Here is a 60,868-nt window from a genome sequence, read left to right as displayed (position 1 = left end):
ACTGCTTCCTCAACCTCCTCCTCATATGTTTACAAGCATGATACAATCGACAAACTAAGGTCTTGAAGGCTTGCGCTTGAGGCTCACTTTAACCCGAACTGCCGTCAGTGCAACTTTTCTGTACGTTCTGTTGAGGGGCGTCCTGCATCTAGACGGACTGAAATGAGATCAGCTATGACTAGTGCAGCCAGGGCAGACATGAAAGGAATAAGCGTCAAGAGCAGAAGATACAGAATCCCTCACAGCCATTTCACTTTAGCACGCGAGAACGTCTATATAAGACCTACCACCCTTCGTTTTAACTATAGTCATCAGAACAACGCAAAACATCATAACTACTAAGTACCGTTCTTGTAATCACCCTATCATCCTTTACAACCTCCAGCCTCCTCTTCATACTAACTCTAAGATGAAGCCGTCTACTATCCTTTCCGTCTTCTCTGTAGTTCTCACGGTTTTGGCAGTGCCTACTACAGGTGGACTTGAACCAAGACTAGCTGCACAATGCCCTGCTGGAAGCTTCAAACAGGTGTGCTTGCCCCCCGGGTTATTCAACATCCTCAACCCTCTTCTCGGCAATATCCTTGGCACGGTTCAAATCCTGGGTACCCCTTGTGGTGGCACAATGAAATGCTGCTCTACTACCTCTGCAATCGTAAGTTAACCACCTTCCACGCTTAGCTCCTCTACACGATTAGTCTATGTCAAGTTCCAATCACAGTCTTGTTTGCACGACTTCTTAGTGTGCGCTTTTACGAGATGATGCTAATCTGCAGTTGGTGAAGGGTTCCAAGATCAAAGTTAGTGGACTCCGCTGCGTCGCTCCAACTTTTCCAACTACTCCGACCGTTCCATCCGTGGTTTCTGCCCTCCCGCCGGTGGTTTCCGCCCTCCCACCAGTGGTTTCTGTCCTTCCACCGATCGTTTCCGCTCTTCCAGTAGTTTCCATCCTTCCTATCGGACTTTAATATTCGTTCCGGCTTTATACATAGCCTGAACAACCTAGAGAAGAGATGGAAGTTTACAAAGGCAGACAATAAACTGCAAGATACGATGTTTGTACTACTTTGGAATTATACGACACTCATTTCAGGTTTATTATATATTGAGTTCAGGAGTTTGCATTATATAAGAATATCTACGCTCCTTTATATTTACTATCTTATACAATCTAATAGCGTTTGTGTAGCTAATTCTAGTAGTTTGTAACGCTGTTTCTAGAGGTCGGTTTAGTATAAAACCTCTCTAGTTCTACTAATAGGGGCTAGAGCCTACTTGCTCTTTAGACAACCCTCTTCACCTAGTTTCTACCTTAGAAACCCTAGTTCTATTAATATCTAGAATGTAGCTGTAAGCGTGCAAGTATTAGCTAGAACTGTTATTGCAGGAGGAATCAGTAGCCTGGACAATTATGCTTAAAGCGCCACTCCAAGTAAGCTCCATGTCTTCTAGACAGTGATTGATGGGAGCCACAAAGTTGATCGGTCCGTCCATAAGCTATATCAAGGCGTTGGAAATTAGGGCTCTGTCCCCTATGCCCTCATAGCTCGAGAAACCAATAATTGCTGCCCTACTCTAGACGATTTGTTCTTGGCCGTCGACAAACAGACCAGTCTCTCTCTATATGTAGAAATCTTTGGCATCCATGCGCGTCTTTGTCTTATCGATGGCTAGCACTCAAGCGTTAGGGACAGTTACGATCATGGGAAGACGTTATCTACACGCAGCAAGCATGTGTTATCGGACGATGTTCCAGAACGTGGCTCTTCGAGCATGTGATGCAAGGTTCAACCTCGCCGAAGACATCCAGGGAACCGAACTATGAATCTGAGGGAACTTCATGCGTTCACGCAATAGATTAAGGAGGAACTTTGCTCCGTTCAGAAGCTTCATACACTTTAAGACCGGAGTGTCTAGGAACTCGTACATGCAAAGGACTACAGAAGCTGCCAATACATTCTTGTTTTGCAGTCAGCGTCACAGTTGCTTGGGGTGCTGAGTGGCTTGAAAGCCTGATTGTCAGATACACGATCCACATCGTGGCTGTGTGTTTCGAGAATGCTGACAAAGTCCTGTAATGATTTTACAGCATTGTCATTCAGCGTCTGCAGAAGGATGGATACAGTGGCGCCGTAATATTCTGCAGCTTTACTTTGCTAGTTGACTAGTTGCGTAGTATAGTGTACTTTGCTCTGGATATGACGCATCGCGATACATCTCGTACCTAGCTTGCAGTCTTGAACATGTGCAATAATTTAGCAGCACAAGTGTCAACGGAATGCTTGAGCAATTTACTGAAGTGTGCCTTTACAAGCACGTACGCACTAAAATTTGCGCCTGTGTCGGAGATGTCCATCCAGGATCCAGAGCCCTCGGAGAAAAGCCGCAATAAAAGTGGGGTAGCTTGAGCATCTAACGGCGCTCAAATTTGATTCAGGCGAGCTGGCTGTTTTGGTGAGAATGGTGTTGAGCTTTTGCTGAGTAAGTTAGTTTTCGAGTAAGCATCTAACAAGATGAAGCTTGCATCGATGGGCGGGATTGGAACGAACGTAGAATGATTTGTGTTGTAGCAGGTGAAATAACTGCAAAGCGACGCGTGTGCCGAGTATAGTGTTTCTGCTGCAAAGGTAGAAGAAGGCTGCATGAAAGGTGGCAGAGTTCCAGTTTTGTGGACTACCAACATCAATGGGCTGGTAGAAGTTGTGTCTGGACTCATGCTTGATGGCGAATTGTTGGTGAAATGGATGCTGGCAGAGATCAGCTACGGAGTACCTGAACGAGGCTCACCAGTTGACAACAGATCTGCAGAATTGGCTGGTACAGTATTGAGATCTAGCGAGGGGACTTTGATGTACGAATCCGGAGTGTTGAAAAAGGCCACCACAATTATCGTAAGCAAAAAAAGGAACAAGAGATATACGGCTCTTGGATCTGTCCTAGCTCACTTACGAACGTCTAACCAGACTGTGTCATGTCCATATGGGTCCTTTTAAGGACAAAATCGATTGACCGTAGCATCCTCAGACGATTTTCAGCCAGTCATAGAAGCAATCTGCCGATGGCGAAAGACCAACCCTGAGCTTCTGATGCACTCTCTGCATATGGGCTTCTCCTCATCGCACTTCAGTCTCTGCTGACGACATGTATAGCTGTAAGCGTAGTCAAAAGCTACTGATACGGAGAAGTGAGCAATGCTCGTCATGCTCGTCATGCTCGTGATGGAATCTAAGGGCGAGCTCAATAAGGGCTCTCTCAGTCCATTTGTCCACACAATTCGTACTGTTCACAGTGTGAACGTTTTCAGAAGCAGACAATCAGTTGATTACAGACAAACCTAATAGCACGTGTCGCAACGTTCTTGAATGAACAATATTGTGGGGTTCCTGGCTTAATTTCCCTTGACCGTGGGACGCGTCTGCACAGCCTAGACGGTCCATACACATGTGGCGGACGAAGTTTCCCCGCTAAACCAAGGCCTGAATGGTACGCGAGCGTGTTTCTTGGGTCGAGCAGAAAGTACAGGTAGCGATTGTATTGTCTTGTAGACCAGATTTATCACAATGGTGTGCCACAAATCGACTCGAAGCTGAGCTGCAGGATTACCACCACCAACACTATAACAAACCCACCACTACTGCCTCGCGATTAACTTTTGATATTAACTATCCCCATTCATAATGATGTTTCCAGATAGTCACATTGACGTACATACTAACTCTTTCCCTAAGCAAGCATTCCCATGCGTTAAACTATAAGAACTCAACTCAAAGTTCCTGCTCAGTATGGCTTAGTTTGCCCCCTTCTACAAACGGTGGGACATACCACTGGAGATAACTTCGCGCTTTGCGTGGCTCCGATTTCTACTGTTTACTTCCGTTTTGCTGCTTTCCATCCGTAGGATCGTTGGCTGCGCAATTTGCTCCACTCCCAACAGCAGCATTATCATGCGAAGTGTCTCCTCTCACCCTTCCGATTGGGTCGGTGTGGGTGTCAAGCCGAGTAATCTACACGTAGACCAGGTCAATACAATTTCGTAATCAGCGTGAGAATCCGGGAATGAGAGCCTGAAAGGTTTGGAAGGCGGCACGTACCTGATGGCCATCACTATCTTGTCCTGGGTTGATAATTTCGTACTCCACCAGTTTGACGATCTTGTACATACCCACAGCTAATAATGTACCCATGAATGGACCAACCCAATATACGTAATGATATCCCGGAAAACTCTTCGTTGCCACACACGGTCCAAAGCTCCTAGCAGGATTAAGGCCTGCACCTGTATAACATATGCCTACCAGATGCGCAACAAATAGAGCGAGACCAATACCGATAGGGGCTAGATACGTGGCTTTGTGCTTCTCGGCAGCGAGCATGATGATAGTGAGAACGAGAAGCGATGTACAGAACATCTCAATGAAGATACCTCGCGCAATGGATACGCTGAGATTGGTGGAAACCATTAGGGGGCCGGGAAGTATGGCTTCGATGACAGCGGCAGCGCTCATACCAGCGAGCATCTGTGCAATACAGTACAAGAGCGCGCGAACTGGTTTTATCGCACCGATCAAGGACAAGCCTAGTGTCGCCTAGTTGACAATATCCTTAGCTGTCTTGTTCGATCTCATGACGAAGAACTCAACTAGATCTCGCACTGTTGCATAAACAGAGTGAGATAAACTTACTGCAGGGTTGAACAAGCCACCACTGACCCTAAAAAAAATCCATACATTGACCATCAAGCTAAACCCGAAACTCAAGGCAATGTAGAGAAGGACGTTAGTGTCTGGTGGCTGACCTGCTGCAGGCGCGTCAGTGGTCGCGGTATGGGAGATCTGGGTGCCACCGAAGGCAAAGAAAAGAAACATGAAGGTCCCAACGAATTCGGCAGCTGCAGCAATGGCTTCGTTGAGCCAAATGACGGTGTGGATAGAGCTAGGAGGTGGAGAGCTGTTGGATTGACTACTGGTACGTAGTTTCTGACTAGATTCTGAAGTCTGACATGTATCCCTTCGGTGCAGGGGCAGAAGATTGTTAAAAGACATTGTGTAGTATTGATAGAAAGATTGCTTAGGAGTCCACATTGGAACCTAGGCACTGTGCCACCTCTTATACAAGCGGAGGACACACGTAGTCTACAGGGAATGGTCTATGAATAAGACCAGGCCACCTTTCTTCAAAACATAATGCCCTTGATAGGCAGAGTTGCTTCTTCGGCACACAGAGCGGGGTAGATTCGCGCAGTTCGGTCTTGACCAAGCAATACAGGGCATACATAGCGTGAAACCACTCCACTCTTGTCAATGGTTATGAGGGCGCAGCACTACATCTAATAGGCGAACACGGCGACACTAATACATGTGCTTTCGTTGCAAGAAGCAAATAAAGGTTTATTCTTACTAGAAGCACATGTAAACGTGAGCACACGACTGACTCCCCTCTCTCGAAATCGTCGGATCCTCTGTATTGAGACGGGAGAAAGACCCGATCAACGAGAGCGATGGAAGGGTCTATGTACTCACTCGTGGATCAAACAAACATATGAAAGGTTATCGCAATGCTCTCCAACACGTGTGCCGTAGGTTACGACGGGTCATTTCAATGATGAATTTGCCACCTCCCGCGACCACATAAACGCTTGTTATCCGCACTTGTACATCTGCAGATCTGGTTGCGAACAGTTTTGGCAGGAGGCACATATTCTCACAGGCATCTCGATGAAGCAGACTCCACTATTGACACGAATAATGAGTAATCTGTATCATATTCAAAACTATGATGTCTTCTGCTAACAATTTGGCCATGTGGATAATCAGATTGAGGAAATCGACAAACTATACCTCATCGAACACCCCCAGATGAATCAAGATATACAACCAGGGCATGGTTCAATTGTCTGGCATCTGATAGGTAGCATTGCGTTGTACGCAGAGTGAATGTTCCACGGTGCACGCGATTGAGAACAAGCGTGGTTTCATGCAACGACGGTTGTTCTTATGTGAACCCTAGTCAATCAAACTGGTTGCGACTTATGATTTTGGACGCAGACATATCCTTTGTTACTGAGCCAGATCGTGCATGTGAGAGATGAACAGATGTCAGGCCACACTGGTTAATAATCGGATGATCGCTTAACTTGGGTTTTTAGCTGGCATAGCACGAGCCATCGTCTGCTTCGTTGGCACTCAAGTCGGCCAATCACTCATTGTCAGCATGCCTAGAGATTCTGTTTCGTATTCGACTTTGAACACACTTTGGCCGCTGCTCCAGTCTGTGGTACAGATGACCTGGCGTCCATCCGCCCTTGCCCTTCTCAGACTTAGTTCCAGGTAGCTCACGGCGGCCGAGTCTGGAGGCCGGTTTATTTAGAGCCCCAACAATCTCCCACATAATTTTGTCCTCAATCTACACAAGATCTTGTCCGTGATCTTACTATTCAAGAATTTTTCCATCAACCGCCACTCCGATCACGTCACTATGGGTACTGGCTCTAAGATAGCATCCGTTATCTTTCGCGGTGGCGCATTGTGCAGTGCCATTATCGTCGTATCCATTCTAGGCCGCTTCTTCTACCTGTTGAACCTCGCGAACTCGTCTGCGAATGGCCGTCTGATCTACGCCGAAGTCATCTCTGTGCTGGAGATTATCTTTTCCATACTTCTTATCATTCCTGCCAAATATTCCTTTTACGCATTTCCGATTGACATTGTGTTTTTCATATGCTCAATGGTAGCATTTGGGCTCCTGGCAGACGTGAGTGCTGGTAAGGAACTGCAAGTGCTTAGCTAACTAGCAAAACAGCTGAACAGCTCCTGCAACTCGGCCTGGTATTACAACTACTGGGGCTTTCACTGGGGCCGATTTTGGAGGGTTCCTATCGTGACCCCTGCCGTCGTCGGTTCTCAAGGGTGCCAAAGTTGGAGAACAATTCTCGCTTTTCTCTTCTTAGGCGCTATGTCATGGATGCTGAGCGCCATCCTTGTGAGTTCAGCGGGAAGCTTCTGGGATGTCGGTTACGCTAATTCGACGGGAACAGGGTGCCTTTGTCTTCACTGAAATTCGTGCCGGTCGCGAGACACACAAAGCAACGTAAGTAGTACTGACACACTGCGGGTTGGCTCGCGTCTGCATTTCTAACGAGCGATAGCGCTATCAAGGAGAAGGTTCTTCACAAGAAGCACCATGAGCGGGATTCGTGCACCGATCCCGAGTCCCAGCAGTAACGGGGTACTCCCGAAAGTCCTATCCCATCTCAGCGATGGTTGGAGAAAGGAAGGGTGGAAGGTTTGCCGTCAGCCAACACGATTGTTAGGCCAGGTGCCCTGTCACATGAAAATTCGGGACCCACAGAGTCCATTGTCGTTTCTTGGCTAGGAATGCAACTATTTTCCTTCTTTCTGTTGTCCGACATCGTCTGTGCTTAATTCAACTAAGGTAGAGCGATCCCTTGACTGGGCCTTGATCTTGCTCTCCACATGACAGTCAGCTTTTGTTCATCTGGAAATCCATGCAAAAACAGACGACACTCCTGCCTTCCTGTACAAATAGTTTCCATATCATGTGAAGCTGCGACATGCTGGCACTTATTGAGCTGAAGGATAGTAGGGCCGAGAAGGAACAACAACCTCTGATTCGTTACCTTAGACGCCACAAGCACGCTGCTTACTGACACGCGCCGTGGCATCATGCAAGCGTTCCTGGTGCAAGCTGGCCAGTCGGCTACTTTCCCTACCGATCCTATCATCCCCACTCTCATGCATCGATCCGCCACACCCTGGATCTTGCACGTTTCCGCCGTTCCCCCGTAGGGCCCCCACTCGGAGTAGTTAGGGTGGACATTGACCCGCGATGGCTCGACCTGTCGCCTGGATCGTTAGTGAGGGGCCATGCCGTCATTTCGTGGTTGCATGTTCAACTTCCTCGTGATAGACCACATGAGCTGTTCCAGACGACCCAGTCACGAGTCCAATCCTGATTCTGACGCCGCACCTGGTTTACTGCTCAGGAAAGCCTCTGCCACGATTGCGAATCAGAAGTCACCCAATTTGCGCAAGGAACGCGAGGATGCCGCACGCAGGTTTCTCTGATTCTTTTCCCCCACAGCTCATATCCAACCCGCATGGGCCAGATATCTGGTAAAACATGCTTCGCGTCAACACTGGTAGGGCTTCCACGTTACATAGGAAGCAGCCTCCATACAAGAAGTCCGAGCTGTGGGGCACAAACCACCCGTTCGCAGATGGATCTTTGGTGGCGCTTGCAGGAGATTTTGTGACACTAAGGTCTCCTTTCAATGCGCAGCATTGATGCACTCTGGCTCGCCGAATGCGCTATTTTAAGTGCATGTTGGCGAGCAAACCTTACGAGATTTCCAGACGCTTGGACGCTCCCAAGATGCTGACGGCAGCCCAATCATCTTCACTGTGAGAGCTGAAGAAGCTGGGAGTATGATGTAGTTGCGCAGCACGGTCTTTGTGCGCCGTGGAGCGGGGTCTTGTCGCAGATTGTGCATAACCAGTGGCTTTGCCAATCGATTGCGGGGTATGCGGCTACCGTAAGCAAATCTCCCCGTATCGACCACCACCATCTTGGTTTCCATGGGCCAGACCCATTGTGATCCGCGAAAGCATGATGTCCCTTCCAGTGGTGGCATGATAATGCATCAGCCAGAGAATCGATGAAGACGTCAGGAGATCCACTCCACCCAAAGCCATGGGTGAAATCTCAAACGTTGCAGCAGGACAAGACAAGCTCTGTTGGACTGCAAAACAAGCAAGGAGATCGCACAAGTACACACTAGTGAAGCAATGGCTTTATGTGACCGCCCGATTCTCACATCATTGCAAGAGCTGTGTCTTGTGGCCTGGGATCTGGATCAGCGCATCTCTGAAAAGGTTTAACACAATCACCTGTCCTATGTGTGTTTTCATACGCGATCCAGAACAATTCTACAAACTGCTACTATGGGGAGAACCTCATCAGATTATGTACTACGGAACAGCTTATAAGGAACTGAAATCGCTAAAGTAGTAGAGGGAAGCAGCTGTCACTACGGAAAATATCTAAAAGGATATGTTCCGAGGGACTCTGACAAGCCACAGAACTGTATTGCAAAGCATGCATTTCATATCGAAAACAATGAATTCTTTCGGCCCAGGAATTGTGGGTAACAGCCAAGCTGATCAAAGGGACGATGCCATCATTCGTCAAGCCATTGGATGGACCCGGACACGGCTCGTTCGCGAATGCAATGTCATCAATGCCTTCTGATCCTACCCATCTCCAAATGATCACTTCATTCCAACGATCCCGTTCTATCTAAGGGAGATCTTAACGTCCAGCACAGACTTCCCAGACTTGTCCACTTCACGATGACAGGAGATGCCAGCTGCTCCTGTCCGCTCGCGACCTTGCAGACCTGCTCTGACCAGTACAACCAGCCGTTCCTAGCTCACCCTCACGAGTTCCAAACCAGTGATAATTTGGGACAATTTCATCACTTCATTTCTTGCCCCAAAGCCTCCTTGGACGAAACGGCAGCTTTGAACAACAACCACTTGCCAACGTCCATCGTCGCGGTTGCGGAATGGTCAGAAGTCAACATGGAGATGGTCAACCGAATCGATCAATCCGAAGCTGGCTATCTTGAGTTCGTATATCCCTGCTGTAAAACCTCTTGGCCACAAAGCACGAGGCCGTCTAATGGGATCCAACCGCGCGATCCTCCCTCTCCGGGCCCCTCGCCCTCCCCAAGATACAGATCCCACGACTCGTATCTAGCCACTACCACCAAACAACATTCACAATGCTCCAAGAGCCGAAATCACGGCCACCAACGCCTGTACCGCGACTTCACAAATGCATCCATGCCCCCCGAGTGTTCAGACAAGGCAGGTGCACGCCGCTTTATACACAACAAAGTAGAGCGGAAGTATCGCGAGGGCATCAATGCCGAGATGAAGCGGTTGCAGCGCGCAGTTCCGACGATGCAGCCGCGGGCGAAGAAGGACGATGAGACATCGGAGACATTTCGGCCGAGCAAAGCTATGATCCTGACCGGCGCTATCGACTACATCAAGAAACTCGAATGTGAAAGAGACGCCGCGCTTGAGGAGCTAGACAACTGGAGAAATGAATCACTCTTTAGTGTATGGAGGAGAAGTAGTCATTGTAAGGTAGGTTGACGCCGCGGCAGCCGTGGGCGGTTATTGCATATCAGCCTAGTTGGGGGTAGCTGTAAATACCTCAAACTACCCGAAGAATCATATAAAAGATGTTTGCCAGAGTTACTGTTTCAGGTGAGGATAGACGGGTCCAACCGAGGCCGGTGGCTGTAGGACCCCTCTTCTTGCTGAAGAAGCCTGGATGGTTCTGTTGTGTACCGCGACTGACAACGCGTATATACATCGTATGCTCAATTTTGGTCAGAAAGCACCGAAACGCGGTATTGCCGTGGCCGTGGTATCCAGAATCCCAACTCAGGTAGCTTGGAGTATTAGAGTCTGTATCCCGTTATTACTTTGAGCTCGCCACCCTTCCGTTGTAGCGTGAGAGATGATAACTGATTGGTTGCAAACAGTTGATGGGAGCAATAATGGCTTGAAGAACTAAGTCGTACGCTATAACGACTGCCTAAATCCCAATCTACAGTGACAAGTGCTCCTCATTGTCGTGCGGGAGTAGTGCATGCAACGACTTAGTAAGCTCGCTTAGAAGCCATAGTACCAGCCACTCGGCTTCGTTCGGAAGCAGAATTGGCGTTCCGCGCGAAGCCCATTGGATGGGAGATAATGGCGTGTGGACGGTGGAAGATGGGCCTGCTACGCCGATACGCGCACTTCCCGGCTCTTCGATTTGCTGTGCTTCCTCGTTGAGTTTTTGATATGACGTTGTGTGTCGCGTCAAATTGATGTAGTAAGCCCATTGTTGATACGAGTACTTTTTCCCTGGCTCAGTAATCAGGTTTTTAGTAATAATACCGATTTCTCTCGCCAAAAGACAGCAATGAGCGCGAAGATCGACTTCGGATATGGCGGCTGCTGCGTTCTCATGCGACCGAGAAGATGTATCGTGCTCAGGAAACATAGATTTCAGGAAATCGTTCTCTCTTTTGAACCGCAGCTCCACGTTAGCTTCCTTGCTATTCACTCCCTCATTTTCTGTAATGTCATAGAGGCGAGAATGAAGGCTCTGTGAAGTTCGAGCAGTCTGGTGTGACTGCGGAAATCTCGTCCAGTGATTTCGGCCATGTTGCATCAACCGCACGAAAGATGGCCAAAATCCATAAACGGCATCGATCGAGTTGTTAATGAAGATGGTCAGGATTGGCACAGACAATAGACTCCATACCACGAAGAATGGCTTGCTAGCATTACTGTTGGGTATAAAATCGCCGTAGCCGATAGTCAAGAGGGAAACGTAAGCGAAGTAAGCGGATACCCCGTATGTCCAGGCCTGATCTTTCTCTGCTACATTGAATATGGACGCTCCGCCGAGTAACAGGATGATAGCGGCAATGACAGAAAACGCACACGCCGTCGTACTGCATCTTCGTTGAGCGTCCCGGGGGATACGACGGACAAGATTGAATGTGTTTTCGTCGTCCAACGAAGAGGAAGCTTCGCTCGTTGTTGCCAGTCGCTTTTCAAGGTGTTCCCTTGAGGTATCGATCAAATGGTCTGTCTGCCGGCGGAGACCATCCAGAAGAAGCTTTCGTACTGACACCACCAGCAGTGCTATAAAAAGGATCCCGCCAATTGCGTAAGGGAGTAGTAGACCTCGCCCAACTGAGGTTTTGGGGGTGAGCTCTCCCCCCAACCCGATCGTGAGTAAGGTAAAATCGGCCCAGAATACTGCGTCCAGGAATGACCAGTTCTCGACGTGTGCATATATTGCAGCTCCTAGAAGGAGGTACGTTATGAGCGCAATCGATTGGCGGTAGAGATTTGACCCTGTACTTCCCACTCTAAACGGCCGGGAGTGATACATCCGGATCAGCACAACCCCATGGGATGTTACGCAAACCAGTGTCGCGGCTGAGAGTGCGGTCGATATCGTTGCGTAGTAGTATGCTTGGGTAAAGTCGTAGTCTCTAGTTGCCTTGTCAAACGAGGGAAGAGAGTGTATGGCAATCAATAGACCGATGAGAATACAAACCTGGATAAAAATTCCAGAAGTACAAACAATGAATGAGAGTTTACTCCATGTGAAGAAGAAGATGGTTGCGTTTGAGATGAACCCTGAGCTAAGCGAAACTGCATTAGAGGCAACGAACCTGTACTATTGAGCGCCGTACCTTGAACGCAAAAAGAGGCAGGATTCGTTGACGTACCAGTCAGGGTTTTCGATGATGTTTGTATGATTGTCATCGTGATGCTGGACTACGATCTGCCTCCAACCGGCCAGACTTGGGAACAATCAAGTTTTTTGATTGAATTGATTGATTCTTGATGCAAAAGCTCAATCAATTCAAAATCAATTTACCCTTCGAGATTTTCCAATTAGGAACAATTAGAGGCTTAAAATTGATTGAAAAATTGATCTAATTGATCGTTATTGATCGCAGCATAGGAGGCGTAGGATGAGGCTAGCGGGGCCTACGCAAGATCGATATCGCGATAATTTTTTAGTGTTGAGTTCTTATTAGTCAGCACCTAGGTAACCTCGCAGAAGATCTGTTTCGAAACGCCCTAGCTTATGCAAACACGTTATCTAGTATCTTGTTATAGACGCCTCCTACGCCGCTAATCTACAGTATTTTACGCGCTACGCCTACCTATAATGCCCCAAAGCCTCCTAAACGCGCTGTTAATCGTGCTGCTGCACCTAATAAACGCGTTAGAGTTAGTCGCCAAAGCCCTCCATCGCAACCTCCATCGCAATTGCAGCCCGAGCTGCCTATTACAGCCTCGCCGGGCAGGGCCTTAACGATCGCCGCGAGCCAGGCCGCCGAGGAGACTCCACTCGAACTACAGCTCTTCGATCCGCTACTTAGAGACGCGATTCCTCCGCCAGCTAAGGGCTTAACTGCTGCTACCGAAGCTACAAGCGAGGCAGGCGATATTACCGGCGATACTACAGGCAATACTAGTGAGCTGGATGCCTGGTTTGCTGATACTTTTGACGGCCTTAACTGGGCTGATATACCTCAATATACGAAGCCCTTAAGGACCCTTAAGGGAAAGAAGAGCTGGGTATTCCAGCATGGCTATCGCGTCGCCAAACTCGGCAACCCTACAAGGACTTTCTGGATCTGCAGGTACTGCTATCGACACCAGAACAGAGATGGGATGCGCCCAATAGAGGTAACAACCTCAACAACAGCTGCGATAAGCCATATGGGTCAAGCTCGCGCAGGCCATCGCCTCGATCGTCAAGGCAGGCTCGCTAGTACTACGCTGCCTCGCGGCCAAACGTCTCTACGATTGTTGAGTAACAGCCGTGTAGCTGTATCTCAGGACATTGCAAACACGCTTGGAGGATTTGATGTACAAGGCTTTCGATACGCTGCAGTCAGCTGGCTAGTCGACAACAATCACGCCCTCCGCGAGTTTGAAACACCAGCTTTCCGCGAGATGATCGCGTACGCTAACCTAGAGGCTGCAGAAGCCCTATGGGTAAGTCACCGCAGTATATCAGCCTTTGTTATGAGGCTCTATCGACACCTAGAACCCTTGGTTGTTGCAGATCTGTCGCAGGCTGCTAGCAAAATTCATATAAGCTTTGACGGCTGGACAACAAAGGGTGGTAAACGCGGGTTCTTTGGCGTTGTTGCTCATTATGCTGATACCTTTGGCAACCTTAGGGACCTACCTATTGCCCTGCCTCAACTTACAGGCGCTCATACAGGCGAGAGGATCGCTGAAGTTGTATACAAAACACTCCAACAGTTCTAAGTTGATAGCTCAAAAGTTGGATACTTTGTCCTCGACAACGCCTACGCAAACGATAGCGCTATCGCCAAACTCGCCGATATATACCAGTTCGACAGGCTCCATCGTCGACTCCGCTGCGCGCCTCATACGCTCAATCTCGTAGGCCAGGCGATTATGTTTAGAGTTAATACTCAATCGTTTAATAATGATACAGAGGAGCATCAGGCTGAGACAGAATACCTGCAAAACTGGCGGCGCGATGGTCCACTAGGTGTCTTACTTGATATAATTAACTATATCAAAACGCCTCAACAACACGATCTGTTTGCCTCGCTGCAGGCCTTAGTTAACAAGCAATCTTACACACAAACAGAAACGATATTAGAGCCTATTAAGCCTGTAGTTACACGGTGGAACAGCTATCACGACGCCTTTGAGCGTGCAGTACACCTATCCCAAACTTTTAACCTATATTCCAGTCACCATATCAAGCAGATCGCTCGCGACGACGCGTACGCTATATCAAAGGGCAACAAGCTACCAGAAGCGCCATCATGGATGCGATCAGATGGCCTATCGGCGGCAGATTGGGCGGTAGTAACTAAGTATATCGAGGCGTTGAGGCCGCTGAAGGAGGCCACCAAACGCCTTGAAGCTCGCGGCAAAACAGGTGGATTTGGAGCTCTATATAAGGTGATCCCAGTATACGAGTATATCCTTAGTACCTATGAGGCGATAATTACTACCTACGATAGCGTTAACTATAGCCCTAATAGCGCTCCTGAGGACCACCTGCCTATTAACCTAAGGGCGGCCTAGCGGAAACTAAACGATTACTACACTAAACTCGACGCCTCGCCTGCCTACTACGGCGCTGTTTCCCTCTACCCGTACTACAAAAACTACTGCTTTAACAGCTGGCGCGATAAGCCTCACTGGCTTACCGCAAACGAGGATGCCCTACAACAGCTTTGGGCGCAATACAAGCCGCTATCGCTACCTACAAGAAGGCCTCTACCGCCACGATCAAACACTATAGACGATGCGATCGATGCGCTTGTTGATCGCGAGTATACAACCGAGCTAAACATATCAGAGGCGGATGAGCTTGACTGCTGGCGGCGATATGAGCTAGCGTAGACAAAGGCGCAGTTCGCACAGGAAGGCAGCCCTATACTATACTGGATTGGCCTACGCACGCGATATCCTCACCTATCGCAACTCGCGATAGATCTGCTCACAATACCAGCCAGTAGCTGCCAATGTAAGCGCCTCTTTAGCGAGCTTGGCGATCTATTAGAGCCTTAGAGGCGGAAGATTGGATCTCAACTACTAGCTGCGATACAATGTGTACGGAGTTGGAAGAGGGCAGGTTTTAAGCCTTCTAATAACGCAGAGGATACTCTAAATGAGTCTGAGTTAGCTGCGATCTACGATATATGCAATTGGGAGACAGATCTCTAACTATTTGTATACAAGATTACTCAAAGTTTCACATCAAGAACCATCAAAAAGTCAATCAATCATCAATTAACATGCCTAAAAACCTCTTCAATCAAGTCAATATTAATGTGAACTCGGAGTTTTTTCAATTAGAAACAATTACAGGCTCAAAATTGATTGAATTGATTGTTCCCATCTCTGCAACCGGCAGTCATTGAACATATACAAAATCCTGTGGCCAATGGGCCTAGTGTACCAGCAAGAAGCGGACACATTGCGGGCACGAGCCACCACTTGCTGTTAATGAGTAATTGTCAGAGAATCCTGTTTTCACACGTTTCGTGATTACGCACCTTCCACGAACAGTATGTCCTCCACTTCTGGTTGCGATCGGTACCGGCATCGAGGGCACACGGCCAGACCGACCATTGAAGATGCGAGATGATGAATCGATTTGTTGGAGACTCATGTTGGCGTAGCTATCAAATTGAACGTCGTTGATACAAGATATTGATCTCGAGTAAGGAGAATGTTGACCATTTGCAGGTACCGAATAAGAGTGGAAGAAAGACGGTACTGAACACTAGTGATGGCTACCAAGACAGATTGAAGCTTTATCGCCGTACAGTGGAGTGCGGATGTTGCAGATGTGGAAAGTAAAAAAGAGGTGCGTATGTTATGTCATTCAAACATCCTAGCTCATCGTCTATCCAGACCCTCGTACGGCACGGCTGGGAGTACAATACAATTGCGCGGCGGCGGTTTGCCTGGACTAGGCTTTGCGCACGTTGTGTTGGAGATCCCTAGACTGCACGGCTATTACTTAGCATGTCAATGAGTCGAGTCAGGTCAGTGGAAGATAACGGCCCTGTCATCGCTACTCCTGCATGCACACCTTAGTACCATGATAGTTTATGGGCAATGTCTTCCGCAAGTGCCCGAGAAATTCTGTTGCAAATTCTGGGAACAGCAGATGCTACCTTGGAGACGAACTGCAGTAGAAACTGACACATTTCATGGCATCATAGTCAGATGTTGGATGATTGGTGCAAGAGGTGGTGTGATCGCCGTTCATGGTTCGCAAGGGTTACGGTATGCCTGTTGCCTAGCGTAACAGGAGCTCGCTGTCACACCACACCATACAGCTTCAGCCGACAGACCGGTGACAGGGAGGGCCAATAACACGAGACATCAGGCGGATCATAGCTGTAGTATTTTTTAATGATGAAATTTTCGCCCGGGGATGAACCTGATCAGGAAGATGAGTAAATTGCGGAAGCGGATCACGTGCAGATACGTCGACCGATGCATGGACGCGAAACAACAGCCGAAAGGGAACAACACGTAGACGGGATTTAAAGCTGGCAAGACGGTGGCTACGACGGTATGCCTTGAAGGTGTCGCTGGTAGCAGGATGATATCAAAGGTATAGTAGAGCAGAATACAGTGATCTGAGGAGTGGCCCATGCCTAAGTCGTGCAATTCATTTGGTCTGTTGTTCGAGTTTTCCGAGACATGATTCAGCCACTCCGCTCAATACTGTCTACATCCATCCGATTATCTTTGACAATGCAGTGAGAGTGCTTTGCTATAATTATAGCGAGTGCTAGACTTGTTACTTGCGAAACCCCGAACAATCTCGACCGCGGCTTCATTGACACTCCCGGCCCCTGTAAGCCTCTGGAATTTATATTTTAGTTGTTTGCTAAGTAATGGTACGTATGCTCTAACGGTCTGAATGGTGAAGGGTACTTTCAAGAGAAAATTGTGTTCCATTAACCTTGAAAGCTGAGAAGTTGAGCCGTATTTCCCAAAGAAACAAGCAGATCAACCCAGCCCGCCCTCTAAATTGTCGCTAGTGCACGGATTGTGTCGACTGCTCGATATGGCATGCAAGAGAGTGGCATTTGGATGTTCCGTGGACCAGATGGTCATGTCCGACTCAAGAACAAAGCCGAGTGAAGCAGCGCAGCAGCCCGCGACCATCTGCGAACATATCTGCCCACAAACTGTGTGGCAGCAGCAGGTTACGACACTGAGTACGCTGGGAGCGTTGTTGCAGCTTCAGTCACCTCGCAGCAAAGTAAACGAAAGGGCGCATTGATGATGATTTCGAAGTGTTTCCTTTCGCTTGGATCATCTGGATCTGATTTCGAAAGTCGTATAAGGATCTAATCACTTGTTAACTATAGATGCCAACTGTGACAAGTCTATCTACCTTTATCCAGTGATTTATGCGAATATTCTGGTACGTGGTATCAGAGTAGAATCTTCGTGACTTGTGATCCTTCACGTTGTGGCAGCTCGGGAGCTGTGCAAGGACTTCTATTTCTGTGACTAGAGTGCTAGCCGCTCCGCCAATACGACCTAAGATGTCGGTCGGTGCTTCTGTTTGTACCTTCAATTCAGCTGAACTTTGATCGAACGTACAAGCTCCATCAGAAACGGCTCTCTTAGGGCTTCCAGAGGATGCACTTGTCGGTAAAACGTCTACCCGCTTCTCGAATAACAGAGTATTTCGAACTGGCTCTATACGATGAACACGCTTGTCCGAACAGAGGTACTCAGTGTGTTCGGTTGCGAAAATCTTCATCCAGTGGAACTGGACTGTCGCTTGTGTCGTGAGCGTACACGAGATAGGGATCTGTGCGTTGAGTGGAAACGACTTGCCAGAGATGATGATCTCCAGGCGCAGCTCGTCCAGCCAATTCCGGCTAATTTCAATGGACTGAAATTGTTCCATCGAGCCTTCAGCGGGGGTGCGGATGAGGGTGATCTCTCTGGAACCCACTAGGTCGGTGCTGAAAGCTCCCACCCGCTCAACGATCGCTTTCAACTCATACTTTACCGAACCCAATCCAACCTCTATGCTTTCTGGAAGCCGACTGTCTAAGGGCAGTTCGAAATCGTATGCGTAATCACCAGGTTTAAAAACCCTGTATCCTCGTTGTGCCGCCGCAGTCATTTCACTCGAGAACTCGACCTTCGGATCGCTCCACGAGAGACCTGATGGCCACACTGGTTTGTTTGTTTTTTGAAGGCCCAGGATTTTCGATGCGCCGTAAATGGAGTCGATGAAAGGAACCTTTTGAGGTGGCATAGCTAGTGGAAAACGTTCGAGAAGTCCGACATGATTAGTACAGGCCCCAGTCGCCTGCATTTCCATTTGAGGTGTACAGAATGACCACGTATGATTGATGACCGTATCTGTCTCCTGGAACCTGACCCTCTGAGGAGGAATGCCTTGTGTTGCGTCAGCGTACGTGTATGAACAAAGAAGGTGGGACAATCACCATTAGGCCACCTCGTCGTTGCTTTACCCTGGAACACCAGTGTTATTGCTCTTATCTTTGTGCTCTTCGTCACGTGCAAGTGAAACATACCGCGGAGAACGACGGTGTGTTGTGCAGACGTGTCTCCCTCGAACCCACGAAGAAAAAGCACTGATTCAACCAAGGAAATGTAGATGTCAATACCCTTTCCTGATGCTAAAGGTTTCTGTTTCGGTGTCTTCTCTTTGATGCTGTTTGACATATCATTGGTCGACTGTCTGCCGTGAGACCAGCGTCTCCCGACTACAGTTCCCAAAGGACCCGACATACTCACGACCATAATCTTAGGTTGCGGTGCCTGGCTTTGAGTAGTTTATTTTTCTTCGACTGCTTGGGGGGCGACGCAGTGGTTCGTAAAGCACTGCTCAGCAAGGATTGCGGAGATGCGCGGCAGAGTTTGAGTTCATAGAGCGCTCTGGAGTGTTGTAAAAATCGATGGAAGTATACAATAAGTGAACTCAGAGCACACCAGCTGTTCTGGCGCGCGATTTTCTGCTATAGGGGTGGTAGGTCTAGTTTCTGCGGGTTACTGTTATGATGGAAGAGTCGAGACTTGCATCTTGTGCCATGAGCCTGGTCGAGAACAAGAGCGTCACAATCATGGTAGGTGACTCGTGAAAGCTTGAAATCCTGCTACAGTACATGTAGTGAGGACGAGTAGTGATGTTACTAGCACCAAACACTGCAGGTAATCACCGGACCATAGCTGCACGGTCAACCGCCGTCCGCATGCAGAGGCGTCGAATCTAGACGATCGGAACAGACCCTGGAACCCTCTTTCATAGAGATATGACAGGTCGCTTGCTGCGTGCCGAGTTGTCACGCCACTACATGTCGTTGCACTTGCGCGACCATCACCTACGGAGATCCCAGGTGGATATCTCAAACCCAACATCGAAGCTAAAAGCCTAGAGCCACGCAGCACTAAAGCCCATTCACTCAGTGCTGCTAACATGTCACTCTTACATGCAAGGTCCGGTGGCTATATCTCAGCTGTTGCCTGTCATGTGTGGAGCGGCAAGCCTCTGCCCTAAGGCGTCCGATATATACAAACTCGCAAAAGAGATTGATGTAGTTCATCACTGGAAAATGTAACATCACTAGGTTCGCCATCCTAGCAAGGTTCGGCTTGCTTGGAAGGCTCGCTTGGCGCCTCATCAAGTATGTGGCTGACCACTGCGCTTAGCTAATCACCTCACCTGAGCGTTTGACACATTGCTCTCTTGCGATGTCTGGGACGGGTTGGTGTAGAGCGCGGGCCCGTAAGCTGCAAATCGCCCGTCTGGACTGCAAGAGCGGAGCGAGGCGAAATGGTTATTTTGTGTGCTTGGCGCGCTGGATAGATCGCTGGCACGTACATTTCTGCCGCATGGCATCTACAACGTCGAATTCCATCGAGTGGTACTCAGATACTGCGCTCCTGCAACCGGAAACGTGACATTGTGATGGTCAAGCAATAGAGGCTCTAATCAGGAGACTCACCCCTAGCCAATCAGAACGAGCGAATTCAAAGAACATTCTCCCATTGCACCGACAAGATTCATCGCAGACTTTGAACTCTTGTGCAAGCAGCCAATCCAATAGTTATGCGAGCAATGCTTGCGAATTGAAAATCTACCTGTGACGGTTCAGCCGAGCTTAGTCTCGCTGCTGCCATTTTATCCATTGTCAAATTTGAGATATTCATCAGCCGAGTGATTGTTTCCTACCCGGTTCAGCTTGCAGTGTATCATTTGTTTCACTATTGCCCTAGCAATCTATACCTCGAACCTTTCCATTCTGCAACACCCCCTTAAGCTGTAGGTTGCTTATGTCCACACTTTGTACAGAATTTGTCTCCACGTCTGCAGCCGTGCCCACAATTTGGGCAATACTGGGTATTATTTACTTGCTCCTTACACACACCCTGACCAGAGTTGACGTTAGACGGTGTCAGTTCAATCTGATGAGCTGCGCCATACCCCTTCGTCACCGGATCCGAACAAGTCGGCACTTTATCAGCGTTTTCGATCCTCCTGTTTTCCTTTGCTATCGCCTCGTCTATCGCCAGTTGAGTACGCCTATCATTCTCTTTTTGCTCAAGCAACTTCTTCTCAGCGGCTCTTTCTACGACCATCTGCCTCTCCGCGTCGCGTTGTGCCTGCTTCTCCACTTCATGTCTTGCCGCAGATCTTGACGCACCCACCAGCACAGCAGCTCCCAAGATAGGTCTTCTGCGCCCGAACATTCCGTTCCTACAATCATTTTAATCAGAACAATACGTTTGATATGATCGTAATTTGGCGAACCTAGGTGGAAACCAGGATGCTTTTAGTAGTTTCTGAACAACGACCCAATGCTGCAATTAGAGACGGAGCTCAGCTACTAGGCTAGGTGTGCAGATAAATAGATCGATTGGGGATTACAACCATGTAGTACCGCCTCACTGGATGTAAAGGGTCATACAGAAATATGTCTCAGGTTGAGGCGCTGGGAGTCCGCGAACAATACAATCGGTCCTGGGTGACACACCAGACTTTTTGAAGAATGAAAGAATGATCAATAAACTGGGGAGTAGAAGTAGTCTGGGTGCTTTCCAGAAATCGCAGGCGCCTTGGGTTTATCGCCCCTGCGAATGATATGCAACGACTTCTCCATAACCTCGTCCGGAGAGACATACGAAGAGCACCGGTGGTACGCCATCACACCACCGCGCCATCACACCACCACGCCATGCAGAGAGTCACAATCCTAACGGTGTAGTCTGAACTCTACTGCTCCACAAGGTAATAAACGGCATATCACGTTCTAGATCTTTGACGTGTTCAAGTATCGCAGCTCAGGTGACAGGGATCTTACTGCGATGGAGATTGTTCTCGCCTCCATTCAGTTCATCGTTAGCGACTGTACCAAAGGTCCATATTATTTATTTCTTTTAGCCATTGATAAAATTGAGAATACGTCGCCTAACGATAAGGCCTTCCTTTAGTAGGTCAGGATTGCGATCCGAAAAACTTTAAAACAAACGCGGAGGAGCGTCATGCTACGCACTCGAAGCCAAAGCGGTTAACCTCCTATAGCAATTTCCAGTCGGGCTTCGCGACCCTACATATTTCCAACGTGACTAGAGCTTTGTTCATGTCAGAAACGATGGTGTGCCTCATAGGCCTTGATGTCGCGCCTCGCAACTGCATTGGTGTACGAGGCGCGGAACGCTAATGTCGCTAAACGCGGACCCACCACATGGTCGCTTAAAACACTTGGCAATAAGCGCCGCCACACAAGCCTAGATCCTTGACATGAATCCGAAGGGTTCCGATTGCACAATACTCCAAGGGCTAACGTCAGCGTAAGAAGAGAGCGGACCTGCGGCAATCAAGGGCGCTTTGATCAACTCTTTGGTTAATGTAGTCACCCAGGCCTTCAGGAAGAAGTCTATCGTCTTCACAAGGTCCTTTCTCTAGATTTTCTAAGTCCATCACTGCGCTATGATGTTCGGGGAAGGGGAAGGGGATGGGGATGAGAACCATTGCTGTTATTGTGCCAAGATACGCGTTGCAGCAACACGCGCATTGTGAGCACGGACACGGCATTCTGATAATAGCTAGTCTGCTTGTGACTTTCCTAATGTACCTTGCCATATTTCTTCTCTCCTTAGCTATTCTCCCCTAATATCACTAATATGTGGCATGACAACCAATATGCTCCAAGAGGCTTTGCAGTCACTTCTCGTCGCCTCTAGTGACAATACTGTTACTTCCGGAATGGATTTGTACTCTGAAGCACCGTGTGGTTGCTCCTTACCAGTGATCGCTGTATCGGAATAGTAGTGGGTGCTTGTCAAATCACAGATTGTGGCGACTACTTAGCAACAGTTAGGAGTTGGTGATGCTACTCTATTTTGGAATCGAGGTCCTGGTAACAAAGTTGATGGTTAAGACTGAACACAGTGCCATAAAGGTAATGCTACAACTTGCTCTATGCTTTGTGAATCGCAAGCAACATCCACGAAGCTATGCTAACCACTGTAATCTTCAGTGAGAAGAGTTGAAAAGTGCTGAGCTTTCCCTGCTGCTCTCTCTGATACTGCTCGCATAGGAGAGCGACAACAGTCATCCTGCTACGCAAAGCGGAACTGTCTTGAGAGTCATCTGCTGTCGTACAAGGCGATTGTCAGTACACAGCTGGCTATTTCCCATCCTTTATACTATAGCACTAACCCGAGGTTTTCTGAACTCACTACCACCCAAAATCACCTTCTCGCACCAACACCTTTATCGCCAATCCCCAACCATCCCTACCTCCAATCCAATTTTTCGTTTTTCCAACTTTCTCAATTACACGTACATGATCCTGGACGGTCTCCTTCAATTTCATTGGATCATTCTTCTTCTTTTGTACGAGGAACACCAGCTGAAACCCATTAACTCCGCTTCCACTAGGACAGTCCTTTGTCCACCGAGCTGACAACCGAACTCTGGGCTTAACATCATCGACAAAGCCGGAAGGGTAAAGCCTTCGAATCAAGAGCGCCACTTTACCAATGTAGCACGTCCACCATACATCCTTAGCTTCAAGAATATCGCGCAGATAATTCTTGAACCTTGTCTCGCGTGGCGGAAGCTCGCCACCATAGCTTTCCTCAAGAACTAGTGCAAGCAGAGCGCGGCTGGAGTGGGATACACCATGTGTTGAAGATAACAATCCGGTACTAGTGCTGTACAGAGCAGATGTGGATGATGAACCCTTCGACATAATGGAATGGACATAGAGAGTATTCGCAAGCGCCTTGACGATATCCACGCTTACCAAGTCGGAGTACTGTTTGGAATGAGCTTCACTGTAGTTTGGTATAGCGTTGAGTAGAAGCTCAGCAATCCGATATGCGGAAGCCTTCGCATATGGGATAGTAGCCATAGTAAGCGGGTTCTGCTTTCGAATGCTTGAATGAAGCTCCTGGAACAACAGACCCTCTCTTATACCCCCTTGACAGAAATGAGCTTCCCTCATTCCGTGTGGAAATGATTGTGCCAGGACGTTGACCAAGAATGCGACTGCGGGGACTTGCTTACGTCGACGGTCCGACACTCTGAAGATTTTTCGCGCGGCGCGCGCGACGTGTTTTAGCTTTTCCGTATCCGTAAACTCCGGGCTTAGGACCGTGAAACCATTAATAATGGAGATTGGGTAGTGGTGTTTTCCCATCTGATTCTGGTATAACAGAAGGTAGCCCCACCCACGGAAGCCGCCGCCCGAAAGATACAAGTTGAACCCCCCTTTTTGCTGCGCTCTTTTGACCATGTCTTCTGGGACTTCAAGATTGGTGTAAGCGTGAAGGAAATTTGTCTTCATCTCTTCACGCAGCCTTTCAGTCGCCTTTCTGGCCTCCTTATGACTCTTTCCTTTCGTCAACTCATCCAGCTTCTGTGTCAAAGCCGCCGCCCCGTACGGAAAGCTGAACGCGCCTTTAGGACTCAGTTTGATGACTCCCATATGAGACACAAGCCACGTAATCTGCATACTCCCACCTCCAAGGTCCATCGCAATGCCTTCCATTTCTGAGAAACTGCTTGCAATGCCGAACGCTCCTATCTTACCCTCATCTTCCTTCGTCAAGAGCTCGACAGAAGAGCCAGTTGCTTTGTAAATTTTCTCAAGGAATTCAGTGCAGTTGATAGCGGTTCGTGTGGCTTCAGTAGCTATAATGCGGACGCAGTAGCTTGGGACGCCGAAGTCCGCACAGATAATCTGGAAGCGAAGAAGTCCAGCAATGACATCCTTGGTGACGGTGTCCGGAATCGGAACACGAGCACCGGTCGTTTTATCGAATTGCGCGTCATATAGGCTTATGTCGAGGCGGTGGACGTGAAGAGTCGGGAGAATGCGAGTCGTAGGTGGAGTAAGGTCTGATATCGAGAATCTTATCCCATTGCTGTACCGGTAGGTGTAGCGTCAGTGAATGGGCAGGAAATCATCAAGTGAACAATGAAAGTGCTCGCTATTACCTGCCCATGTCGACTACTGCCCGCAGGTATTGTGATTGCTTTGGAGCATTATTGTAAAGATCTCCAGAAACAAGACTTGGTGGTGCTTGACACCGGGGAAGGTCGCAGCCGCCACCCATGATATGGGCGAGGATATGTCTATACAACAAGATCGCGAAGAACCTTTGTTTGGCTACAATGATCTTCCCATAATGGGTTTACGAGCGAAGGGAGAATCTCTTTGTCGGCGCCAGAGGGGTCCTAGATGGTTCACGTTCTAGTGGCGTGATACAACATGCGCACAGTAATGCGGGGTAAGCTGTGACATTAGCGTGAGTAATCGCTCTCATTGCACGAGTATATAAACCGGACTTGAACGTTATTCATCCTTGTCATGCACTAACATGGCTTATAAGCGAGTAATCTATGTCCCGAACCTCTTGCATGTCAAGTCACACCACTAATTGCAGCAACGACCCGCGATCGTATCCATATCCACGAATGGATGACGCTTGCAGTCCGCCCTTCCTATGTAGAACAGTTTCTTTCGAAGTGAGTTCGCTTAGAACAAGCCATCTCTTACCAACCTTGCTCACTACGTGAATGGTAGAGCTGGCCGGACTGAGCAGGGATGGTATGAACGCTTATTTTCCATCGACCGAGTTATGAATTGCTGGGGTAAGCGGGCTGCAAACAAATTGCGGATCCCCCGCTTTATCTATCCCGTACCGCGCGATGGACAAACATCACACACATTCAACGCACTCTTGCTTGCGTCAGCTAACTGGCTATTCCTCGTGGAAACTCTACATTCCAACACCGATCTATTGCTTGCAGTTCGAATCTTACCCCCTATCCCTACGACGGATCTTTCTACCACCAGAAGTAGTCGTGATCTTCTCCCGATCTCTCATCTCTGGATCACCTTTTCGGCCTTTTCGACCTTGAACGCCTGTATTTCCTTGGGATGAGGTAGGGAACAATAGTTCATGCGTATCTACGGGTGTGCTTGACGACAGCTGAGCCTTTGGCACGCTGGAGGTGCGTCAAGCTGGTTGTCTGCAGCGCAAGGTGAGCCAGTCACAGCTTTGTATGGAAGATGGCTAGTACAAAGTAAGCATAGTTACACGCAATGACTGTAACTAGGTGGGAAATAGTTGACGAAATCTTACTCTAGGTGATGGTATCTAGACCAGAAGTTCAGCAAACTCGAGAAGAGAAGTGAAAAGCGATGGGTACATGAGTGACGGAGTCATGTGGTTATTTGTTCGGTAGGGTTTTTAGATGGTTGCTGAGATACAGGTTGCGAACATCAGTCCAGTCGGGCATTGGAAGATTGTCAGAGTTGTGGACCTTTGCGTGTCTTTATCCTAGATAACATAACGCGAACGCACCCTCCATCTGCAGAATCGAGTGTTGACTTTACGAGGATGTAATGTGGCGAACTATCTCCCCTGGAAGTAGGAAGCTCGTCAGCTGTATGATAGACAGGCGAGGGCATGTGAGATAATCTGACATACGGAAGATGAAGACAACTGTGCTGTGCAGTCCCCACCTCCTCAGGACTTGCAGCTCAAACCCCTTTGGCCGAACGCTTCCCTGGGAACAGCTTCTGCTAAGGAGCGGATTTTTCCACAGAATATGTACCAGCTGTTTAGACGAACCACCAGCGATGTAGTAGGCGACACTGCCACCCGTGCCTCTTCCGGCTCCCGTAGATTCGGACTGCCACAACCCACTTTCCCCAGCAAGAATAGAAGATGGAGGGACCATATCCGCCGCCCATACGCCCTGAAGCCACAGAGACTCTTTCTCTAGGCATAATTCCTCGTTTGTTTGATTTATGAACACCACTAGTGTGCTTCGGCGTAAGATCCCCATTGGTGGTTGTCTAGAAGAAGGCATTACTCTATATTCCAGAGTCTAAAAGTAATGGCAATACCTACTCTAAGACTGTTTTTCTGTGGATAAATCTGCATCCGAAGTGAACAATCCGGACTTGAAATCACTAGACAGGATTTCCAGCAAACGCGAAGCTGGAAAGCAGGATTTGATGAAGTTTTATGCTTTCGATATACCGATAACAGTTCGATAAGTCTTGATATCTTTTTCGTCACTCTCGCTATGGATGTGACCCATGACATATAAGCAAGACTGCAGTGGAAGCTAGTGCAACTTTCCCGCAACTCTCTTGCGCCAATGGTATCTGCCGAATGGTCTACCAGGTTGAAGCACCAATGAAGGTGATCTCGACACGAATGCCGCTCCAGCTCCCGGGCCAGTCGTCAGTGCATGCCAAGAACACCAGAGATCATGCGGGCTAGGATTCAGCCTGTACTTTCTTAACATGCTGTATTCATAGTTAGGCTCTAAGAGTTACGATTGTACCTATCAGTAGAGCATTATCTGGACAGGGGAGCGCGTGTTCGCTAGAAGCTCTCTGTCCGTAGTGTGGTGATTTAATACAGACGCTTAGTGCTAGATAGTAGGATACAACATTTTAGAACCCGAAAAGGCTCTGGCCCTAAGTAGTGGAGTGACATGTTCAAGTGTTACCTAAGCCCTCTCGGCGGAGTCCGTCCCCTATGCCAAGGACCGTAAAAGCGCCACAAAACTTTATCTTGTTCAGAACGAGAGCCATTGGTTGCTCATATCGTATCACTCGATATCATAAGATCGAGCTGTTTTTGGCTTGTAGACACTGCTATCTTCTCACAGCGCCTCACTTCGCCAGGCCTTAGATCTCAGCGAATGCCGTCCTGTCCGCACATGATCAGCAGTTGCGAAATGAGGCGTGCATAATTACATCATAAAGAGACTCCTTCCCTGCTTTTGAAACTCTGTTGGTCATGAGCTGTGCGTAACCTCACAACACCTCGTATTGCCGCATGTCAAAACATTCAGCAGATGGCAGGGTATCATTTCTCTAGATACGCGAGAGCTACTGCCTCATCTGTGGTGCTCGGCTTACTAGCGTTACTTATGACCATTACAAGCAGTGAAGGTATGCTGTAATAAAATCTTCAACAGATTCTCTCGAGCCACCACATGCTAATGTCATTTCAGCATCCTCAACTGCAAACACCGGATACTGGTCTACAACGGAAATATCCACCAAGCGAGAACTTGACAGCACTCCACAGGGATACGCCCCAACCTCTCTTACATGTCCAACTTCTCGACCTATCATTCGAGAGTCGATGTCTTTAAGCCCAGAGGAGGAAGGATGGCTGAAGAAAAGACAAGTGAACACAGCCTGGGCAATACGTGATTTCCTCGCTCGAGTGAACATAGGTGACTTTGACAGCAACGCATACATCGAAGATATCAAAAAAAATGCGTCTGCGTTACCAAACATTGGAATTGCCGTATCGGGCGGTGGATACAGGGCTTTGATGCATGGCGCTGGCATCATTTCAGCTTTCGACAACCGCACACAGAACTCAACTCAACCTGGCCATGTTGGGGGCTTGCTGCAGGCAACTACCTACCTATCAGGCCTTTCGGGCGGAAGTTGGTTAGTTGGAAGTCTTTACATCCCAAAACTCAGGTCAGTACAGGAAATTTCCAGAACAGATTCAAACGATACAGCCTCCTTATGGCAGTTTGAAAACTCAATCATCAAAGGTCAGTACAACATTATTGCTTTTGTCCCTGCTCTAAGATGGATCAGGCCCTGCGACACTCTCCACAACGAGCTACTATACCAACATCATGGACGACGTACGTCAGAAGGAAGCGGCTGGTTTTAATACCACCATTACGGACCTGTGGGGAAGGGGACTTTCATTCCAACTGTTCAATGCATCGACCGGTGGTCCAGGTAAGTCCGTCAATCGAAGTGTGCAGTTTAATGCTAACAAAGCGTGAAAGGTTATACATACTCGAGCGTAGCACAGAATTGGGACTTCCAGTCGGCGTTAGCACCGCTGCCAATTGTTGTAGCATTAGAGCGAGAACCAAACCAGCTCTTGATCCCCTCAAACTCTACGGTCTATGAGATAACGCCTTGGGAAATCGGCTCATTCGATTCTCCTATTGCTGCATTCGCTCCACTCCAATACGTTGGGTCTGGGTTCCGAGCGGGGACCGTCCCCGAAAATGAAAGCTGCATTTCAGGATTTGACAACGCGGGCTTCGTAGTGGGCACCTCATCTTCACTTTTCAACCAAGCATACTTGCAAATCAATAACACCGACATTCCTCAACGGGTGCGAGACTACATCGCCGAAAAATTAGAGGAGACGGGGCAGGAGAACAAGGATGTGTCTAATTGGGTGAATCCTTTCTATCGATACAAGGAAGAGAAGAACATGAACGCTGATAGTAAAGTCCTATCCCTTGTTGATGGCGGAGAGGATCTGCAGAACATTCCACTTCATCCATTGCTCCAACCCCTTCGCGGACTGGACGTTATATTCGCCGTCGACGGCTCAGCAGACACCGCTTTCCCCGGAGCGTATTGGCCGAACGGGACCGCACTTTTGGCAACCTACCAGCGATCGCTGCTTAAGACGGAATCTTCGCTCCCGTTCCCATCAATACCGGATCAAAACACTTTTGTAAATCTTGGTCTCAATTCACGGCCCACGTTTTTTGGTTGCGACACGAAGAACATGACAGAGCTGAGCCCGCTCATTGTATATATTCCAAACTACCCCTATACTTACAACTCAAATATATCGACCTTCCAACTGGAGACAAACAACACTGAGCGAGATTTGATCATCCAAAATGGGTACAATGTTGCAACGCGGGGGAACGGGACGATTGACAAGGACTGGCCAGGCTGTATCGGATGCGCGATATTGTCTAGGAGCTTTGATAGAAATAGCGTGAAGACCCCCGCATTGTGCGAGGATTGCTTTCACCGGTATTGCTGGGACGGAACAGTGAACTCCACATCTCCTGTTCCGTATGCGCCTCCTCACGCTATCGAAGCCAGCGGCAGCTCACGACAAGCAAGGACTACAATTCCACTAGTCTATATTGTTTGCTTCATGATTGTGAGTTTCCTACACTGAAAGGCGTAGGACCGTCTGTAAGGCTCTTAGTGGGAGTTTGAGCAATTTGGCGTAAGTAATATTCAATGGAATCTTCAGAGCAACTACGTGTCTCAAACATCATTTACACTGCTTCACTCTCTAGTGCAAGTTCCGAGCTTCATGCAAGATCATCTATTACTGCCGAAAGGAAAACAGAATTAAATTCGAATATAGATCTAGGCCTTCGCAAGCGGAAAAGAATATTGCTGGAAAGATCGTTCCTCCCATGTTCAAAAATACGAGGCCCTATGAACACTGGACATCAGGTACTAGCTACCAGCCTTACACCGCAGCATGGCGAACTTTCGAGAGACACTCCCTTATAGGAATCGAAGAGTGTTCTTATTCGCCTCACATAGTCCGAGGAACACTTATAATACGCCCGACCTTATCCACATCTTGTCGCCGTAAGATACCTAGTGTTGATTAGTATTCTTGTCAACATCTCTACGTTTCTCGGGGGTTAGAATTTTCTTTATATGGCTGTAAGTTGTCATTCAGAAGCATCTCGGGAAAACTTCCTGACCTGATTCTGTGCGTGTTGCGGCCTTTGTAGATCTCAAGAGAGACAAAGAGCCCCCAATCCAGGTTTCAGCTGATATTGCTTCAGTCATTCAAGGCGAAACTTACTAGGATCAAGTTGGGCAGCCAGGCCATAGATGCAATCAAAGGAAAGAAACATAGCCCTTCATATCTTATAACCTGCATCGCCAGCAGTGCTGAACGTTACAGTGGCTCGGGTTACAACAGTAAAAGGTCTGCCCCAGTAATAGCCTCAGTAGCTCCAATACGAGTATGAGGAGCAGGAACTGTTGAGCCGTGTATTCGAGTTAGCTCAGCATCAATGGCCCTCTAGATAAGAGGTGACTTGGGTGTGTATTAGGCCCCCTTCTGTGGACCCTTTGTGCGCAAGGTGCGCAAGGTGCACAAGGTAAAAGAAGTACACCAAAAGGGCTACAACAATGACAGAAGTACAAAGCTCGCCAGAGCAAAGGAAAACAAAACGTTCCGGAGCAGGAACAAATGTCAACTATTGTTTGTATCGTAATCTATGCTGCGGTAGCGGAGATATGGTCGGGGTTCTTGAACTGTGCGATGTATAGATTGAGAGCACATGTGCAAGGGAACGGCATCTCAGCTGCCATAGAACACTCAAGGTGAAGCCTCTGGAAGCATACCGGCAGATGGTATCGAGAGCAGATCCCCAAAGACGCCACCGACGATCCTAGCATCTACGCGTAATAAGGTTTGAAGACTCGATAGTATATCGTATGATATCGCATCACTTGATTACACATTATCTGATGATGCATCATCTGACCACATGTCGTATGATAGAGAAATGCCTGATTATACATCCTCACCTGATATACCAAATGCTGCTATGAGAGCCTAGATCGCTAGCGCACGTCTAAAGGGAACCGAATGCGCAATGTCTGACCTCGGCGAAGAGGGCTGGCTATCGGCTAGAATAGTTGAACCAAGAGGCTTACTCAACAAGGCCGGTGGACGTCGAAGGTGACATAACGAGTAGTTGTTTAGTCAATCTTTTGATCCCTGCTAACGCTGCTAACGCTTTTAGTTTAGCCTAGGCGAAGGAATTATGGGTTTTAGACCCTTCAGCTAACACGATGATGAATGTATACTCCTGCTGCAGACTCAGGGCTCGTTCATTCAAGTGGTCACGAAGACTTGCGAACCGAATCTTTCCACGTCTTTCATTCTCTGTTGGTAACGCCTACCCATTGCCTCGCATACTGATACTCGTCTTCGTAGACGCACACACTTATCGAATTCAACTTCTTTGACGCCAGTAGCCAGGAGCGTCCTCCTCTCTCGTACGAGACCTCTGAAAGATGTTGCAATGTCTTTCTATCAACCCAAAGACGAAATTCTCAGCTGTGGCTCGGAAGGTTGTGGCCCAAGTGCAACCCCTTTCGACAAAAGCGTAGAGGCTGGCGCTCTAAGAAGTCCGGAAGTGAAAGATGCGGCGCCCTCCCACGCTATGGCTGCGGATAGGGATGCGGGAAAACGGACAGAGCTCACATGCATCGCCACTGAACTTCCCGACCTTGACTTTGGCGATCCCGTTCTGGATCCTAGCAATCCAGATTTCGACGTTTACAAATGGGCGCAAACTGTCATGCGTGTTGCTGATCGAGCAGGAGTCAAGTTCCGTCGCGTTTCCTTTGCATTCAGAAGACTCGTCGTATTGGGCTCTGGATCTACAGCACGTTTCCAGACGAACGCAGCATCGATCTTCATGGCTCCATTTCGGGCGCACGAGTATCTTAATATTGGAAATAAACCTGGGAGACTTATATTAAACGGCTTTGATGGCGTGGCGAAATCTGGTGAAATGCTATTGGTTCTGGGGCGCCCCGGCAGTGGCTGTTCCACCTTTCTGAAAACCGTATCAGGCGAGCTTCACGGGTTGAAGGTGGACCCAGATTCTGAGTTCGCCTACAACGGTATTGTTGCCTTGAGAAAAACGCCCAGGAATCTCGTGCTAACTGTCAACAAGGCATCCCCCAGGAGGAGATGATTCGTGAACATAAAGGGGAGATCATCTACAACTCGGAAGTCGACAAACACTTTCCACATCTGACAGTAAGAGAAACCTTGCAATTTGCAGCTACTGTGCGTACTCCGCACAATCGTGTATTGAGTGTTTCTCGGAGAGAGAACATAGAGCGAGTTACCGCAGTTGCAATGGCGATTTGCGGCTTGGCGCATGTAAAAAATACCAAGGTAGGCAACGACTTTATCAGGGGTGTGTCTGGGGGCGAAAGAAAAGTATTATCTAAGAACCGGTGGGTTTGATCACATACTAAGTTGTTCGCAGCGTGTCAGCATCGCCGAGATGATATTAGCAGCCTCGTCGATCGGCTGTTGGGACAACAGCACGCGCGGGCTGGATTCTTCAACCGCTCTCGAGTTCGTCCGTACCTTGAGAACGAGTGCTGATATTTTTGGGACCACACATGCCGTTGCTATCTACCAAGCATCTCAAGCCATTTACACTGTCTTTGACAAGGTTATGGTTCTTTATGAGGGACGTGAGATCTACTTTGGACCCACGGAAGAGGCGAAGGCCTACTTCGAAGAAATGGGCTGGTACTGCCCACCACGTCAGACAACCGCCGACTTTCTCACCTCTGTCACGAGCCATGAACAGCGACGACCGCGTCAGGGTTTTGAGACTCTAGTGCCGCGGACTTCTGAAGAATTCGAACAACACTGGAGAACGTCACAAGACTACAAGAAACTTCTAGCGGAGATACAACAGCACGAGCGTGAACTCTCTAATCATGTCGCTGTTGACGAGTTCAGAGCATCACGCCGGGCCGCTCAATCGCAGCATCTGCGAGTCAAATCTCCCTATGTTGTCAGCATTCCAATGCAGGTCAAAGCATGTATCACACGTGCGCATCGGCGGCTATGGAATGACAAGGCATCAACACTGACAGTGGTGTTTGGGCAAGTCATCATGGCGCTTGTCGTTGGCTCCGTCTTCTATGGAACACCAGAAAATACGGACAGCTTTTTCGCGAAAGGGTCAACATTGTTCTTCGCTACCCTACTTAATGCCCTCATCGCCGTCACTGAGATCAACGGTTTATACCTACAGAGGCCAATTGTTGAAAAACATGCTTCTTATGCGTAAGTGTACCCAGCCAGACTGCGAAGGTACTCTTTGGGTCTCTATAGCTCTCTCCGTCTTTCCCAATCATCGTTCAAAGCTGATACCCTCAGTAGCTTTTGCCACCCATCTGCTGAAGCTTTCGCCGGCATTGTGTCCGATGCGCCGGTCAAGCTCGTCATCGCAACCTGTTTCAACCTGATCCTGTATTTCCTGGCGGGCCTTCGCCCAGAGCCCTCCCAGTTTTTTATCTTCTTCCTTTTCACCACTTTGGTCAGATTCAGCATGTCAGCGATGTTCCGGACCGTGGCCGCGTGCACGAGGACGATCTCACAGGCTCTAGCCATAGCGGGTGTTCTGGTATTGGCTATCGTGATCTACACTGGATATACCATTCCCCGTGCATATATGCACCCGTGGTTCAAATGGCTCGCCTGGATAAATCCTCTGGCATATGCGTTCGAGGCGCTCATGGTGAACGAGTTTCATGGAAGAGAGTTTCCGTGTGCTAGGTAGTTTAGCCCCAGCATTTCCGTTTCTATGACGCTGACCTAGGGTTAGCCTCGTTCCATCATATTTCAATTTGACCGGCGAGACCTTCATCTGTCCGACCGCGGGCGCTGTCGCAGGACAGGAAAGTGTCTCCGGCGACGCCTATGTCATGAGTCAGTTTCAATACAGTTACTCACACATTTGGCGTAACCTTGGGATCGTGATCGCGTTCTGGACGTTTTTCCTCGCAACCTATCTACTTGCGACGGGAATGAACTCGTCCACATCGAGCACGGCAGAAGTTCTAATCTTCCTGCGAGACCACAAGACAACGCCTGTCGGGGAAGCCACAGAGCACGTTGGTGATACTGACGGCCAGCCTGGCCTTCCAGTGGTATGCGCCGATCCTAATAAAGTCCATACAAGGGAAGATGGGCTTGTTCCGCTGAAAAAAAGCGTTTTAAATTGGTGTGATGTCGTCTACGATATCCGCATCAAAGGAGAAACCCGAAGGTTGTTGGATCACGTTTCTGGGTGGGTCAAACCAGGTACACTGACAGCGTTGATGGGAGTATCCGGTGCGGGCAAGACAACGCTTCTCGATGTTCTTGCCCAGCGTATCTCTGCCGGAGTTGTCACTGGAGATATATTAGTCAACGGAAAGTCATTGGAGCCCAGTTTCCAAAGAAGGGCCGGTACGCAGTACAACTGTTCCCGGATTTTCTTTTCTGAGAGATGCTGAATGTGAGGTAGGCTATGTCCAGCAGCAAGATGTTCATCTTGAGACATCCACAGTCCGTGAAGCATTGCGTTTTAGCGCTCTGCTACGGCAGCCTGCGTCAGTGTCGACAAAAGAGAAGTATGCCTATGTTGAAGACGTTATCAAGGTTTGCGTCCCACTGATTCCACTTTCTAAAGCTATGTTAACTACATCGAAGATGCTCGACATGGAAGACTTTTCAGAAGCCATAGTCGGTGTACCTGGACAAGGTCTCAATGTTGAGCAGCGGAAGCGGCTTTCCATTGGTGTTGAACTGGCGGCCAAGCCAGCTCTTCTGATCTTTCTCGATGAGCCGACAAGTGGCCTTGATGCACAAAGCTCATGTGCCATTGTCGGGCTGCTCCGGAAACTCGCTAATAGTGGGCAGGCGATCCTTGCCACCATTCATCAACCCAGCTCTATTCTGTTTCTAGAATTCGACTGCCTGCTTTTCCTTGGCAAGGGTGGGAAAACTGTATACTTCGGCGACATAGGTTCTAACTCAAAGACACTCCTCACATACTTCGAACGACACGGAGCCAGACCTTGCGGTGCGTCGGAAAATCCTGCCGAATACATTCTGGAAATGGTGACAGCCAGAGCAAGTGATGGATCTGAACAGACTTGGCCGGACATATGGAGGGCGAGTGCAGAACTCGCAGCTGTCCAGACCGAGCACAAGCGCATTCGTCAGGATATGAACAGCATGAGCAGTAGATCTACAGGCGGCTGTGATCAAGATGAGTTTGCCACGCCCTTATCTACCCAGATCTTTTATAACACCATTCGGGCCTTCCAACAATACTGGCGCAGTCCTTCCTATATCTGGGGTAAATTCCTGCTTGGTGGAGTTTCAGCCTTGTGAGCATTCTTCCAATCTCTATCAGTAATACGGAGCTCACATACGATAGATTCATTGGGTTCTCCTTTTTCCAGTCGAATCATTCTCTTCAAGGCATGCAAAATGCTGTATTTAGCATTTTTATGCTGACCTCTATTCTCAGCTCGCTCGTTCAACAGGCTAGTCGACCGAACGTGCTGAATTCTTGCATTGCTGACCTAGACCCAGATAATGCCCCGCTTCATCCAGCAAAGGTCACTCTATGAGGTCCGTTCCCGAGGGGGGATAACATCTTCGAGGTCGTGTGAAGCTGACTGAGTTGAGCAGGTTCGTGAGCGCCCTTCCAAAGTATACTCGTGGGCAGCCTTCATACTCGCCAACATCATGGTCGAAATCCCCTACCAGCTCATGCTTAGCATTCTAGTTTTTGCGTGTTACAATTACCCAGTATTTGGGTGCGGTTCCCTATCAACAGGTTGTGAATGAGTTCCGCCGCTAACAGCCGCCAGTGTCCAGTCTCCGGAGCGTCAAGTCCTGGTCATGCTCTTCGTTATTTCGATCTTTATCTTTGCTAGTACTTTTGCGCACATGGTCATTGCTGCGTTACCTGATGCCCAAACGGCTGGTACTGTTGCAACGCTTCTCTTCTCTATGACCATGATATTCAATGGGCAAGTTTATCTATCGGCAATGAGAAGGCCAGCGAGCTGATGAGAACAGTGTCTTCCAACCACCGCAAGCTCTTCCGGGGTTCTGGATCTTCATGTATCGCGTAAGTCCTCTGACATACATTGTTGGTGGCATCGCGGCAACTGGTCTACACGATTACCCCGTCCAGTGCTCAGCAAGCGAGATTAGTGTATTTGATCCCCCAGATGGCTTCAATTGTGGGGCCTATCTCGAACCCTACCTGGCAGACGCACCCGGTCAGCTACTCAATCCAGCTGCCACAGTGCAATGTCAGTATTGTCCTCTATCGAATTCTGATCAGTTTCTCTCCAGGTCTGGCATCACTTGGGTTACGTGCTGGCGAAACTTCGGTATCGTGTGGGCTTACATCGCCTTCAACATCGGCTTGACTATAACGCTTTACTACGTATTTAGGGTCAAGAGTTGGAGTAGCTTGAAGTCAACAAGAAGATCTAGCAAAGCTAAGGCTTGGTTTACAGCTAATAGGACTGTACACTAATTCTGTCTTCGCGTTATGGTGGAGTGGAGCACGAAATCATGTTTAAGGCGAGTTATCGAGGATAATTCATATGCTCTAGGAGCTATTATCTGAAATGCATTTATTCAGTCAGTACTGTTACCTCTTTACATATATCAAGGCTTCTAGATTCATCGAGATTTTGTCGCTGTTGCAACGGTGTTTGTTATATGTTAAGATTAGTGTAAGTCCTCGCTGCCTTCTCGCTGCAGATATAATGGAAAAAGTTAAGAAGTATCAAAGTAAGTAGTTTGCAGAGGCATCTAGCAAGATCATTATGATTGCTGGCGAAGAGCATCCGTCGCTTGTCATCAAGGAAGGTCCACCTGGCGAACTGGATAGTACTAACGCGGCCCAGCGACCGGTCGGGAAGAGGTAGCGGGCGATCCAGTCGATGGTTCAGAGGATGGCAACGGTTAGCTAGCGGCGGAAACGGCTGGATTTGAGCGAGCTGATGGCGCTGTATCATGTGATAACGTCAGGGTCCTTGACCGGGAACAGCAGTTTCTTGCGCGCAATCAAGGGGGTGGGGGCGAGCACGGGGATCGTGACTTTCGCGCCAGCGCATCACGGGGACAAGAAAAGGCAGGGCAGTGACAAAGGGTCGGGATAGCGGCCTCTCCGCGGACTTGGGTCATGCTGCGGCCCGGCCAGTTGGTATAAGTCGCGGCGGAAATGGTGTGATAGACGCGAAGCCAGGCGAGCAGATCAGCGTGGGTGTCGAAGTCGCAGTGGCTGAAGACTTGCTGCAGACCGGGGGTAGCGAGCTGGACGAGGGCGCGCAGCAGTTCGTCTGCGGCGTCGTCGCAATCGGCGATGACGGCCAGGCGCAACGGCTCAGAAACTGGTAACTGCTTGGCGATGTGCTGGCGCTCGGGCAGCGAGGGGTTATCGAGGAAGACGAAGCGGGTGACGTGAATTGTGAGGATGCAGCTAAAAATCAGCAAGGCGTTATCGGGGTCAGCGCTGCCCGCGGCGGCGTTCATGACCACGAGCAAGGCAATCAGCGCTTCGCCGCGCTGATACGTACCGGTGCGGCGACGAACATGTGGGACTAGCCTGTCACAGCTGTGTTGATCTAGGAAGTGGAGTGCGGAACCTAACAGCATCCTAGAAGATCACATCAAGAGACAGGATGAAGATATTTGCAAAAACACAAGATGTCAGCTATGATCTCGGCGGCTTGCTTGCTAACATCCGAGAGTGTCAGAAGACACTGGACTCCTTAGACCTATCGACTGCTATACAATCCACTAAACAAGACGACAACGCTTCATAACATGTGTCCAAGCCGAGCGCATTTGTTTACACGATAACGGAGTAACTAGACAGAAGGTAGGTGATTGCATTCTGTGCTATATGCACCGTTCCCAGTCCGACCTCTAAAGCCTCCGCCACTTTGTACTCATTACCTTGTATCAATTAGATGGGAAGTGGCATGGCTATAACACTTTGCAGTAATTGGGTCTGCATTGTAGAACATGATCTGGTCCGATCGATTTCTGGGCGATTAGGTAGTGACTGAGCCGCCCTATTTGCACGTGAATATGCTGACTACAAATTCTAAGGAAAAAGATTGTTTAACTAGTTACGAACGTCCCATATTACTAGTGTCTTAGTACTAAGCCTAATTCCATTAGATAGTTGAGCTGTAGTTGTTAGCCGCGTAAGTATGGGAGAGCGCACGAGATGATTGGAAATGTTGTTTAGACCTGCTCATCACCACCTGCTTCCTCCATGGGGTGATCACACCAGCGGGGTCTGTTTAGGTTTATTAGGGTGTACTAATTTGCCACTAATGTCTTGGCTAGTTGCAAGTGCATCCACGATCTGGTGGATGCGCTCCTGTACATGCATATAGCTTCCTAGCAGCCAGTACTCGACGAAATTGCCATATCCCTGCATAGCCGGATGATTTCAATGGCTACTCGATGACAACTGCTGATTTCATCATCGTGATATAAGGCCAGGATGGCAGTTAAGTGGCGCACTGCACACTCTACCTTTTTGCAGACCGGCACCAACTCCGTCGCAGCTCAATAGGTGAATTGGGGTACCTAACAGGAAATATGCATTCAGGCTTCCTATTCCTTTTCATTTTCCTCGTACTGGAGTATTTGGCCCATGCCCAAGACGATGGAGTTGATATCGTTCGCAACAGGTGTGCTCGCTGGCACCATTCATGTACGTGGAGTTCCTAATTACATGCTGTCGTTACTTCAGCTAATCATTACAGCCATGCTAAGAGACAAGTCTGTCTTCGTCGACGGTGGAGTGCAGCTATATCGCCAGGATGAAACTACATGGCTCGGTTTCAGTAAGCTATCCGCTCTAAGGCCCGCGACCACCTCCGAACTTACTTGCAGGCAAATACATCTTCGAGATTGACATGAGCGCTTCATGGGACGCCACCACCAACCTCACTGAGAAGAGAATAGGACGATTCGGAAACTCGGCGATGGACGCCAATCCTCCAAATATGGCTAGAGGTGCCTTGTACCGAGGCCCTGCCAAAGATCGACGGCTCTTCACCTTCGGAGGATCCACCTTTCTGGCCAACCAAACTGACCCGGACTGGAAACCTCCTGAATCAGACGATTACTCCTTGTGGTCATATGACACTGAGACGATGACATGGGGCCAGTACAGGATAAACTATGCTGTTCCGAGACGTCCGAACTGGGGCGCAGCGACTGAAGCAATCTCTACTGGAATTGGATTCTTCTTGAACGGCATGGTCGATCGAGGCTCGTCATCCGTGATGTACTCCATGACGGAATACATAAACAATACGCTAACACACGAGACGGATAACCAAATTACCTATCTCGGAGGATTGATTATCGTTGATTTAACCACTACAATCGCAAGAAATGTATCGACGGATACGCTTGGTAGTCCCCGCGTTGCAGGCGGGTTGCTACATTGCCCTGGGTTCGGCAAGACAAAAAATGGTACTTTGCTGACGTTTGGAGGCATGCGCAGTGGAAACGAAGAAAATAACACGTTCAATAACGGCATTCTGGTACCAGACACCCACCCTGATGGTGAGGTATGTGCTATGTTAACACGTACAGATTGATTTCGATACTGTCTCTCTATGTGACACGTTCAACGAAGACGACGTGATTTGGGTCAACCAGTCCACTTCGGGGGAGACGCCTCCTCCACGCATAGATTTCTGCGTTCTTCCAGGCGTGAAAGCGGCAAAAGACAACTCCAGCTACAATGTGTACGCGTTGTGATGAAAGCAGCTTTAAGCCACTCTGATCCCAAAACAGATACATATATGGAGGTTACGATCCAACGCAATCCATCATGTATGACGACATCTATGTCCTATCACTTCCGTCATTCGTCTGGACGAAGGTCTATTCCGGACAGAATCCGAAGTTCGGCCACACATGCCACAGTGCTGGCAAGCGGCAAATGATGACCGTAGGAGGATCACTCGATGCGAGCATGTATGCGGTAGAAACGACCGGCCAGATTCCGAACCTCACATCCATGACATGCGATAAATGGGGAGGCGTAGCCTTGTTCGATTTGAGCAGTCTCACATGGAGCTCGTTCTTCGATGCACATGCGCCAGATTACCAGGTTCCAGGAAAAGTAGTGGATGCAATCGGTGGTTCGTAAGTCGTCCCAGTGTTTCGTCCTTTACTCAAGATATCTAAACCTGACCGCCTGCAGGGGGAACGGAAGTGCCACCATGACAGAACCAGTCGGCGGATTTGCCAACGCTGCTCTTTTCACGATGTTCCACCCCCCCCCTCCAACGAGCACCCTCCACCAACTGGTCTTCCGACGGTCCTACCGCACCACAAAACGAAGAATAACGCTTACATTGCTGGCATCGTAATTGGCACTGTAGCAGGCATAGCTATCGTAGTGGGCTTAGCTGCTTGTATCGTCTATCAAAGGAGAAGAGGCCAACTACCTTCTGAAATGCACGGAGAATCTGCACAGGAGAAGGGTACAAAGTCGAAATGCGAGCACTTGCCGGTAGAGCTGCCGCCGAGAGAAATGCTACCGATAGAACTTGCAGAAACTCAGCGTCCTGCTGAACTACCGTAAGGATAAGCTCGTTCCGCTAGGATTAAGCTACCTTTAGTGCACGCAATATAAGGACTGTTACGAACCTGAACAGAGGGACACGGACGACTATGTAGGAAGAAGATTGCAGGAAGATACCCCAGTCAACCGAGACAAAGGGAAGGCTTTTGTCTACCAATGGATGACGCCACCCCGCAGGGCACGTGATCCCACGGTCTTGGCGGAAAGTCTTTATAGGACAAGTCACGTGCAATCCTACGGTGTCCTACGACATCCTACAATGTACTACGCATAGAACATTATAGGACTGTAGGACGTAAAGGACAACTCTAGGTATATAGCATTAGGCAATAAACTCTTACAGTTTAACGTAGTTCACAAGCGAGTAACGCACCTAAGCGAGTAACGCACTTTTACTAAGACCTTACTAAAACTACGACTATACACGACTATACAGCACTGTTAACAATAGTAATTAGAAATTTTAATATAACGTAGTTCACAAGCGAGTCGCCAACACAAGCAGGTCGCTACCCTAACACTAGCGCCACGCCTGCGCAACAACGTAGTGTAGCACTAGAACACAATATTGTACTATAGGTAACAGATTACTATTACTCAGAAGCGTTACTATTATCTACATCCTCTATTTCTACCTTACAGGTGCGAGAGTTATGCCTAACCTCGCTGCAACGGCTGCAGCGCCTCTCTGCGCGCACCCTCTTCGCAGGCGTCTCGCTGTCCTTACGCCTACTACTGTCTATTTTAGCAATTAAGTTAGATACCTTACTAACTGTTAGAGTCTCCTCTGCACGTACGTACCGCCTTTTGCAAGTCTTGCGCTTTGTAAGCGTGTCAACAGCTTCTCGAAGGCTTCTTACTTCCTCTTGCATTAACACTATATTATAAGCTATCTACTAAGCGCCTTTACCTAGCTGCTTAACCTGCTCGTCTAATAAGCTTACTAGTAACCCTTAGTAGTTTCGTATACAATTTTAAATTAGCGTAGATTGCGCCTCTATCTCGCAGGCGTTGCGCAGTGTTTGCGCCTCCTAGGCGACTGTGCCTAGTGCAGGTAGCGTCGGCGTACGCAGCTGCACATCTAGCTTTAATAACACAACCTCTAGGTCGTATAGGACTAGCCTAGCACCTTAAAAGCCTGCGCAAACATTCTCTAGTATAAACGTCTTCTTATAAGCCTCTTTAAAGGCTAGTAGGAAGGTTTCCTTGTTAATATAGTAGATGCGGCTGCGTGCTAAGAGCGAGATCCTATCGCTGTAGTAGCGCTTTAACAACGTTAAGAGGCTGCAGGAGGTGCGATAAGTAAGGTAGCATACAGAGAGCGATAATCTTGTTCTCCTTATAGTAGTCCTAGAAATCTACTAAGCAGTAGCTATTATAGCCGTTAATAATAAGCAGCCTATATACCCTAATAGAGGACGCCTTCGTATAAGCATTAAAGTGCTTAAGCTACGCGAGCGTAAGGTTGTTGTTAATCTAGCTAGTAGGAGAGACAGTAATAATCTAGTTGTAAGGTAGATCTGCGAACTAGGAGGTAATAAGGACCTTCCCCGCAAAGATAAGGAAGGGCAGGATAACGCGCCCTATCGCAGAGGCGCCTTAGACTAGAGTTACCTACTCACGATTGCTAGGCTGTAGTTTCTTCTGTTTCCTAGGTTTCTCTAAGCCTGTAACAACAAGCTAAGAGGATATCTTGCCTATTATAAAGCTAGACTTGTTAAAGTTCTAGGTATCCTTATCTGCGATACTATGCTTCGCCTTTATTAATTAAATAAGCGTAAACTAGGGCCTAATAATTGCTAGGTCCTCGCAGACAGCTCGCTGGTAATCGTACGGACGGCTCCATCGCGTTCGCAGCTTAGGTGTACGCTTAATAAAGTTATTAACCTAGTTCTTGCCTGTAGGCTTCCTACTACGCTCTCTTAGCAGTCTATTAGCTATATCTTGTACGTTTGCCTTTAAGGGCGGTATACTACGTAAACTCTCTTTAAGTATACGCTGTACAATCGCCTCCTCTTCTAGCTTTGTAAGGCGTTTTAAGTTCGGCTTACAATCGCGTTAAGAGCGTCGTCTAGCGCGTCGGTTAACAAGCGTTCTTTATAGGACGTTATAGATTGCTGCAGCGCGTACGTTGCTTTAAAACTAATAAGAATTAATATCTAAGATAGCAAGCTATATATTGCCTTTATTATAGGTTCTTTAGGTATTGCGTAGTTGTGACATTACGTGAAGTTGCTGTGCAGGCGCCGCGCTAGTGTTAGGGTGGCGACCCGCTTGTGTTGGCGACTCGCTTGTGAACTACGTTACTATTCTACTTAGAATCTACTTCTATATCCTGCTTACATAGGCGTAAGTTATGTCCTATCTTATGTAAGGGGCTACGCTTAGGGAGCTATCGCACAGGTATACTTGTAAGGGGCTACGCCTAAGTACCACAAGAGGCTACGCCGAAGAATTTCCCGCTTATCTATCTTTGTATTAGCGTACAGAGGATAAATACCGTACAAGGAGGACGCTACTCTTCTTTTCCTTATCCTTCTTCTTCTGTACATAGGAGCAAATGCATACTCGTTAGCAGGCCTCTTTCTGCCTATAACACTCTGCAAACTACGTAAACTATAATCCTGATAACTATTGCATTATCTACTTTCTCTTCCTTCCTCTCTGCTTCCTTATAATACCTAACAGGCCTACTACCTACCCTTCTTTTCTTAATTACCCTTCTGCCTCTACCTTACCCTCTCCCTCTCCCTCTTCTAACTGTAACACCTAATGGGCCTACCGCCTACCCCTTACTCTTTCCTCTCTCTTTACATCTTCTTCTTAATTACCCTATCCTCTTCCTTCTCTTTTACTCCTCTACCCTACACTTACTTCTTCCTCTTTTTAACTTCCTCTACTACCTTACCTCTCTTACTCTTCTCCTACCTTATCCTTCTTCTTGTAAACCTCTTTCTAACTACTAAACTACGAAACTACTCCTTACTTTGCTTTTTACTCTACTATCTTCTTAATTCTAAAACCCTAACCTGATCCTCATCTTCTACTGCTACCATAATCTTCCGATTTTTCCTTTAACAATTCTACCCTTTACTCTAATTTCTACCCTGTTTACCTAACTAACGTCTTTATTGCATTTTACTCTCTCTTTAATCTTCTTCTTATATAGTTTAGGGGATCTACTTAAGTTAGACATACTACTTAGGTTAGCGTCTTCTTGCGGGCTTCTGTGTCCTCCTACATGCTGTTGTCTCGAAACCCTAATACAGCTAACCCTAACCCTATCCTAACTTGCGTCCTAACCTAACCGCAGCTCTAACACCCCCTCTTGTCTCTACTGCCTTCTCTGCTTACGCTCTCTGCACTCTTATGCGTGTTGCTAGTGCTCTCTACCTACCTCTGTCCTATTGTCTATACTATTAATTATCTGCTTGCTGTACATGCGGATAACCCTACCTGACTTGCATCTAGGACTAGACCTAACTCCTACAACTGTTTTTGCTCCTACAACCTTAAACTAACATATTCCTTGTTGTTTCTCTGCTTATACTACCTTTCCTGTACTTGTGTGTACGCCTGTCTTGTTTGTCTTGCTGTTTGTCTTACTATTTGTTAATTTGGATTTTCCTAACTCTTGCGTAATAAACGCGCAACTCTCTAACTTGCGTAACTGCACTACCGCGACTCTAATTCTAACCCCTCCTTTCTCTACCCTCTCTTCTCTACCCTTCTTTCTGCTTCTTCTATCTGTACGTTTCTGCAGCAATATCTTGTAATTACTATTCTACTTAGCTATTAACCGCGTAATCTAACAAAACTCCCCTACTAACCTGTTGCTTTTAACGCATTCTAACGCCTGTTTGCGCCCTAAATACTAAACTAATCCTTTTATTAAACTCGCATTAACCCCCTGCTCTACTAACCGCGTAACCTATCGCTCTATTACTCCCTCCTCGCCCCTGTACACTAATCCTAACAACCCTCCTACTAACACCCCTTAATATTAACAATCTCTTCCCTCTGCCCTCTAATACCGTCCGCGTCTGTTGTCTTCCTATTAGTTGCACACCTCCTGCAGTACCCTACACTAAAAACAACCCGAATACTCCTTAAACCGCATCTTCTCCTCTACCGCCTTAATTATCTCCTTAGCCTGCTAGCTCTCTAGCCTCTAACACTACTGCACGTCGTGCCCGCTCTATCCGTTGCCTGCTACCTCGCATATGCTACACTGCTTTGTCTACTATGCTAACTGCTAGCGCAACTACTCTATATTAGCGAACTCCTGCTGCCGCTGCTGTGTTAACGTCTGCTGCGGGCCGCGTCGTGCTTGCTGCTGCTGCTCGAATACCCGCCGTGCCTCCTCTCGCTCTGCCTTAACTGTGCCCGTATCCTCTTCGTTGCTGCTGCCTCCCTCGTCCTCCTCGCTCTCCTCCTCCTCTATCTCCTCCTCGTCTTCTTCCTTGTCGTCCGCTCTTCTGCACACGTCGCACTTCTCCTCTCCCTCTTCGCACCCTACCCGCTCCTTCTCTCGTCTATCTAAATACCCGTCTAACACTACCCGCCTGCATATTACCGTCTCGTCTTTGCCTTTAACGTACGCTCTCACCAACTGCTGCTCTACCTCTGCCTACTTGTCCTCTACTGCTCGCTGCTCCCCTTCCTGCACGATTATAACTACCTTGCTGCGCAACCTATCTTGCCCCGCCCAGCCGCTCTCCTGTACGTAATCTAACACAGTAAACAGCTAATTAATGTGTATAATGCACTAAATGTTAGGTATGTTAATGCCTATCCCTAACGCGCTAGTTGCTACAATTACGCGCCCCCCGCCTGCTGTGAACTCGTCTAACATGCTCGCTTTGCCTACTGCGTGATGGTGGTACGCGTAACAACCTAACTTCTTCGCCAACTCTTTAACTTTCGGCACTGAATTGCTGTACACTACTATCTTGCCGGCCTTGTACTTGCGCAACTTCTGCCGCACCATGCCCAACACCATCTCTTCCACTTCCTTCTTCTTTACTGCCTTGCCTACCCTAATCACGCGGTACGCTACGTTCGTCCTTGCGGTTTCGGCTCAGAACAAATTGACCTATTCTCGCTCGACGTATATCCGTTAGAACAACTCGTCCTCCTTGCTTAGCGGCAATGTTGCTGTTAACATTACTATCTGCGTCTTAGCAGCTGCTAACTTGCCTAACTTCTACATCTCCTTGCAGAAATCATATCGCTAGTTTAACACGATGTGACACTTGTTAATTACAATCTAGTCTAACTACCGCGTTGCCCGCAACTAGTTTAAAAACGTCGCGAACTCTTCCCTAACTACTAACTTAGGCGTTACTAACACGACTGCGGCTGCGTCTAGCAGGCAGCGGCTGTCCTACTCGGAGCACGATATCCCTAACTTCCTGCATCGTCGCATTATGTCTCCTTGCAACGCGATTAACGGCACTACAACTACTGTTGTACTGCCCTGCTCGGCCCATGCTGGTAACATGAACAACATGCTCTTGCCTGCCCCGGTCGGCATCACGGCCACTACGTGACTCTTGCCGGCAACGATGGCGTCGATGGCCTCTTTCTGCACGCCGCGAAACTCGGCTGCCTTGCCCATCATCCGCTGCAACTGCGCGGCCGTGTCCATCTTCCTCAATCGCCCCCATCGATCTATCCTCGCCTCGTCTGCTTCGCTCTCAAACGGCGCTCTCTTCCGCTTCTTGCTCATCGTCCCCTCCTCTACGCCGGCTCCGAACCCTAAAAATCGATGCCAATCCGTGCTTGACGTCCGGAACTGCTGCCTCTTGTCTGCCACCGCCCCGGCTTGCTCCATGATCCCTCGCGCGCAGAGATGGGAACAATCAATTCAATCAATTTTGAGCCTGTAATTGTTTCTAATTGAAAAAACTCCGAGTTCACATTAATATTGACTTGATTGAAGAGGTTTTTAGGCATGTTAATTGATAATTGATTGACTTTTTGATGGTTCTTGATGTGAAACTTTGAGTAATCTTGTATACAAATAGTTAGAGATCTGTCTCCCAATTGCATATATCGTAGATCGCAGCTAACTCAGACTCATTTAGAGTATCCTCTGCGTTATTAGAAGGCTTAAAACCTGCCCTCTTCCAACTCCGTACACATTGTATCGCAGCTAGTAGTTAAGATCCAATCTTCCGCCTCCGAGGCTCTAATAGATCGCCAAGCTCGCTAAAGAGGCGCTCACATTGGCAGCTACTGGCTAGTATTGTGAGCAGATCTATCGCGAGTTGCGATAGGTGAGGATATCGCGTGCGTAGGCCAATCCAGTATAGTATAGGGCTGCCTTCCTATGCGAACTGCGCCTTTGTCCACGCTGGCTCATATCGCCGCCAGCAGTCAAGCTCATCCGCCTCTGATATGTTCAGCTCGGTTGTATACTCGCGATCAACGAGCGCATCGATCGCATCGTCTATAGTGTTTGATCGTGGCGGTAGAGGCCTTCTTGTAGGTAGCGATAGCGGCTTGTATTGCGCCCAAAGCTGTTGTAGGGCATCCTCGTTTGCGGTAAGCCAGTGAGGCTTATCGCGCCAGCTGTTAAAGCAGTAGTTTTTGTAGTACGGGTGGAGGAAACAGCGCCGTAGTAGGCAGGCGAGGCGTCGAGTTTAGTGTAGTAATCGTTTAGTTTCCGCCAGGCCGCCCTTAGGTTAATAGGCAGGTGGTCCTCAGGAGCGCTATTGGGGCTATAGTCAACGCTATCGTAGGTAGTAATTATCGCCTCATAGGTACTAAGGATATACTCGTATACTGGGATCACCTCATATAGAGCTCCAAATCCACCTGTTTTGCCGCGAGCTTCAAGGCGTTTGGTGGCCTCCTTCACGGCCTCAACGCCTCGATATACTCAGTTACCACCGCCCAATCTGCCGCCGATAGGCCATCTAATCGCATCCATGATGGCGCTTCTAGTAGCTTGTTGCCCTTTGATATAGCGTACGCGTCGTCGCGAGCGATCTGCTCGATATGGTGACTGGAATATAGGTTAAAAGTTTGGGATAGGTGTACTGCACGCTCAAAGGCGTCGTGATAGCTGTTCCACCGTGTAACTACAGGCTTAATAGGCTCTAATATCGTTTCTGTTTGTGTGTAAGATTGCTTGTTAACTAAGGCCTGCAGCGAGGCAAACAGATCGTGTTGTTGAGGCGTTTTGATATAGTTAATTATATCAAGTAAGACACCTAGTGGACCATCGCGCCGCCAGTTTTGCAGGTATTCTGTCTCAGCCTAATGCTCCTCTGTATCATTATTAAACGATTAAGTATTAACTCCAAACATAATCGCCTGGCCTACGAGATTGAGCGTATGAGGCGCGCAGCGAGTCGACGATGGAGCCTGTCGAACTGGTATATATCGGCGAGTTTGGCGATAGCGCTATCGTTTGCGTAGGCGTTGTCGAGGACAAAGTATCCAACTTTTGAGCTATCAACTTGGAACTGTTGGAGTGTTTTGTATACAACTTCAGCGATCCTCTCGCCTGTATGAGCGCCTGTAGTTGAGGCAGGGCAATAGGTAGGTCCCTAAGGTTGCCAAAGGTATCAGCATAATGAGCAACAACGCCAAAGAACCGCGTTTACCACCCTTTGTTGTCTAGCCGTCAAAGCTTATATGAATTTTGCTAGCAGCCTGCGACAGATCTGCAACAACCAAGGGTTCTAGGTGTCGATAGAGCCTCATAACAAAGGCTGATATACTGCGGTGACTTACCCATAGGGCTTCTGCAGCCTCTGAGTTAGCGTACGCGATCATCTCGCGGAAAGCTGGTGTTTCAAACTCGCGGAGGGCGTGATTGTTGTCGACTAGCCAGCTGACTGCAGCGTATCGAAAGCCTTGTACATCAAATCCTCCAAGCGTGTTTGCAATGTCCTGAGATACAGCTACACGGCTGTTACTCAACAATCGTAGAGACGTTTGGCCGCGAGGCAGCGTAGTACTAGCGAGCCTGCCTTGACGATCGAGGCGATGGCCTGCGCGAGCTTGACCCATATGGCTTATCGCAGCTGTTGTTGAGGTTGTTACCTCTATTGGGCGCATCCCATCTCTGTTCTGGTGTCGATAGCAGTACCTGCAGATCCAGAAAGTCCTTGTAGGGTTGCCGAGTTTGGCGACGCGATAGCCATGCTGGAATACCCAGCTCTTCTTTCCCTTAAGGGTCCTTAAGGGCTTCGTATATTGAGGTATATCAGCCCAGTTAAGGCCGTCAAAAGTATCAGCAAACCAGGCATCCAGCTCACTAGTATTGCCTGTAGTATCGCCGGTAATATCGCCTGCCTCGCTTGTAGCTTCGGTAGCAGCAGTTAAGCCCTTAGCTGGCGGAGGAATCGCGTCTCTAAGTAGCGGATCGAAGAGCTGTAGTTCGAGTGGAGTCTCCTCGGCGGCCTGGCTCGCGGCGATCGTTAGGCCCTGCCCGGCGAGGCTGTAATAGGCAGCTCGGGCTGCAATTGCGATGGAGGTTGCGATGGAGGGCTTTGGCGACTAACTCTAACGCGTTTATTAGGTGCGCAGCACGATTAACAGCGCGTTTAGGAGGCTTTGGGGGCATTATAGGTAGGCGTAGCGCGTAAAATACTGTAGATTAGCGGCGTAGGAGGCGTCTATAACAAGATACTAGATAACGTGTTTGCATAAGCTAGGGCGTTTCGAAACAGATCTTCTGCGAGGTTACCTAGGTGCTGACTAATAAGAACTCAACACTAAAAAATTATCGCGATATCGATCTTGCGTAGGCCCCGCTAGCCTCATCCTACGCCTCCTATGCTGCGATCAATAACGATCAATTAGATCAATTTTTCAATCAATTTTAAGCCTCTAATTGTTCCTAATTAGAAAATCTCGAAGGGTAAATTGATTTTGAATTGATTGAGCTTTTGCATCAAGAATCAATCAATTCAATCAAAAAACTTGATTGTTCCCAAGTCTGCTCGCGCGTATATCAACCCGGCAACGTGCGCGCTATGTCCGGCCTGCTCGTCGGCAATCGACGCCCCTATATTCTCCTCCGCCCACTCCTCGTTCTCCTCTCCCTCTTCCGTCCGAAATGCTGCGGATCCGCGTAAAAATCGCCGACTTATGCCAATCGCAATCTCGCGGTACGCGGCAATCGTCAACTCCTGTCCTATCCCGATCCGGCTCTCGCGCTTCAACGCCTCCCGCAACCGCTCTGTCGTCCACTTGCGTCCGTTGGGGTCCGCTGGCCACATGTGGGACGACACGTTCTCCTTTTCCCACACCAACGCCTCCAGCCGCTGCTGGAACGGCAACACCAACCACAAATACCACACCACCAACTCGCCTACCTCGCGTGGCAAATATCGATGGATAATCTTCACGTCGCCGCTGACGTTGTATCCCTTGTGGTACCGCGTCACAAACACCACCATGCCGTCCTCGATGAATATGTTGCGGTGCCCCCCTTTAACGGTATTGCTATGCCGGACGCTTAAAATCTCCGGTCCTCTTGCGGGCTGTCCGCCTGCCATGTGCATTAACACGGCCAACTTCTCCCGGAACTCGACAACGCGCCCCATGTACCGCTCGACCCCCTCTCGGTCTACCCCTGAACGCATTCCTGGCTTCATGAACCGGTTCCGGATGCTGGCGTCTCTTCCTACCCGCTCAAACAACCACCTCTCCCCATCTACCGGCATGCGCGTGCGATGGTCCTTCAAAAAACTCCATCCCGGCCGCTCGTCGGTCGGGTTGTCTCGCATGCTCTCCCACGGAACGCTAGGTATAGTAGACTCTGCAACAAGTAATCTAATTAATCTTAGAGTCGTTAATTAACTTAATTGTTAGCAGCCTAGCTGCTGATTAATTGTGGATTAATTGAAGCTATTTTGAAGTAGCTTAGATTGACTTAATTGACTTGATTGGTTAATTTATACATAGGAGTTATCGAATCTCCGAGGCAGATGCTGAATTCGTGATAAGCTGTTTTATTGGCTTATATGCACGTGACTTTCTTATCATCACGTGATATCACAGACAATGCAGGCGGACTACTCGATCTTAATCTACATTCCTGGAATAACGATCTGACTAATCTAACCAATCTAATCAATTAATCTAAAGGTCTAAGATTAATTTGCTTGCAGATTGGCGTAAATTTAAGAAGCGACGGATTGGATTGATTAGATTGGTTAAACCAATTAAGTTAATTAATCCGTTTAATCTAGATTGCTTGTTGCGGACTGTAGGGTATAGGCTCGCTGGCCTTGCTGCTGCTAAACATAAACTCCTCTATTAACAATCGCTGGCTTTTGGTTGCTAACCTGTGCACTATGCCGCGGAACTGCGCCATGTTGAACTGCAACCCCTTGTACAACAACTCATCGCCGCCCGTCCACTCAACATGCCCGCGCGACGTGGTGTTGTAATGGATCTTCAACCCGTACGTCCGTAAATCTAACATCCACTGCATGGGTCCGTGGCTGCCTCGCACCATGAACCGGTCCATCATCTCCTGCACAAACTGCAAACACCCCTTGGGCTGGCGTTGGCGCGGCCCGCTGCTGTCGCTCTCGTACGCGCTGTCGTCCAACTCGTCCTCGTCTAACGGCCCCGACAACTCTAACGCCTGCTGCACCACCATAAATCGGGCGACTTTGATCACGGCCGACAAAACGGGCGGATACTGCTCGGCGCCCTTCCACCCGTCCTCCTTGACGCCCAACACGGCCAACGCGCACACCAACGCGCTGTCGTACTCCCTGCGGGTGATCTTCTGGCTCATCAACGCAACGCAAAACTCTAAACACGCCCGCTGGATGCTCGACAACTTCGTCGGCTCGACGATGGCGTTGGGGGCTGTGTCTTGGGCTGCCTCCATCTCGTCGATACCCTCGTCGACGTCGTCCGCCATGCCCTCTTCGCCGTCGTCTACGTCCATCTCTTCACCTTCGTCTTCTTCTTCTTCTTCGTCTGCCCCCCCTTCCGCAATCCTCTCTGCCTCTTTAACAAACGCTTCCCACGCGTCTCGCTGCCGGCGTGTGAACCGGTACCGGGGGCTCTTCCACGCGTGCTCGCGCTGGGTGCGTGCGAAAAACATCACCATCTGCTGCCACGGCCGCACGTGCTTGACGATCGACTGCTCGTCCATGTACGGCTGCAACGGCTGGTACCGCGTCTGGTGCTTCTCCGTCCGGATGGCCTCCAGCCGCACGAACACGCCGATGCGGCGCACGACGGACGCTTGACTGAACCGCGCCAACCCATCCATGGCCTCCCACATCGCCGCCTCCACGGGCTCGGCCCGCTGCTCGTCTCCATGCCTGCCTCTGGGTTCGAGCTCGGCCACGGGCTCTTCGATGCACGCCATCAACTCCGGCCGCTCCATGCCGACCAAATACGGCAGCCACTGCGTCCGCTCCAGCCACGGGTTCACCTCGTCTCGCTCGCCCTCCTAGATAGTGTTCTGCGCCTAGGTCTTGATGTTAGCCTACGCCCTAGCTATCTCCTTACTTACCTGCGCCTACGCTGCGTCGCTGTTAACAGGCACGACATCTAGGCTACTATCGCTAGGCTAGTGGACCTGGAAATACTACGAGCCCTAGCCCTAGACTAACAACTGCTAGCAATAGATGTTCTTGCAATTCTTGTTAACGCGGTCCTGTATCTTCTTCTGCTCTACTCCACTTGGGCGTCCTCCCTTCTCTGCTGGTGACCAGCTGTGGGCGTCCCGCTAATGGTTTTTAATCACGCGTTCGCTTCGGAATATCTGACGGCAATGGTCTGGGTGAATTCGACACATCAACCCGTCTGTGTACACCGGCAATTGCGGTATGGGTTTAATGGCCTGCCTGGGCACCTCTAACTCGCTGGCGTACTCAATTAACCTAGCCCAACTGCTAACCTCGTCTGCTACTACTTCGGCTTGCTTACGCTTAACGCGGTGGGCGCGCTGCAAATGGCTCTTAACCTGGCTGGGTAACACGCCGTGCCTACACTCCCTGCATACCAACAACGCATACTTAACTAAATGCTTAAAATAAACGTCTGCGACCGTGCTGTCGGCCATTTTGGCAGTTGTGGTATAGCTTCCTGCAGATTAGTGCTAACAACGCGTACGGACAACGGGTTATAATAACGGGTTACGGGTGCGCGCGGATGGGAAACGGTGGTATGCGTATAATATAGTGCTTCTACTGTCTTATCTACTACGGATACTGCGTGCGCTCCAACCTCCTCCGCCGTACTGTGCGACAAACCCTGTAGCTGGGTTTTGTTGTTCTGACTTAGAACGTTTACTAACCCTAGACTGTTAACGTCTGCTGTATCCCTACAACTCTACTAGCTTAACTCTAACTATAAACACTAAACCCTAACACTATTAACTACACACCTAACAGGTATGCAAATTGGACGCATAGTGCAACTTAATGCGCTAATTAACATACTTAAGTTTTGGACACATTAGCCTGTAGGAACCTAACGACACTAGCTTCTAAATGTAACGCTATAGAGCCTACGTACCTAAAATTACGCTAGAATCTAGATATCTAAGCACTAACTAAAATAATACTGTAAGAGGCTAAAGCCTTAGTTAGTAGTACTTGGCCTGTGGCCTTTGTTATAGCTAGTTAGGATAGGCTGCAACCCTTAGAGCGTTGTTAGGGCTTTATCGGCGCTCCACAGACCCTTAGAAGTTTCTCGAACCTAGCACTACGTGATACATAGACTTAGCGCAAGCGTAGTGTAGCTTCTCTATCGAATTTATTACTGTTATACCTTGCACTTATAGTTAACCTATCGCACCCTTACAATTAAATTTAATCCTTCTGTAGCATCTGCTACGTCGAACTAGCCTCTTTGGAGTAACCTCTATAGTAGTAATAACCGAAGCCCCCTAGAGCTACATCTAGACGGACGCCTTTTAGAGCGATATATTGAAGATACTAAGTGATTAAAGAACCGATCTTAGTTAAGCCGTTTCGAACCTACTGAGGGTTAACGAAGAGCACTTGCAACTAGCTGCAGTGCTACACAGCTTAGTACACGTACAAGCACCTAGAAATATAGAACGGTCTACTAAGGATCGTTATATAAGCCTGCTATCGTCGCGGACATTAGGCAGCACTAGAAACCAAGAAAGGTCTACTAAAGACCGTTAGATAAGTCTACTACTAAAGGCGTAGCCTAAGAAATCGACCTACCTACACTAGCACAATAGCAGCAGCGGATGCCTCTGTAGTAGGGCTAGCAGTACAGATAACGCAACTGTACCACGACGGTGTAAGCAATAAGGAGATACGAGGATCTCTTTAGAACCTATGTAGGGCCTAGGGGATAGATAAGCCTGCAGTCTAGGAAAGAGTACAGGAAGCTTTCTATATCTAGAGTACGATAAGAACTGCGCTGCAGAGGGCTAGTTCAAGCAATGTCTCTACTCCCTAGAGCAATGAGGATTTAGCGCCTATAAAGACAGGAGACCTACATCTTCTAGCTACTACAGCTACAACTACAACCGTAAACCCAAACAATTAGCTGCTGGCATAGCTAGCTACCCTTCTAGCTGCAATACAACCCGTAAACACTGTTAATACCGCCGCAAAGCGCCGCTAACAGCCTAACCTAGACATGTTCAATAGTACAAGGAAGCAATACTAGGTCTTCTACTAGCAGCTGACAGCTAAGGTAGAAAATAACAAGAATGATTTCGAGAACGATAAGATAGCATGTGATTACGCCTTTGCGAGACTTAAGGGAACAGCTGCTACTCTAACCCTGCCATACATAAGCTAGATAAGAATATCTAGCAAATAGGATTTTAACTAACTTCTTAAGTTCTTTAACTAGATGTTTAGAGATCTACACAAGGAGGAGAGAGCTCGTAACAAGCTTTGGTCTATGTCGCAAGGGAACAAGAACATCCGTAGCTACGTGATGGACTTCTAGGAGCAGTTACTGCTTTCTAACAGCAGCTTAGACGAGAATACAAAGATAATAATCTTTAGAAAAGGCCTCGCTTACAAGCTCTAGGACAAGCTTGTAGGCCTAAAGAGCAAGAATCTAGAGGAGCTACAGAGCAGGGCAATCGAGATCGCCGACTAGCTGTATTGGATGGACTTGCATACTAAGGGAACTAAGAACCGCCGTTAGGAAGACAGATCCCTAAACAAAGAACACGGGAACAAGCACCGTTCTCCTTCCCTAATACTAGAGGATAGAATAGAAGGTGTAGAATACACAGGGAGATCCAGGAGGCCCCGCTGACTTAGCAGCTCTAAGTATAACTAATTACGCTGTAAAGGACGCTGCTTTAACTGTAAACGTAGAGGACATGTGTCTGCTACTTGTGTAGAGGATAAAGGTTTATCTAAGAAGAAGGGAAAGAACAAAAAGACAGCTGTGCTAAAGGCCTCTAGCTCTAAGACTACAGAGCAAAGGAAGAGCAGGAAAGCCTAGAAGGAGGAACTAAGTAGTAACGAGGAATTAAGTAGTGTGGATATCCTAGAAGAAGACAGCGACTCAGGAAAAGACTAGCTCTTGCCCAAAGTCACTGGCAAGAGCTGCATGTAAGTTAGCACAATTTGGCAAAAGAGTAGGCGTCCTTTAAGAAGGACATAAGCGGCAATAGGATTACTGTCGAGACACTAGTTAACCAGCATACCTTTGCTTTAACCTTAATTAACACTAGAAATCTCTTATACTCTCTTATAAGCCCCCGCCTTATTAAACGTGCTAGTTTATAGTGCCTACCTATCTCCCCCCACGTGTTAGAAGGAGTTACTAAAGAGCCTAGGACTATTAGAAGAGTCGCTAGGCTTACTATCGACATTTAAGGCTACAAGGACACTATATGGGGATACGTTGCGCCTTCACACCTAGGGTATAATCTTATACTTAGACGCCTGTAGATAAACAAGAGACAAGTTACTATTGCTCTATCAAAGAAGTCTATCTATATCTATTTATTACACTAGAGGATCCGCCTTATTAGCACAGAGGACTGCTCTATCCTAAAGGACCTACGGCTAAAGCGCATTAGTGCAACAGCTTATTACACGTACATCCAGCGCTCGAAGAACGACAAGACAGTACAGATATTCGCAGCCTCTCTTCAAGACATTAAGAAAGCGTTAGCCCTAAAGAAGAAGGTTAATGTTATATCTTATCTTCCTAAAGCACACTAGCACATAGCCTAGATCTTTGACCCTAAAACAGCTGCAAAGATGCCTCCTCTGCGCGGACCGGAGATTAATTATTAGATTGAACTAGAGAAGGATAAGAATAGCAAGGAGAAGGAGCTACCCTAGGGCCCCTTGTACAACATAAGCAGAGGAGAGCTCCTAGTCTTACGCAAGGAATTAATATCTCTCCTCGACAAGGGATGGATTAGAGCAAGTAGCTCCTTAGCTGCCTCTCTAGTGTTATTCGCAAAGAAGCTAGGAGGAGGGCTACGCTTCTGCGTAGACTATAGAGCTCTTAACGCAATTACTAAGAAGGACTAATACCTGTTACCCCTAATCTAGGAGACCTTTAACAACATCGCTAAAGCAAAATAGTTTACAAAGATTAATGTATTAGCTGCTTTTTACAGGATAAGGATTAACGCGGGAGACGAATAGAAGACAGCCTTCCGCACCCGATTTGGATTGTACAAGTAGCTAGTCACCCCTTTTAGTATAGCAAACGCACCTAGCACCTTTTAGCGGTATATTAACTAGACGCTTCGTGAGTACATTAACGACTTCTGCTCAGCCTACCTAGATAATGTCTTGATCTACACTAACAGTACCCTAAAGGAGCACTAGCAAAACACAAACAAGGTCCTTAAGGCCATAGGCAAAGCTAGTTTACCTTTGGATATCAAGAAATGCGAGTTCGACGTTAAATGTACAAAGTACCTTAGGCTATTAAGGAATGGGAACCCCCAGTGAACGTAAAGGGAGTGCGTAGCTTTCTAGGATTTGCGAACTTCTACTAACGTTTTATCAAGAACTACTTAGAGATAGCAGCTCCACTTACAAGGTTAACTAGAGATATTACCTTCTAATAGGGAGAAGTAGAGCAACAGGCGTTCGACAAGCTAAAAGAGATCTTTATTACCAAACTAGTACTCGCTTAATAGGACCTAGATCAAGAGACTATCTTAGAGACCAACTCGTCTGGTTACGTAGTTGCTAGAGTACTATCTTAGTACGACGACTAAGGGCTGCTACGACTAGTTGCCTACTACTCAAAAAAGATAACTAGCGCTTAGAGCAATTACGAAATCCACAATAAAGAATTGCTTACAGTAATCTGCTGCATAGCTAAATAGGACGGAATGCTAAGGTCTTTAAAGAAGTTCACGGTAATTACTAACTACAAGAACCTAGAGTACTTTAGGAAGCCTCGGCAGCTCAGCGAACGCCAAATAAGATAGGCCTAGTTTCTTAGAAAGTTCCTAAACATAGAGATCGCCTACCGGCCTAGAGCTGACAATGTTAGAGCTAATGCTCTTTCAAGAAGACATTAGGATATGCCAGCTAATAGTTTAGATGCACAGATCTCTTAACGTTTCCTGCAGGTCTTTAAACCCGCTACTGCTACGATAGACAAAGACCTAGCTAACGACAAAGCACTAAAGATCTTTTAGTGTAGTGTTAAGAGACCGACAGTTTTCTCCTACCTAGTGTCTGCACCCCTAACCCTACTAGCTTAACACAGGTTAGAGCAACTATAGGAGGAAGCTAGGGAAAAAGATTAGGTGTACTAATCGGCCTAGAAAGCGGTTAGGGACGGTAAACGCAAGTTTCTAACAGCTTTAGACCTCAAGCTATTAATCTTAGAGTGTCGCTTAGACGACTCTAGTAACCTATTATATCGAGATCGAAAATAGGTACTAGACAGTAAACCTCTAAGGACTAGCATCATACACAAAATGCACTCTTTAAGGGCCTTAGGACACCTAGGAAGAAACCTTACATACTAAGCTGTTGCACGGGAGTATTTCTGGCCTTTATTAAGCAACTTAGTTCGCTAGTATGTACGGAACTGTTCTGTTTACAGACGAGTGAAGCCTTAGAGAGATGGCCTCCAAGGGCTACTACGGCCTTAACCAATTCCTGAACGCATCTAGAAGGAAGTCTCTATAGACTTTATAACTAGCTTGCCTAAAAGTAAGGGCTGTACCAACCTAATAGTAGTAACAGACCGCCTTAGTAAGGACGTAGTACTTATAGACTTAGCAGACATTACGACAGAGAGTGTAGCTAAGGCGTACATAAATCACGTCGTTGTATACCACTAGCTACCAGACTACATTACTTTAGACTAAGGCTTACAGTTTGTAAGCCACATGTAGGCTAGGCTTTGTAAACTAATAAGTATTAAGCGAAGACTATCGTTAGGATACTACCTAGAGACTAATGGATCTACGGAGAGAATGAACGCGATAGTACAAGCCTACTTCCGCGCTTTCTGCGACTAGAATCAGAGCAATTAGAAATCCAACCTAGGAATAGCTAAAATCGCAATTACAGCAAGGGAAGCGCGGTCTACAAGGATGTTACCATTCTTTATGCAGCACGGATACGAAGTAGACCCTGTTTAGATTGCTATTAAGTACAGCCTAGAAAACAAGCCTAAGGGAAAGAGAGTGCAAGACGAGCATGAAAAGGCTAAGAACATCGTAGAAAGATTAAGGCAGAGCATTTAGCTAGCTTAAGCGATTATAGGAGAGGCCTAATAAGACTAAGAACTGCAGGCTAACAAGAGACGGAAACAAGCTCCTTAATTGCGAGTTGGTAACAAAGTATAGTTAAAGCTAGGCGACCACTTTAAGACTAAGAGGCTAAGCAGAAAACTTAACTAGAAGAACTTGAAGTATACAGTACTTAAGATTATAGGACCAAGCGCAGTCAAGCTAAACACTCCTAGACGAGTTTATCTAGTATTTAACGTTAACATGCTAAGGCTCGCTTTATTAGACCCGTTACCTAGTTAGCCACAAGATGATAACGAGCTAGAGCCTATTAAGGTAGATAGAGAAGAGATGTATCTAGTAGAGGAGATCCTGGAGGAGAGAGGCTAGGGGCACAGAAAGCAGTACCTGGTAAAATAGGAAGGCTATCCCGATCTAACTTAGGAACTAGCCGTAACGTGGTTTACAAGCGAGTGACGCACCCAAGCGAGTAACGCACTTTTGCCAAGACCTCACCAAAACCACGACTACACACGACTGTACAGCACCGTTAACAATAGTAATTAGAAATCGTAATACACTATTCTACTTAGAATCTACTTCTGCATCCTGCTTACATGTGCGCGAGTTGTGTCCTACCTCGCCGCAGCGTCCACAGCGTCTTTAAGACGATTCGCCTACTTTAACGCGCGCCTTCTTCTTTGCCTTCTTCCTATCGCTGCGCGCGCTAAACTCCTTTAGAGTCGTTAGTCGAAGACCTTCCTCTACTATAAGGGTCCCCTCCTTCTGTACTCGCTTTCTTTTATACAATTTACGTCGCGTAGCGGCCTCGTTAGCTGCTTTAAGCTTAGCGATACGCTTTTGCGACAACACTAAAGCATGCGCTATTATCTCTGCGCCTTTAGAGAGGCTTTTCACCGCCTCAACCATCGAAGTAGGCGAGCTATCTACATGCCTCTAAAACCTCTCAAGAACTAGCTTCGTTTAAGACCCTAGTTCTACGGTATTGCTTAGGGTTTGCGACTGCTAGGGACCGTCCTCGACCGTAGGTAACGGTAGAGTACGCAGGCGGACGTCGAGCATCGATATAACAGCCTCTAGATCGAATAGAACTAAGCTAGCGCCTTGAAAGCCTCCTAGGATATTGCTCCTTGTAATAGAGGCCTTGTAGGCGGCAATAAAGCACGGTAAGAACTCTGTTTTCGTGATGTGGGTGATCTTGTTGCGCATCAGCTTCTCGGCTTAGCACCTATACGCCTTCTTTAGCGGCGCAAAACAGCTAACGTTAAGCGGCTGCAGTAGGTGCGAGGAGTGTGGAGGCATGCAGAGGGTAATAATCTTCTTCTCCTCGCAGAGCTAGTGGAAATCGATCGAGCTGTAGCTCTCGTGACTGTCGAGAACTAGCAGGCGGTAGCTGCTAACAACCCTCCCCTTTGTATGCCTGTTAAAGTGCTCTAGCCACTCGATACTAAGCTTGTTTATCGTCTAGCCGTTCTTAGAGACTGCAATTACCTAGTCTTAAGGCAGGCTCTCCTCCTTGTACTAGGCGGAGAGGTAGTGCTTGCCTTAGAAGATGATGAAGGGTAGAATCGCCCACCCCGTCGCGTTTATGCCCTAGATAGCTGTAACCTACTCCTAGTTGCCCTGCTGCACTGTCTTTAGCCGTCCTCGACGGTTTGCTGCTGTAACTACCGAGCTAGTCGATATCACGCCTATTATAAAGCCAGTCTCATCAAAGTTGTACGTGTCTTCGTCCTAGATGCCGTACTTGGCCTTCGTATTCTGTACTAGGCGGAACTAGCCTTGTATAACCTTAGGATCCTTGCAGAGGGCTCTACTATAGTCGTACTTTCGATTAAACTTAACTTTAAGCTTAGGGCGACGCTTTACGAAGTTTGCAGCCCACTTCTTGCTAACTAGCTTCTAATTGCAGATCTTAAGCAAAGAATTGGCCATCTCTTCAACGTCAGCGAGCCTAGGCAGATATCCTTGCTCTACTAGCTTGAGAACATGCCTAACAATCGCTACCTCTTTAGATCCTCAAAGAGCTATTAAGTTAGGCGCGCGATCGCGTCGTTGAGGCGTCCCAGCGAGTCGCCTTCGTAGTGTTGCTTCAGAGACGCTATAGATAGCTCCAGCGCGTCGCGTCGTTAGTGTCGCGTCTCTTTGGATAGCCTGTATCGCAAGCTGTATATCTGCTTCGTTTGAGATCATTTTCACGCTGTTGCGTTGAGGCATTACGACTTGATTGAAGTTTGGTAAGGTCTTAGCAAAAGTGCGTCACTCGCTTGTAAACCACGTTAAATCTAAAAGAGACTAATGCTCTCAAAGATTAGAAACACGCTACACAGGAGGGATCTAAGCCTAAGAAGGGGGGTACTGTAAGAGGCTGAAGCCTTAGTTAGTAGTACTTAGCCTGTAGCCTTCGTTATAGCTAGTTAGGATAGGCTGCAACCCTTAGAGCGTTGTCGGGGCTTCATCAGCGCTCCACGGACCCTTAGAAGTTTCTCGAACCTAGCACTACGTAAT

General features: G+C 48.1%; 9 protein-coding genes across 9 annotated transcripts; 4 read left to right on the top strand and 5 right to left on the bottom strand.

Annotated features, from left to right (window-relative positions):
• Window positions 1–4,037: 4,037 nt before the first annotated feature.
• ALTATR162_LOCUS466 (uncharacterized protein) lies at window positions 4,038–5,042 on the bottom strand (the record flags this gene model as incomplete). Its single annotated transcript, XM_043308060.1, has 2 exons — window positions 4,038–4,517; window positions 4,683–5,042. The coding sequence occupies 2 exons, from the start codon at window positions 5,040–5,042 to the stop codon at window positions 4,038–4,040; spliced, it is 840 nt and encodes a 279-aa protein (XP_043163995.1).
• A 1,432-nt stretch (window positions 5,043–6,474) lies between these two features.
• On the top strand, window positions 6,475–7,220 carry ALTATR162_LOCUS465 (uncharacterized protein; the record flags this gene model as incomplete). The annotated part of the gene is made up of 4 exons (XM_043308059.1): window positions 6,475–6,750; window positions 6,799–6,978; window positions 7,034–7,086; window positions 7,145–7,220. The coding sequence occupies 4 exons, from the start codon at window positions 6,475–6,477 to the stop codon at window positions 7,218–7,220; spliced, it is 585 nt and encodes a 194-aa protein (XP_043163994.1).
• A 2,148-nt stretch (window positions 7,221–9,368) lies between these two features.
• Window positions 9,369–10,181, top strand: ALTATR162_LOCUS464 (uncharacterized protein; the record flags this gene model as incomplete). Its single annotated transcript, XM_043308058.1, has 1 exon — window positions 9,369–10,181. The coding sequence occupies one exon, from the start codon at window positions 9,369–9,371 to the stop codon at window positions 10,179–10,181; it is 813 nt and encodes a 270-aa protein (XP_043163993.1).
• A 7,315-nt stretch (window positions 10,182–17,496) lies between these two features.
• On the bottom strand, window positions 17,497–18,414 carry ALTATR162_LOCUS463 (uncharacterized protein; the record flags this gene model as incomplete). The annotated part of the gene is made up of 1 exon (XM_043308057.1): window positions 17,497–18,414. One exon carries the CDS (start codon window positions 18,412–18,414, stop codon window positions 17,497–17,499), a length of 918 nt encoding a protein of 305 aa, XP_043163992.1.
• A 4,450-nt stretch (window positions 18,415–22,864) lies between these two features.
• ALTATR162_LOCUS462 (uncharacterized protein) lies at window positions 22,865–26,588 on the bottom strand (the record flags this gene model as incomplete). Its single annotated transcript, XM_043308056.1, has 3 exons — window positions 22,865–24,531; window positions 26,464–26,500; window positions 26,556–26,588. 3 exons carry the CDS (start codon window positions 26,586–26,588, stop codon window positions 22,865–22,867), a joined length of 1,737 nt encoding a protein of 578 aa, XP_043163991.1.
• A 1,735-nt stretch (window positions 26,589–28,323) lies between these two features.
• Window positions 28,324–35,656, top strand: ALTATR162_LOCUS461 (uncharacterized protein; the record flags this gene model as incomplete). The annotated part of the gene is made up of 9 exons (XM_043308055.1): window positions 28,324–28,432; window positions 28,483–29,347; window positions 31,431–32,125; window positions 32,179–32,264; window positions 32,500–33,317; window positions 33,414–33,800; window positions 33,859–34,484; window positions 34,543–35,410; window positions 35,461–35,656. The coding sequence occupies 9 exons, from the start codon at window positions 28,324–28,326 to the stop codon at window positions 35,654–35,656; spliced, it is 4,650 nt and encodes a 1,549-aa protein (XP_043163990.1).
• Window positions 35,657–37,115: 1,459 nt separating this feature from the next.
• On the bottom strand, window positions 37,116–37,583 carry ALTATR162_LOCUS460 (uncharacterized protein; the record flags this gene model as incomplete). Its single annotated transcript, XM_043308054.1, has 1 exon — window positions 37,116–37,583. One exon carries the CDS (start codon window positions 37,581–37,583, stop codon window positions 37,116–37,118), a length of 468 nt encoding a protein of 155 aa, XP_043163989.1.
• Window positions 37,584–38,835: 1,252 nt separating this feature from the next.
• ALTATR162_LOCUS459 (uncharacterized protein) lies at window positions 38,836–40,459 on the top strand (the record flags this gene model as incomplete). Its single annotated transcript, XM_043308053.1, has 5 exons — window positions 38,836–38,914; window positions 38,964–39,649; window positions 39,675–39,829; window positions 39,879–40,232; window positions 40,291–40,459. 5 exons carry the CDS (start codon window positions 38,836–38,838, stop codon window positions 40,457–40,459), a joined length of 1,443 nt encoding a protein of 480 aa, XP_043163988.1.
• Window positions 40,460–50,884: 10,425 nt separating this feature from the next.
• ALTATR162_LOCUS458 (uncharacterized protein) lies at window positions 50,885–52,048 on the bottom strand (the record flags this gene model as incomplete). Its single annotated transcript, XM_043308052.1, has 1 exon — window positions 50,885–52,048. The coding sequence occupies one exon, from the start codon at window positions 52,046–52,048 to the stop codon at window positions 50,885–50,887; it is 1,164 nt and encodes a 387-aa protein (XP_043163987.1).
• Window positions 52,049–60,868: the final 8,820 nt, after the last annotated feature.

This window comes from Alternaria atra (assembly GCF_907166805.1).
Source record: "Alternaria atra isolate CS162 genome assembly, contig: 21, whole genome shotgun sequence".
NCBI classification, from domain to species: domain Eukaryota; kingdom Fungi; phylum Ascomycota; class Dothideomycetes; order Pleosporales; family Pleosporaceae; genus Alternaria; species Alternaria atra.
This window is presented reverse-complemented; position numbering and strand designations above follow the sequence as displayed.